Source organism: Akebia trifoliata, chromosome 6 (assembly GCF_017979445.1).
Source record: "Akebia trifoliata isolate Shusen 1 chromosome 6, ASM1797944v1, whole genome shotgun sequence".
Classification (NCBI taxonomy): domain Eukaryota; kingdom Viridiplantae; phylum Streptophyta; class Magnoliopsida; order Ranunculales; family Lardizabalaceae; genus Akebia; species Akebia trifoliata.
In genome coordinates this window covers 23,181,056-23,253,144 of record NC_141380.1, presented here as the reverse complement: position 1 = coordinate 23,253,144, position 72,089 = coordinate 23,181,056, and the positions used below count along the sequence as shown (strand labels likewise).

The 72,089-nt window shown below is 38.2% G+C and overlaps 3 protein-coding genes across 8 annotated transcripts; 2 read left to right on the top strand and 1 right to left on the bottom strand.

The window, feature by feature from the left end:
- The first annotated feature begins 14,909 nt into the window (after positions 1–14,909).
- On the top strand, positions 14,910–40,190 carry LOC147400436 (proteasome assembly chaperone). Of its 6 annotated transcripts, XM_086446128.1 has the most exons (9): positions 14,910–15,049; positions 25,559–25,716; positions 26,725–26,818; positions 27,800–28,050; positions 30,428–30,617; positions 38,804–38,872; positions 38,965–39,040; positions 39,128–39,192; positions 39,743–40,190. In XM_086446128.1, exons 4-9 carry the CDS (start codon positions 28,010–28,012, stop codon positions 39,809–39,811), a joined length of 510 nt encoding a protein of 169 aa, XP_086302254.1. In that variant the 5' UTR covers positions 14,910–15,049; positions 25,559–25,716; positions 26,725–26,818; positions 27,800–28,009; the 3' UTR covers positions 39,812–40,190. The 6 variants fall into 6 exon arrangements, with proteins under 6 accessions (XP_086302254.1, XP_086302256.1, XP_086302253.1 ...); XM_086446130.1 differs by lacking the exon at positions 25,559–25,716; XM_086446127.1 differs by lacking the exon at positions 26,725–26,818.
- On the top strand, positions 16,418–17,536 carry LOC147400437 (uncharacterized). The gene has a single exon (XM_086444590.1). The coding sequence runs from the start codon at positions 16,418–16,420 to the stop codon at positions 17,534–17,536; it is 1,119 nt and encodes a 372-aa protein (XP_086300716.1).
- Positions 40,191–45,216: 5,026 nt separating the features above from the next.
- LOC147400435 (uncharacterized) lies at positions 45,217–46,129 on the bottom strand. The gene is made up of 2 exons (XM_086444589.1): positions 46,037–46,129; positions 45,217–45,687 (listed from the first exon to the last, which is right to left on the bottom strand). Exons 1-2 carry the CDS (start codon positions 46,127–46,129, stop codon positions 45,217–45,219), a joined length of 564 nt encoding a protein of 187 aa, XP_086300715.1.
- Positions 46,130–72,089: the final 25,960 nt, after the last annotated feature.

The following is a 72,089-nucleotide window of genomic DNA, read 5'->3' as shown; positions in this document are numbered from 1 at the left end:
AATCCATTTTACAAGCTGGAAACCAACTTGAGAATGCTTTTGTCTCTAGGATCCTTTCCAACTCTTATGACAACAAAGCCAAAAAATCATTCACTAATTCCAAACCCAACGTCAACCATGCCTATATAGCCAATACTTCCCCCACCCCAGTTCAACCCTCAGCTCGAACCAATAATCAAGCAAATTCAGGTAGAGCCCCCCTCGACAGTTCACAAATATAGGGATGATCCTCACCGTAGCTTTCTAGAAACTATTGAAAAAAGGGATCATCACCCCTCTCCAACCTCGACCTCTGCCAAATCCCCTACCAGCTTCACATAACCTTAACGTATTTTGTGAATTCCATCAAAACTCTGGTCATCATACTAACTGATGCATCTCTCTCCGCCATGCCATCCAAAATCTCATTACTGATAAAAAAGTCATCATTCCTACCCCAACACCGCCAAATGTCACTACCAATCCACTACCTGCATATCAACCTCCGGCAATATTGAATATGGTCTCCAACACCCAACTATCATTCGACCCAGCCTTTCTCATCCATCCAATCTATGCCAAACCGCCCAGTTATCCCCTTGTTGGAATAGCTTTCATTAACGAGGTCTATGCCACAAGCCATGAGCCATTTGATCTAACTAAAGATGAATCATATTGTCTATTCTCACCTCGTTACGATAGCCCATCATATACCGACTATCTCTTGGCACAAATGATATCGAAAAATCCATTCTCTGCAGCAGGTAAAAATCCTTACCTATTGGCCAAAAAAGACGAGCCATTTCCACTCTCTTATGGTGAAGTCAAGCACATGACACGGGGAGGAAGAGTATTTAAGCCACCAGAACTCAGTGCAAACAATCCAGCAGCTTTGGTGAGAAATGAAAAAATGGATCCCATCAAGGAAACCATTGAAGAAGATGATGTTGTGATCAAACAGCTAAAAATGGCAGGTTCCAACATTTCAGTTTGCCTCATGGCCTCCACAGCTCATAGGGAAACTGTTCTCAAAGCATTAAGCGCATCCCAAGTTTCCCTTGACACATCTCCGGATCAACTAGCCAGTATAGTAGGGACAACCTATGCTGAAAATAGTTTATCCTTCTCAGACTCAAATTTTCCAAAAGAATGGCCGAGCCACACAAAGCCGCTACACATTACAATTGACTACAATGGAATGAGAGTCCCTCTAGTCTTAGTAGATAATGGAAATGTACTAAATGTCTATCCTTTGAAGACCGCAACTTGCCTTGGATTCAAAACAAAAGACTTCAAACCAACTAGCCAAAGTGCCAAAGCTTATGATAATACGAAAAGGGATATACTAGGGACTTTGCAGCTACGAATATCCACGGGTATAGCAGACTTCTCTGTGGAATTCCAAGTCTTGGATATTCAGTCATCATTCAACCTATTACTAGGGAAACCGTGGCTCAATCAGATCAAGGCCGTACATTCTACTTTAAATCAGAAAATTAAGTTCATCAAAGACGGTTTAGTAATCACACTTCATGGGGATGCCGAAATTATGGGGATTGTGAACGAAATCGAAATCAAGAATAAGTCATTGCCTGAAATCCAACCCGAACAAAAAAGAAATACAACTTAGCGGGTTTGAATTTGAAAATATTCATGTTGTTCAGTGGAATAATTTAGCAAAAGAGTTCATTCCTATCGATAATACATTCAGCTGTTGTGTGGCTAGCATGTTCAAAAGCATGAGGTTTTTCCCAAGCATGGGCTTGGGTCGTAGACAATAAGGGATCAAATCTGCCATTCAAGAAGTAGTTGGGATATTTGGATTGAGGTACGAACCTACCAAAGAAGATTGGGCCCAATATTGGAAGATAAGAAAAGATAAGGCAAACGCGATAAGACAAGGGAATGTCGCTGATCTGATCAAAATGAAGTCTTATCGCAAAACCCTTAATAGGCGTTTCGTGAAAGCAGGGGAAGATTTCCCTTATTATGATTTTCTAGAATCCTTTATCGACCACATCACAAGTACTCGCCAACCAGGATTTGAGATTTTCTTTGGGATGAGTTGGCCTAGCAAGGAAGAAGACAAAGTCTCTAAAGAACTTGAAGGAGCAGATGATTGGCAGACAACCGTAGATTCGCTCAATATTGCTTAAATATTTCTCGAAGAAAGAAACGTGTCAGTCTTGTCAGTCAAGAGTGGTGCTCAAAACCCACAGTCTGTAATCAAACCCGTAGTCGGGTCTCTTTCCAATTACCATATAATGAGTCATTTGCTGTATGTTGGGTCTAGTCATGTTAAGTCTGTCGAGTTCGCAGTAAGTCCTGTTACCCCATCTATCTTTAATGAAATAGAAGAAGTTTCTGATTATCTCGAGTGCAATAATGATTTAACTGATAATCTGACTTCGAATGACGAATCTTCTGATGAAAAAACTCCTATCACATTAATTAAACTACTTGAACAAGAAGATGAACGTCGGACTCAACTTGTAATGGAAGAAACAAAACTAGTCAATCTTGGGACTAAAGATAATCTTCAAGAGATTCAAATTAGAATCACCTTATCTCTCGAAGAACGTAAAGGGATAGTAGATTTGCTCAGAAAGTTCAAAGACGTATTCACGTGGTCATATAAGGATATACCAAGAGTAAGTACAGATATTGTTCAACATCGAATTCCATTGCATCCCGATGCTTGACCAATAAAGCGGAAACTCCGACGTATGAAGCCAGAATGGACTTTAAAGATTAAGAAAGAGGTTACTAAGCAAATCAATGCCGAATTCTTGAAAGTAGTAGAATACCCAGAATGGATTGCTAATGTAGTTCCAGTTCCCAAAAAAGATGGAAAAGTGAAAATATGCGTGGACTTCAAATATTTAAATAAAGTCAGTCTAAAGGATAGTTTTCCGTTGCCTCACAAAGATGTATTGGTCGATAATACAGTAGGGCACACCATGCTTTCGTTTATGGATGGATTTTCAAGATATAACCAAATAAATATGGATCCTCACGACATGCAAAAGACTTCATTCATCACGCAATGGGGAACCATTTGCTACAAAGTCATGCATTTTGGTTTGAAGAATGATGGGGCTACTTATCAAAAAGTAACTACTGAAAGCGCCCTCAATCTGCGGGGTGCACGGATTCGCTTTTGACCTTTGAGGTTTGGGAGTCGCCACCTAGTTATTACGGTCTAGGAACCGAACTTTAACTCCAAAAGGTAAATAAACTAATCTACGAAAGAAAAATACGGGTCTGAGGATCACGTTACGGGGTTGGAAGGTGTTAGGCACCAATCTCGCCCGGCAAACGTCGATTTTTACTAATTCCCAAATAAACTACATTGTTAAAAGACCTAAGTACTAATTTGTTAAAAAAATTAAGAAATTTATACCTTTCCGAAGACAACGTTTTCGTTCCCTCAGATCTGACAGAGTAACTTCTTGTATATTATTCCTTGCTTCGTTCTGTCTCCAGATCTGATTTCTGATCTCCGAGGCAAGGTATCTCTTCCTTAGATTTGAATTCTTCGGATTTATTTATGAATTTTGGGGTGTTTTTTAAGGGCTTCTAGGTATTTTCAAGCTAAAATCGAAGTATGGGTGTTAGGTAAGGAGTTGAAACTTCAAAATTAGGATTTATGGGAGGCTAGGGAAGCTTTTTAACCTACTTCTCTTAGGGTTTATTTTTTATACGAAAATAGGGTGTGGAGGCTCATATTTATAAAAAAAATTAGAAGAATTAGGGTTTGATTAGGGTTTCTTTTAGGATTTTAATTAGGATTTTGACTTTAGTCTTATGAGATTGACTTAGTCTTTAGGGTTTTAATTTAGGGTTTTGACTTTAGTCTTATGAAATTGACTTGATTAGTTTAGATTAGGGTTTTGACTTTAGTCTTATGAGATTGACTTTAATACTTTGACTTTAGTCTTTCTTGGTTGACCTTTAATATCTTGACTTTAGTCTTACTTGATTGACTTTAAGATTGACTTTAGTCTTACTTAATTAATTTTAATTTTTGGAGAACCCCCTTTTATTATATCTTTAATTCTTTGGGCCCCCAGCCTGATTGATCGATTTTTTGGTTCAAAATTTTAAATTAATTTTATTAATATTTCACTTTACATTATTTTATGGTTTATTTATTAATTTCAAAATTTTTAATTATTAAAATTGTAAAATTACCGTTTTACCCTCGAAGAGAACTTTTTGCGTTTTAAGTCATTTTTCAATGTTCTAGGATGTTTTGGAATCAATTTTTCGTAAGGAATTCAATGGGAATATTGGTTTGTGTCATTTATGAAATTTTTTGTGCGAAATGGTCGTGAACTTTATGAGGGGTATTTCATAATTTTGTCAAATTTTGTGAAAATTAGAGAAATGGTTTATTTGATTTCGATTTGTTGTTTTATGTATTTGAATGGGTTTTCCTAAGCGTAATGTAGGCTCTAGGGTTGTTTTGATGTTATGGTTATTTTGATAATTTGGTTATTTTTTAGTGATTTTTATCGTGAAACTTCTTTTTGTCTGAAAAATGATGATTTCTAAGTTTTTGGGGTTATATTTTCCTAGCATAGCGTGGTTTCTATAGTTTTGTCAATTCGAGATACCTCATTCGGATTTCTGAAACATATCTAGTAACAAAATAAAGTATTGGAATAAACACCCATCATTGGAAACCGTTGCGATCAGATTGACGAGTTGATTAATCAGGCGGATGCAAAAATGAAGTGTTTACAGCTACGACCTTATTGCACGACATGACACACAAAGAGGTCGAGGTCTATGTGGATGACATGATAGTGAAATCCAAAGAACGATCGGGACACGTCGCTGCACTAGAGAAGTTTCTTACAAGAATTCAAAAATACTAGATACGCCTTAATCCTCAAAAATGCGTATTCGGAGTGACTTCTAGAAAATTACTTGGATTCGTGGTTAATCAAAGGGGGATCGAAGTAAACCCTGGAAAAATCAAAGCTATACAAGAAATGGCACCTCATAATAATGAAAAGTAAATTCAAGGGTTCTTAGGCATAATTCAGTATTTCAGCAGATTTATCACTCAGCTCACCAATGTATGCGAAACTATATTCAAGCTTCTAAAAAAGAACGAGCCGATAGTATGGAATGAGCAATGCCAAAAAGCCTTCGACCAAGTTAAGGAGTATCTCTCAAATCCGTCCATTTTGGTTTCGCCTACCCCAGGTGAACATCTTTTCCTTTACTTGTCAGTCATGGAAGAAGCTATGGGATGCATGCTGGCACAGTACGACAAAGACAATCACAAAAAGAGGGCCATCTACTATATCAGCAAGAAGATGTTAGAGTATAAACGAAAGTATTCAACTCTCGAAAAAACCTGTCTAGCACTAGTATGGGCTACTCAAAGGCTTCGGTACTACATGCTCTCTCATTCAGTCATTATGTTATCTCGGATGGACCCTTTAAAATATCTCTTCGAGATGTCGGTATTGACAAGTAGAACTGCACGTTGGTTATTGTTATCAGAATTCGAAATTATACATGTTACGCAAAAATCTGTCAAGGGAAGAGCAATAGCAAAATACTTAACTGATCACCCAGTGGCAGAAGGAACAAGACCTATCGATCAATTCTCAGATGAAAATATCCTCAACCTTGAAAAAGAATCACGAGAGCGAGTATGGCAATTGTACTTCGTTGGAGCTGCAAATCAGAATGGATATGAAATAATGATAGTCTTATTTTCTCCTGAAGAATGCCACATTCCAATCGCTATTAAGTTAGCTTTCTCCAATACTAATAATACAGCTGAATATGAAGCGTGCATCGCCGGGCTTGAGGCTGCTTTGGATCTAGGTATCACAGAAATTGAAGTATTTGGAGATTCAGCATTGGTTATACATCAGTTGTTGGAAGAATGGAAAACTAATGATGTAAAATTGAAACCCTATCATGAATATCTGCTAAATTTAGTAAGAAAGTTCAAAACCATCCTATTCCAACATCTGTCAAGGGAAGAGAACATATTCGCTGATGCTCTGGCTACTCTTTCTTCAATGATCCATTTACCTCTAGGCATGGAACTAAGGCCTATCACAGTCGAAATCAAAGATAAACTTGCATATTGCCATCAGGTCGACATCGCTGCTCGACTCCCTAATGAAAAGTCATGGTACACTGACATCCAGAAAATATTGGAAAAACAAGAATACCCAGTTGAAGCGTCAAGGAAAGAATGACAAACCTTACATAGGTTCGCATCCCAGTTCATTTTATGCGTAGGAAACTTATATAAGAGGTCTTATGATGGAATTCATTTGTCATGTGTTGACGAAAATCAAGCTGAACGGATAATGGAAAAGTTGCATTCTGGAGATTGCAAACCGCATATGAGTGGGAAGATATTAGCCAAATGAATCATGAGACATGGATATTATTGGCCAACAATAGAAACAAACTGTCATCACCTAGTCAAGACCTGTCATAAATGTCAAGTACACGCTAACCTCATACATGTACTTCTATCTTAGTTAGTTGGTTTGACTTCGTCATGGCCATTTTCTATCTGGGATATCGACATAATTGGCAAAATCACACCTAAAGCATCGAATGGACATAAGTACATTCTCGTGACCATTGATTATTTTACAAAATGGGTAGAGGCCACTTCATATGCTGTTCTCATTGCATCCAAAGTTGCCAAGTTCGTCCAAACACATATTATCAGTCGATATGGGATACATTTTGAACTGATATCTGATAATGGGTCACATTTCAAAGCTGAAGTTATTACTTTGTGTTCAAAGTTCAAGATCCAACACCACAGATCATTACCCTACCGTTCCCAGACTAACGGAGTAGTTGAAGCAGCCAATAAGAATCTCAAGATGATCATCAGGAATATGTGTCAATCGCATAGGGATTGGTCTGAAAAATTACCATTTGCGCTCTGGGCACACCGTACCTCGATACGATCTTTCACCAGAGCCACCCCTTATTCACTAGTGTACGGAATGGAAGCTATCTTACTAGTTGAAATGGAAATCCCATTCTTCAGGATTCTAATGGAAAGTTAGTTATCAGAAGCAGACTAGGTTCGTCACCGGTACGAAGAGTTGAATTTAATCGATGAAAAATGACTTAAAGCTCTGTACCATGTGCAAGCTTATCAGAGAAGAGTCGCTCGGACATTTGATAAAAGAGTTAAAGATCCGACTTACAAGTTGAGGACCTAGTACTCAAATAAAATCGAGCACCCATCTTCGATCCTAGAGGTAAATTCAAGCCCAATTGGGGAGGTCCCTTCATTATCAAAGAGGTACTGCCTGGGAAAGCCGTCAAACTCCAAGATCACAATGGCATCGAATTACCAGAACCGACAAACCTTGACCAGATCAAGCGGTACTATATTTGAGGAGGCCATCTTCAGTCAAACTAGTTTTCTTGTTATCTAGTTAAATCTCTCCTTTCTTAGCCCCTTGCAGCCAGAAATAAAAAATAATAATAATAAAAAAACATTTTTCTTTCTCAACCCAATCACTTAACCTAGGGGAGGGAAATGTTTGAACTATATTTTGGTCTGATCCCAAAATTCTGGGGTACGTAGGCAACCTGAGAAGTTACTTCAGGCCCGACTATTTCAAAAAAATAAAAATAAAAATATGTTCCCCCGTAAAGAAAAAATTGTCAAAATGGGGAAGGAAAATAAAACTATTTTAAAGAAATGTCACACAAGGGGCATTCAGGTTCTTGAGCCTCAAGTCTCCCTTTTTCCTTAACCAACTCTTAAGCCCACTTATGGAAGTGCTCCTAAGTACCGCACGGAAAGGTTAAGAAAAATAATAAGTGTGATCAGACAGTAACTCTAGAAGTTCAAAAAAAATATTATTATAAGTTCGCTAGATCGAAAACTTGAAAAGGCGGTCTAGGCAAAAATTAGAGTATGCTCGCTAGATTGAAAACCTGAATAGGCAATCTATGCCAAAGATAGAGCAATCAAAAGAAAATCTCCGTCGAGCTGAGAATCTGAAAAGACGAGCCGAGTCAGAGCATCAGAAGTCTGAATGTCAAAGCTTCAATACCCAATTTAAGTCAGGCAAAGACTTAGAAACCATATGTATCTCATCTACGACTGATCTGAAAAAGTTTACTTTCCTAAACGAGCCAAAGGGGAAAGAATGTGATTTCCAAGATGAATCTCAAAAGTGAATATTTGTTTCCAATAGATGAGCCTGACTCATGATCTTCAATAAAGTCGAAATTAAAAGTGAATCCTTATTGCACTTGTGGTAATCTAAGACTTCTAATTTTCATATTGAGGGGCACTTCTCTTTTTGTTTGGAAGCATATTTATTTTCCCCCTACATTAGGGGCATGTCTTTTCAAAATATGTTCAATTATCCCCAGTGTAAGGTTCTATCAAATTAGGGGCATGTCTTTTCAAAATATGTTCAATTATCCCCAATGTAAGGTCCTATCAAACTAGGGGCATTTTTTGTTCTTAAGCCTAATCAATTCAAGCTCCAAAAGATAAAGAAAATCTAAAATTAAAAGTTACCCTTTCGATAGTATTTTTTGAAAACCCCTGAGGTTCAAAGAAAGTTAAAATGTAGATATGACCTTTATAAATAAATAAATAAATTTGGTTCCTGTGGAATGAGATTTTACTCCAGTATTTTACTCAGACCTGCCGAGATTCTTTCTTGAATTTTGCTAAGACTTGTCGAGATTCTTTATTGGATTTTGCTTAGATGTCGTCGAGGGCCTTCTTAGATTTTGCTCAGATATCACCGAGGGTTTTCTCAGATTTTACTCAGACTATACTCGGATTTTGCTCAAACTTGCCGAGATTCTTTCTCGGATTTTGCTCAGACCCGCTGAGATTCTTCTCAGATTTTACTCAAACCTGCTCAGACCTGCCGAGATTCTTTCTCAGATTTTGTTCAGACCTACCAAAATTCTTTCTCGAATTTTGCTCAGATACCGTCAAGGATTTTCTCGGATTTTACTCAAACCCGTTGAAATTCATCTCGGACTTTACTCAGACCTGCTCAGATTTTGCTCAGACCCGTCGAGATTCGTCTTGGATTTTACTCAGACGCCGCTGAGGATTTTATCAGATTTTGCTCAGATACTACCGAGGGTTTTCTCGGATTTTGCTTAGATGCCGCCAAGGGTTTTCTCGGATTTTACTCAGATCCGTTGAGATTCGTCTTGGATTTTACTCAGACCTGCCGAGATTCTTTCTCAAATTTTGCTTAGACGTACCAAGATTCTTTCTCAGATTTTGCTAAGATACCGCTGAGGGTTTTATCAGATTTTACTCAGATGTCGTCGAGGGTCTTCTCGAATTTTTCTTAGACCTGCTCAGATGTCGCCGAGGGTCTTCTCGAATTTTGTTCAGACCTGCCGAGATTCGTCTCAGATTATTCTCAGACTTACTCAGACCTGCCGAGATTCTTTCTCAGATTTTGCTCAGACCCGTTGAGATTCATCTTAGATTTTACTCAGACCTGCCAAGATATTTTCTCAGATTTTACTCAGACCCACTGAGATTCGTCTAAGATTTTACTCAAACCTACTCAGATTTTGCTCAGATGCCGCCAAGGGTTTTCTCGAATTTTACTCAGACCTACTTAAATTTTGCTCAGATCTATCGAGATTCGGATTTTGCTCAAATACCGTCGAGATTTGTCTTAGATTATTCTCAGACCTACTCAAATTTTGCTCAGACCTACCAAGATTCTTTCTCGGATTTTGCTCAGATACCGTCGAGGGTTTTCTCAGATTTTGCTCAGATGTCATCGAAGGGCTTCTCGAATTTTGCTCAAACCCGCCGAGATTCATCTCAGATTATTCTCAGACTTACTCAGACCTGTCGAGATTTTTTCTCTGATTTTACTCAGACCCGTTGAGATTCATCTCAGATTTTACTTAACCCTGCTCAGATTTTACTCAGACCTGCCGAGATATTTTCTCGAATTTTGCTCAGACCCGCCAAAATTCGTCTCAAATTTTACTCAGACCTACTCAGATTTTTCTTAGACCTACCGAGATTCTTTTTCGGATTTTGCTCAAATACCGTCGAGGGTTTTCTCTGATTTTGCTCAGATGTAGCCGAGGGTCTTCTCAGATTTTGCTCAGACCCGCCGAGATTTGTCTCGGATTATTCTCAGACTTACTCAGATTTTACTCAAACCTGTCGAGATTCTTTCTTGGATTTTGCTCAGACCCATTGAGATTCGTCTCGAATTTTACTCAAACCTGCTTAGATTTTGCTAAAACCTGTCGAGATTCTTTCTCGGATTTTACTCAAATCCGCCGAGATTTGTCTCAGATTTTACTCAGACCTACTTTATTTATGCTCTGATTTTTCTCAATTTTATCTAATTTTTTGAAAAAACAAGTTGCACGGATTTTTATGTTGACCTTACACAGTTTGCTATCCTCTTAGCATGAATATGTAGAATGGAGGCGCACATTTTCAAAATCATCACTGCATAGTGGCAGACACGTGCACTCACATTGCATTTGTATTAGTCAAGGAGAATTTTTCAAAATTCAAGGATCTGACATTTTTCCAATGAGAGGTTACCCTCAATGATCTGGACACTTCGACAAATTGTCGAATTAGGTTGCAAAATGAGCTGTCACTAGCTTTGGCATTTAGATGTCGCACTATCTACCACAATAGATTGGGCATCTAGTTTGCTTCCACCCTCTGCCAAAGAGGGACATCTATAGACACCCAATTTTTATATCTGCCTAATTCGATAATTCGTCACCTGGTTGTTGTAGATTCTTAATGATGAGCATAAAAGAACTCGAAGGCTTGTGAGTACTGTTTGATTCCTTCTGTTTCTAGTTTTTTTTTCATCCCTCTACTCGTCACAACTCGACATAGAAGTTTACGCACGCTTAGGATCGCTACATCTTACGACCGACTTAGCAAGCACGTACGCTTAGGTTCGCTACATACTTTGACAACTTAGAGACCTCACTACGTTAGGAAAATAAGATTTTGAAACTTAAAAATAATGACGCAAGAACTGAAAGAAATCTCACGTAAAAATTTGTAAAAATCACCAAAATGATGAAAATACCCCTCATAAATTTCAAACTCCTGAAAAGCTTCGAAAGTACCTTCATTGCACTCAGAAAGTGATTTCGAGTCTAACGAGACCCAAATCGATGAAAATAGAGAAATTCGTAAAAATCTGTAAAAAAATCATCAAAATGACAAAAATGCCCCTCATAAATTTTGGACCCCTGAAAAATCTCGAAAGTACCTCCATTGCACTCAGAATCTGATTTCTAGTCTAACGGGACCTAAACCGATGAAAATAGAGAAATTCAAGAAAAATAGTCAAAAATCGTAAAAATGACCAAAATGCCCATCAATATCCAATTTTAACATAGAGACCCTAATCCCTAGGCAAATAAAATTCAAATTGAAAATTTAACTAAAATTTAACAAACAAAAAAAAAACAATTTAAAATCCAAATCAAATTCAAATCGAAAATCTAATTCAAATTAAAAAATCAACATCCAATGAAAATTGAAAACATAATAATAAAAATGACTCGACCGATTAAAATTTCATCAAAATCAAAATCAAAAGTAATTGATCAATTAAAACTCAAATTAAAATCAAATTGAAAATCACTCAACCAATTAAAATGTAAAAATAAAATTAAAATCGAATCATTAACCAATCAAAATCAAATCAAATCGACCAACAACCAATAATAAAAATTAAAATCAAATTGAAATTAATTAAACAATCAAAATTTAAAATCAAACACAAATTCAAATTTAATTTAAAACATCAAATTAAAATTCGAATTAAAATGTCGACTCAAATAGAAATTTAATCGAAATTAACCAATTGAAATTCAATTCAAAATTAGATTAAAAATAAATTTTAAATTTAAAATAAAACTTATCAACCAATCACAACTCATTGACGATAGGCTATCATAGTACAAGTAACGTAAGATCTTCGCCTCCCATTCTTAAAAAAAAAATAAAAAAATAAAAGAAAGAAAGAAAGAGACGTGAGCACTCTCCAACTCTCCCATCTTCTTCTCCAAACATCTACCCTACTCTCTATAACTACCCCCCTCTCCCATCTCTTCCATCTCACCCTCTCTCACATCTTATTAAAGAATTACCATAAAAGAGGGGGGAAGCAAGGAAGAGGGACCACGTTTTGACTGCCTTTCAAAAGAAAAAAAAAAACTGTAGCAACCATTTTTTTTTCTCCTTCTTCAACCATTGACCTTACGTCTCCCTCTACACCCACATCTTCAACTCCTCTTCTTCTCCCTTCTCCTACTGCTGTCATGACCCCCACATTGGACAGCAACCAAGCTCTTCATCTCCCTCTCTCCAAATTTATCCATAAACAAGCTTGCTATCCCAAGTTAAAAAAAAAAAGCCTCAATTAAAAAAACTTGCAACTCCCCTCTCTCCCATCTCCATCCTCTGTCCCATCTCTCCCTTCTCACCCTCTCTCACGTTTTATGGGAGAATGATCATGAAATGGTAGTTGTAGCTACCATTAAAACAAAAAACATTTTTATTTATTTTTTGTTGGCTGCCTTCCATAAAAAATCTGCAACAAGTCCTCCATCCCATTTCTTACACTTGGCCACAACCCACACATCCCTCCCACTTCTCTCCTCTCCCCCCTCTCTCTCTCTCTCTTTCTCTCTCTCTCTCTCTCTCTCTCTCTCTCTCTCTCTCTCTTTCTCTTATGTTTTATAGAAAAACCACCGTTAAAAATAACAAAACCTCCATAAAATCTCGTTGTCCCAACTTTCTCTCATGTTTCATTTTGGAGAACCATAAAAAAGTCACATGTCTTTCTTTCCATTCTCAACCCTCATCTTTCGACCTCAGCCCTCCTCTACCACGTTTTGAAGAAAAAAAGAAAAATCACTGATTTTGAAAGAAAATTCACATAGCAAAATCAGTGATTTTTTTATCTCCTTTAGAACACATAGCAGCAGTCTCTTTTTTTTTTTATTTTCTTTGTCTTTGCATAGAGCTCGGAGGATTACACCACTATTCATAAGCTAGTTCGAGTTTTTTTTAAGGAATCCAAGCAATCATTCAGTGAAGGTAATTTTTTTTTTTTAATTTTTAATTTTATTTAAACTTATTTTTATTGTTTCTTGATTTCGTATGCATTTGAATTAATTTGTCGATTTTTGGAGTATATGTGGTGTTAATGGCAATCTTTACATTTAGGAGATATTAATGGATCGATTCATCCATTTTTTGGTTGATAAATTGATTTAATTAATTCACATATATCAAGTTGATGGACCGGCTCATTTGGTGTTAAAACTTATCGGGTCAATTCATCAATTTTTGATGTTATTGGGCCAACTCATTAATATTGATATAAATCGACTCATAAATTTTTTATGTACACGAAAAAATTAAAATCGATTTTCTCAATAATAATAAACGAGTTGACTCACTGATTTGGGGACATTGGAAATTTGAATTGATTTTTTTAAAAATTGGCCATGTGGGTTAACTCACCGATTTAATACACATGGCGATTCAAAAAAGAAATCAAGAATCTTTTGATTAATCAACGAGTCGACTCATTGATTTTGGGGACATTGAAAATTTGAATTGATTTATTTAAAAATTGGGCATGTAGGTTAACTCACCGATTTAATACACGTGGCAATTCAAAAAAGAAATCAAGATTCTTTTGATTAATAAATTGTGAGTCGACTCACTGATTTTGAGGACATTGGAAATTTGAATTGATTTTTTTTTTATAAATCGGGCATGTGGGTTAACTCACTGATTTAATACAAGTTGTGACTCCAAAAAAAAATCAAGATTCTTTTGATTAATAAATTGTGAGTCAACTCATTGATTTTTGGTACACTTGGCGACAAAAAAAAAAAAAAATCAAATTTCGTTGATTAAAAAAAATATGGGTTAATTCATTAATTTTGATGCACGTGACAATTAAAAAATTAAAATTTTTTCAATCAAAATTGTCGAGTTGATTCATTGATTTTGTGTACAGTGAAAATTTAAAATTGGGGAATGTGAGTTGACTCTATAATTTTTGTATACATGGCATTAAATCGATTTCATACTCTTCCAAAATGTGACTAAATCGATCAATTAATTTTTTGTGCCATGTAAGCTTTTATTAAATTGTGGGATTCCATTATGCGAAACTCGAGAATCTATGTAATTATTAACCATAAGATTCATTTGGCAAACCCAACATAAATCGATGATGATTGGAGTATAGTCTTGGCTATAGTCTTATCCCGTTGACCGTAGGATATTTTTGGATCGTAGTAGAAACTGATCATCTTGATCAGGCGGGTTCGGTGTCTAACACCTTCCGAAACCCGTAACCTGACCATTTACCCATCTCTCTGATCCGTGGACCGACCCATATTCATTTGAAGTTATTTTTGGTTCCTAGACCTAAACTAGGTGGTGACTCCCTATTCTTTTAAAATTCTCGAGATGCGTAATCGGACCTTTATCCTCAATTTAGACATTAGGGTTGGGGTGATTTCAGTAACAATAAAAAAATAAAAAATATTAAATAATAATAATTAAAATTAAGTAAGGGATAAAAATTATATTTAAAACATATTTTCATTAAAAAAAAAAAAGAAAAAAAAAATTAAGAATGACATTTATGTAAAATAATAAGAACACACGATCTCCACTTCGAAGGACGAACCAGCAGGGATAGATCTTCACTTCTCACCCTATCTCTCTCGTAATCTTCTCACACTCAGAATCCTAACTCATCTTCCTTCACCATCTCTCTCTCTCTCTCTGTCTCTCTCTGTCTCTCTCTTCACCACCATTAACGAAGCAGCAGATCTCGTTCAAATCTTCCTCTCCCTCTCGTACTCTTCTCCCTCACTCTTTGTTTTCACCACCATCAACGAACCCGCACGAAGCAACAAATTTATTCAGATATCTTTCGAATCTTCTGTCTTCGTCTTCAACATCATTAACGAACCAACACGAGGCTTGCGATTTGTTTGTTCTGCGATGAACCCTAAATTGGTTTGTTATCTCTCACGAATCTCTCTCTCTCTTTTTTTTTTTTTTTTCTCTCTCTCTCTCTCTCTCTCGTGTGTGTTCGAAGGTGCTTTCTAACCCCGTAGGCTTTATCTTCAATAAACCTGGATATCGTTTTGGATAATTCTATTAAATATATTGAAGGCATATAATTGTAGTAATGTTGATAAATGGTCTGATTTAGGTATGCTTTTACTTGTTACCCTCTCTCATTATCAGCTTGATTCTTGTTCCATTTCCTTAGATTGGTGCTTGAGTTTTAGGTACTTTTTAGTAAAAACTGAAATTATGATTGAGTTAGCAAAATTGGAAACTATGGACCACAATTGCATTTTCACCCAAACATCCGAGGATAGAAAGAGAGCTCAGTTTTGGGAATTGTTGAACGATGTGAATGTGTATTGGGGAAAGCTGTGGTGCATAGGGGGAGATTTTAATGTAATTCGCTTCTCCTTTGATAAGTTCGGGGCCTGTAGATTGACAATGAAAATGAGGAGATTTGGTGAGTTTGTCCAGCATAATGAGTTGGTGGATTTACCATTGATTGGGAGGCAGTTTACTTGGTCCAATAATCAAGCTGTGCTGATCTTGAATAAACTTGACAGGTTTTTGGTGTTGTCAAATTGGTAAGTGTTAGGCCACGTCATTCTGAGAGGGGCCTTAAACCAAATCCCAAATATTTTGGATAAGCTGTGGACGTGGGTTGCATACAGCAGTAGCATGGATCGTGGCCTAACGTGCAGCCTAATGTGCAGTAGTGGAATGGATCACGTTGCATTTATTTCTGTTTTTAGTATGTGTGTTTATGCTTTCTGTTACTAGTGGATAGGAGCCTTTTATTTCGGCAATATGTGCGTGGTTTGCTTATTTAAGCAGCCAATGCTTTTGTTATGGTAGGCAAGTAGTTACATTCCAACTGTGGTACGTTTCTCACCCTAAGAGAACATTTATCTTATCATTTATTTTTTTATTTTTATTTCTTTTGTGTTTGGGACCTATCATTGGTATCAGAGCCAGGTTATGGGAACCAACAAAGAACGCATCAAACATTTGGAGTCCGAGCTAGGCACGGTACAAGAGGGGTTGCACAGAATGGAGCTTGGCTTGACTGACGGACTTCACCATTTGGAGGAAACCATTAATTGCCTCTCAAATGTGCTGCTTGCAAATCACGAATCTCCAAACCATGGCAATCACACTCGTGATAATCAAGACGGAGGACGGCCAATTATTTCTTCCAAAACGGCAAAGCTAGAATTTCCGCGATTCTCTGGAGACGATCCAACATAGTGGTTCAATCGGGTCGAACAATTCTTTGAATACCAAGGTACTGTAGCAAACCAAAAGGTTTCCATGGCTACTTACCACCTTGAAGGGGAGGCGAACCAATGGTGGCAGTGGCTTCATAGGACGTTACGGGAAGAGGGACATGTGATTTCATGGGAAAAATTCGAAGAGGAATTGTGGGCTCGCTTCGGACCATCAGGCTGCGAAGACTTTGATGAAGCTCTTTCAAGGATCAAACAGTTAGGAACGTTGAGAGACTATCAACGTGAGTTTGAGAAGCTCGGAAACAAGGTGCGTGGATGGACGCAAAAGGCGTTGGTGGGGACGTTCATGGGCAGCTTGAAGGCTGAGATTTCTGATGGGATTCGGATGTTTAAACCGCAATCCCTTAAGGAGGCCATTAATTTAGCACGGATGAGAGATGAGCAGCTTGCACGACAGCGGCAGTTCATGCGACCACCACCTATAAGAGCTCCTCTAGCTCTTCCACAACCCACTCGTGTAACTCCTACTACCCCGACTGCTCCAATCAGGCGCTTGTCATGGGAGGAAATGCAGAGGAGAAGAGTGCAGGGCCTCTGTTTTAACTGTAATGAACGATTTACAGCCGGGCATAAATGCCAAAAACCTCAGCTATTACTCTTGGAGGGCTACGCAGGTGTTGGTAATATGCTTTGTGAGGACGTCACTAATCAACTAACGGTGGGATTTGACCAAGAGGGAAATACAGGAGAGGTGCAAGAACCAGAATTTGAGCCTGAAATCACGCTACACGCATTGACGGGATGGACTGCCCCAAGAACCATGCGTATGACAGCAACAATGGGCTCGCACGAAGTGACGGTGTTGATCGACAGTGGATCCACGCACAATTTCATTAGTGAGCGCTTGGCAAGCATGCTGCGTTTACCCGTAGTACTAACGGAACCGTTCGTTGTTCGAGTTGCTAATGGCGAACGGCTAAAATGTCAAGGACGATTTGATAAGGTAGTGGTGAATTTACAAGACATTGAGTTTCACCTTACCCTCTTCTCTCTACCCCTATCAGGTCTTGATCTAGTGCTGGGCATCCAATGGTTGGAAATGTTAGGTTCTGTGATTTGTAATTGGAAGCAATTAACCATGGACTTCATTTGGAATAATCAAGCTCGAAGATTGCAAGGACTAGATGAGCAAACTATTTAGGAGGCTACATTAAAAGAAATCTCAAAGGATTGCCGACGGGGCCATACGTTGTTTGCGGTATGCTTTCCTTCAACCTCGGAGGACATCATTCAAGGTGCAGTTTATGACGTTAAACATCAAGACATGCAACGAGTAATACAAGAGTACAAGGATGTGTTCCAGGACCCCTCGTGTGTACCACCTGTGCGTGAAGTAGATCACTGCATTACACTTAAAGAGAACACCGAGCTGATTAATGTTCGTCCCTATAGATATGCTTATTTCCAGAAAGAAGAAATTGAAAGGCAGGTTCAAGAGATGCTGGATTCCGGGCATATTCGTGCTAGCACCAGTCCGTTTTCTTCGCCGGTACTACTTGTTAAAAAAAAGGATGGTAGTTGGCGATTTTGCACGGACTATCGCGCACTAAATAATGCCACCATCAAGGATCGTTTCCCCATTCCAACAGTGGATGACATGCTGGATGAACTATATGGTGCCTCATATTTCACAAAACTAGATCTGCGAGCCGGATATCACCAAGTACGGGTAAATCCTCTTGATATTTCTAAGACTGCTTTTCGTACTCATAATGGCCATTACGAATACCTCGTAATGTCTTTTGGCCTTTGTAATGCACCTTCTACATTCCAGGCCATCATGAACTCTATATTTCGACCCCACCTTCGAAAGTTCATTTTGGTTTTCATTGACGATATTCTCATATATAGTTCTACTTGGGATAAGCATATGATTCACGTTGCACAAACTTTTGAGATTTTGAGGCAGCATAAATTTTTTGCTAAGGCAAGCAAGTGTGTTTTCGGCCAACAAGAATTGGAATACCTTGGGCACATCATCACGCCTCAAGGAGTGAAGGTTGATGACAAAAAAATTGCAGCCATGCTCGCATGGCCCCGACCTACTAATATTTCTGAATTACGTGGTTTTTTAGGCTTGACAGGATACTACAGGAAGTTTGTTCAAAATTATGATCTCATCGCTCGACCCCTCACCAACCTACTCAAGAAGGGAAAGTTCGGATGGCATGAAGAGGCCGAAATAGCCTTCTCAGCTCTTAAGCAAGCAATGACCACCACTCATACTTTGGCTATGCCAAATTTCAATGATTCTTTCACCATTGAAACTGATGCCTCAGGAGAAGGGATTGGCGCAGTTCTAACTCAACAAGGCAAGCCCATTGCCTATATGAGTCATGCACTTGGAGTTACAAAAAAATCGTGGTCAATCTACGCCAAGGAAATGCTTGTTATTGTAGAGGCCATACGATTGTGGCGACCTTATTTACTGGGAAAGAAATTCTTCATCCAAACCGACCAACGCAGTTTGAAGTATTTTTTGGATCAACGTGTGGCGACGCCGGAGCACCAAAGTGGGTAGCCAAATTAATGGACTACGACTATGAAATTATTTACCGTCCAGGCCGCGAGAACTCAGCTGCAGATGCCCTCTCACGCAAGCCAAACAGCCCAGTACTTCATCATCTACACATTGCCGCTGTAACCTTGTGGGATGAGATAAAAAATGCTTACGCAAGGGATTCTTATATTCAGTCTGTAGATCGGGTGGCCAAGGCTCAACCCGAAGGACCATATTCACAGCGCCAAGGACTTTGGATATTTAAAGGAAGGGTGGTTATCCCTTCGTGTGGAATGTTGCGCACTAAGCTACTGTATGAGGCACATAACACCAAAATTGGAGGGCACTCAGGCGTCTTACGGACATTCAAACGGCTAGCTCAGCAATTTTACTGGCCTAAAATGCACCAAGCTGTCAAAGAGTATGTTAAGCATTGTGAGGTATGCCAAAAAATGAAGTCCGAGACACTTTTCCCTGCTGGATTCCTACAACCTTTGCCCATTCCATGCCAAGTTTGGGATGATATTACTCTCGACTTCGTTGAAGGATTGCCAACATCCCACGGCAAGGATACAATCTTGGTAGTCGTTGACAGATTAAGTAAATTTGCACATTTCTTAACTTTAACCCATCCATTTATTGCTAAGAGCGTGGCTGAAAAATTTGTGGAAGGGCTTATCAAGTTGCATGGCTTTCCTAAATCAATCGTTAGCGACCGGGATCCAATCTTTATTAGTCGATTTTGGCAGGAATTCTTTCAAATGTCAGGGACTCAATTAAAACTCAGCTCCGCCTATCATCCGCAAACCGACGGGCAAACGGAAGTGGTCAATCGATGTGTTGAACAATATCTTCGCTGCTTTGTTCATCAATGGCCGTGCAAGTGGAGCACCTACATTCCTTAGGCTGAACTATGGTATAATACGACATACCATGCATCCACCGGAATGACTCCATTCCAAGCATTGTATGGTCGTTTGCCTCCTCTTCTTCCCAATTATCATAGTGGTAATTCTTCGGTACATGAGGTGGACCAGAGTTTCGTGTCTAGAGATGAGTTGCTGCGTCAACTAAAGGCGAATTTAGAGGCTTCCATTCATCGTATGAGGCAAACAGTGGATCAAAGGCCACGGGATGTGACTTTCGAAGTAGGTGATATGGTGTTTCTTAAGTTGCATCCCTACCGTCAGCAATCGATTTTCAAACGTGTCCACCAGAAGCTTGCTAGTCGATTTTATGGCCCATATCCAATCGTGTAGAAAATCGGAGCGGTCGCTTACAAGCTTCAGCTTCCAGCAGGAGCTCGAATTCACCCGGTCTTCCATGTGTCACTACTAAAAAAATTCGTGGGAGATCTGGGGGTGCCTTCTATGGAACTACCACCAGTGACCGATGACGGCATAATTATACTAGAACCTCAATAGATTTTGGACTCTCGCTGGGTCAAACGGGGAAATAAATTTGAGGAAGAGCACTTGGTTCAATGGAAATGTCTACCAACAGAAGAGGCCACATGGGAGACACGTCAATCGTTGCTTGAGCAATTTCCGAATATGGACCTTGAGGACAAGGATCCGCTTGATGAGGGCGGTATTGTTAGGCCACATCGTTCTGAGAGGGGCCTTAAACCAAATCCCAAATATTTTGGATAAGCTGTGGACGTGGGTTGCATACAGCAGTAGCATGGATCGTGGCTTAACGTGCAACTTAATGTGCAGTAGTGGAATGGATCACGTTGCATTTATTTCAGTTTTTAGTATGTGTGTTTATGCTTTCTATTACTAGTGGATAGGAGCCTTTTATTTCGGCAATATGTGCGTGGTTTGCTTATTTAAGCAGCCAATGCTTTTGTTATGGTAGGCAAGTAGTTACATTCCAACTGTGGTACGTTTCTCACCCTAAGAGAACATTTATCTTATCATTTATTTTTTTATTTTTATTTCTTTTGTGTTTGGGACCTATCAGAAAGAGTATTTCTTTAGTCTCTCTAGAGTCTGTACCAAATCCAGTATCGGACCATTGCCCGGTTGTTCTTCAAGTGGGTCCATGTGTTAAACACCCAAGTCTGTTCAGATTCGGGAACATGTGGATGTTGCAAGAGAATTTTTTTGAGCTAGTTGAGAGTCGGTGGTTGTGCATGAGCTATGAGGGTAGGACAGGTGTGGTGTTCCGTTTGAAGTTAAAATCCATTAAAGAGAAGCTTAAAAAGTGGAATAGGGAGGTTGGAAGTGAAAAAGAAGGAACTTTTGTTGGAGTTAGAAGAGTTGGATAGGAAGGAGGAAGGGGGTCCACTTTCCACAGAGGGTAGAAACAGAAGATGTATGATTCAGGAACAGTATAATAAAAGAGTGAACATGGAAGAGCTGTGTTGGAGACAGAAATCGAGGATACGATTGCTTAAGGAAGGGGATGGTAATACCAAGTATTTTCACCATATAGTTAATGCTCACAAGAGGTCCAATAACATCTATAAGATTATAATTGGGGGAAGTTGGGTGGAAGGGGAAGAGGAGGTTAGGAAAGGGGCGGCTGATTTTTACGCCAAATTATATTCGGAATCTCATTTGGTTAGACCGAAATTGGATGGGTTGCATTTTGATAGTATTTCTAAAGGGAAAAGATTATGGTTAGACCTTTTGAGGAAGAGGAAGTTTGGGCGTCGGTTTCTAGTCGTTGTTCAAATAAAGCTCTCGGGTTGGATGGTTTCACTCAAGATTTTTTCAAAAAGAATTGGGTAATGATTTAGGGGGAGTTAATGGAATTTTTAGTTGATCTCTTCGAGAATGGAGTGATGGATGCCCGATTGAATTGCTCGTTTATTACTTTAATTCTGAAAAAGGTTGGGGTAGAAGACATTTAAGATCTTAGACTAATAAGTTTGGTGGGAGCTATGTTCAAAATCATTTCTAAGGTGCTTGTGACAATGATGAAAGATGTGTTAAGTGGGGTCATTGGTTTAAGTCAAGGGGCCTTTGTTAGTGGTAGACAAATTTTGGATGGAGCTCTTATAGTTAACGAGTGTCTTGATTCGAGGTTAAAACACGTTTTTGGGGGTTAGTTTATAATATAGACTTGGATAAAGCGTATAATCACGTCAGTTGGAGTTGTTTGAGGTATTTGTTGGTTTGTATGGGATTCAGGCACAAGTGGATCTATTGGGTGATGAGGTGTGTTTCATCTCCATCATTTTCTATTCTTATGAATGGTTCCCTAGAGGGTTTCTTTAGGAGTTCTCGTGGTCTGTGACAAGGAGATCCCTTTTCCCCTTTTTTTTTCTTGGTGGTGGTAGAGGCTTTGGGGAGATTGGTCAGAAAAGCTGTGGCAAATGGAGATTTAGGAGGTTTCCATCCTCAAGCAGAGGGTCCAGGGCTGCAACCTGGGCGAGTTGGAGGGTCAATCCAGGCTCAACCCAAGTTGGAGAACCCTCAACCCGACTATCGGGTTAGAGCTCATTAACCCAAGCTCAACCCAAGATTGAGCTCTTAAAATCGGGTTGAGTTCGGGTTAGCTCAAGTTAGGTAATTTTGGGTGGGTTGGGCTTATTGAGCAAGCCTAATTTCATTTTGGCCAACACATAAAAATTATTTTATATCTTAAAAAATAAATACAATATAAAAAATAAAATCACTAGTAAATAAATTTGCACGCAACCTCCAAATCCATTAATTTTTATATTATAACTTTTTCCCTTAATTTTACAATTATAATTAGGAAGAGAAAACTAATATTTTTCTTTAAAATATAAACATAAATATTTATATGTAAATATATAACATCGAATTTGGGTTGAGTTGGGTTGCACGGAGCCGCAACTTAAATTCAATTCGGGTTGAGATTTCTTAGCCCAGACTCAACTCATTTTCCATATAACCCAACCCAAGCTCGGCCATCAATCGGGTTGAAACTGGTTGAGTTCGGGTTAGCTAGCCCAAGTTGTGACTCTAAGAGGGTCCACTTGTGTCCCAATTGCAATTTGCGGATGACACATTGACTTTTTTGCATGTGGATGCAGAGCAGGTGAGGTTTTTTGTCAGCTTACTTTTTTGTTTTGAGTTTGTTACTGGTATGCCAGTAAACCTTTGTGAGAGTAAGGTCTTTCCAATGGGCCAAGTGCTAGATGTGGATACCATGGTGGCAACTTTGGGAGTCAAGCGGGGGCTTTTCCTTCTTCTTACCTAGGTTAACCTTTGGGTGCTCATTATAAGAGTAAGAGTGATTGGGAGCCGGTGATAGAGAAGATCTCTAGAAGATTGAGCTCGTGGCAAGCGATTTATCTGTCTAAGGGTGGCAAGTTGACCTTGATTAAGAGTGTGCTGTCTAGCATTCCAGTGTATTATCTTTCTTTGTTTTCTATTCCAAAGAGTGTGGAGTTGAGGCTTGACAAGTTATTTAGAGATTTCTTGTGACACGATAAGGAAGGGACAATACAAGCTTCACTTGGTTAGTTGGGACAATATTTATTTAGTCAAAAGTGTCGGGGGGGGGGGGGGGGGGGGCTTGGCTTCAGGAAATCGAGAACTCTTAATGGGGCTTTTCTAGGGAAGTGGCTTCGGTGATTCGGAATGGAAATGGAAGAGTTGTGGTGGAAGGTGATTGCGGCTAAGTATGGGGAGGATCCGATGGGTTGGGTTAGTGGTGAAGCTAAAATCCGTATGGTTGCGGGGTGTAGAAGGGTATTTTAAAAGTTTTACCTCGATTAAAAAAATGGTCACTTTCAAGGTAGGGAAGGGGGATAGAGCTAAGTATTGGGAGGACACTTGGGGTGGGGGAGGCTCCTTGAGGAGAGAGATTTCCAGTGTTATATGTGTTATCCTTGAAGAAGAACCTTTCTGTGGCAAGCTTTCGAGTGATGCATCTTGGGACAATAGGGTGGGACTTGGGTCTAAGGAGCGCGTTGAACGATTGGGAGTTGACGGAGGTCTTGGAGCTAATGGGACATCTTGATAGTGTGTCGGGAGGTATATATGAGGAAGATGCGAGATTGTGGGCCCCTAATAGCAAAGGACTGTTCTCGGTAAGAGATTTCTATAAGACCCCTCATCATATAGTGGTTGGGGGTCCATGGGTGCTTTCAAATGTAGCTTTTCGTTTGGGTGGCTGTGTGGGAAAGGATTCAGATTCAAGACATTTTAAGGAGAAGAGGCTATTGTGGGCCGAATGGGTATTGTATGTGTTTGACAAATGAGGAATCTACTAACCATTTGCTCGTGCATTTTGAGGTTGCAAAGGAGATATGAGCTCATTTTTTATCCTTGCTTGGGGTGGTTTGGTGTACTCCGTATTTAGTTAGAGGTGTTCTCAGGGAATGGCTTCACTTGAGTTTGAGTTTTCGGCACGCGAAGAGGTTGATTTGGAGCTAAACTCCATTTGTGGTTTTATGAGAATATGGAAAGAAAGAAATGCTAGAACCTTTCAAACGAAAACGCAAACGACCAAGAGTTGATTATTTTGATCCTTGGGCTGTTATTCGTTTGGTACAAAACCTTCAAAGAATTAAAATGGTTTTTCTTTGAGGACTTTTTGGTCCGTTGGGATATCGTATGTAGTATTGAATTGTACTTAGTTGTTTCTTTTTCTCTTTTTATTTCTGTTCTGTTTGGCACATCGACTTATTTTTATATCTTTCTTATCTATCAAAAAAAAAAAAAAAAAAGAGAAAAAAAGTGAAAGCTGAAATTGAATGTTAAATTTTTGTAGATATATGGTCTGTTTAGCCATATAGGTATGCTTTCACTTGTTATCGTATCTCATCATAGGCTTGATTTGCCTAATGTTTGTTTGATGCTTGGTTTAGTTAATTTTAGCAAAAATTGAAATCATGTTTGAAATAAATTGTAGCACAATTGTTTCATAGTAAAACTCCAATGGTGTTCTACTTGTTTACGAAGAAGGCAAAGGCCGAAAATAGATTTTTCATTTTTGCATCTATAGTGTTGTTGACAAGATGTCTGATTGAGACATCTACAGTTGTGTGACCCAAACTTTCTATCATCTACGGTTTTATGGGTTAAACCTCCCATCTAGCTAGTGCCATGGGACCTACTTTATTTCCTTTATTCTTGACCTCTTCTAATTTTACTATATTTTTTCTTCTATCCCTTTAATCCACTTTATTATTTTGCATCTTTTACCCCTTTAATCTCATTTTTTTTAATAATACCCCTTCAACTCTATTTTTTTCCACTTTTACCCTTTAACCCGAAAGAGGAAGCCCCCCCTCTAAGTTTACTATATTTTCTCTTTTACCTCTTTAATCCCCTTTATTGTTTTTCATCTCTTACCCCCTTTAATTTCAATATTTTTATACCTATTTCATTAAACAATAGTTTCTTGGGACCCACTTTATTTCATTTATTCTTCACCTCCCCTAACTTTATTATATTTCCTCTTTTACCCCTTTAATCCACTTTATTGTTTTTCATCTTTTACCCCATTAATCTCAATTTTTTTTTTATAATAATACCCCTCTAACTTTATCTTCCATTAAGATAATAATCATTGGAGTTGTAGTTCGAGAGTGAATTTTCACTGGCAACCAAATATTGAAGCCATAACTAAATTCAGAAGTCCAAGCTATAACTAATTCCCTTTTTTTTTTTGTTTTTTGTTTAAGATTGAATTGTTCTTTAAGATTGAACTAATTCAGTGAGTTTCATATTTAAGATTGAATTCAAGGGTATTTCCATCAAGTTCCCTACTCAAAGCTTTGGCGTACTGTATTCGTCTTCCATCTTACTCCTTAGTGTGCAAAGTTCAGCCCACCAACAAATAGGACCTACGTGGAGTGTTCCCGAGGGATACTTCATTGAGCTCCCAGAGAGGTACATTCCTCTTTGTCTCCCACTCCTTTTCTCTCTTTCTCTAGATATTTTTCTTTGTACTTCGAGGTTGAATGATTGTTTATCTCTATCCGTCTCGAATCTGATGGTAACAATGAGGCCTGTAATGGTGAAGATGATAAACTTTTAGGGTTCTGAAGTCTTTTTTGTTTCCTTCTTTGTTCTCTGTTGTTTTTTTCTGATTGAAAGAAATTAAGTGAGAGAAAGAGGAGGGATAAGGTTAGGGAAAGGTATTTGTCCATTTCAGATTACTATGGTTTTACGAGTCTCTTTTATACTATTTCTTCTTAATTTCTCCGCATTTTAGGTGATTTTAAGCATTGTTTTGGCTGTGTTTTAGATTCGACCTACATTATTGGTTATTGGGTTGTTTTTTACATATCTTTTTAATTAGCTCTCTCTCTCTTCCTCTCTACACCTTTATTTATTTATTTTTGTAAATTTCCATGCCCATCCATGGATTTGTATCCTTGGATATTTTATCATCCCATGGTTTAAAACAGAAGTACTCCAACATCTTTAACAAACCGAATGACTCACTTTTGGCCGGATTGAATGTCTGGTTCCCAACAAACATTGTGATCTCTACCTTAAAGGGAGGAATATCTGCATTGACCACTACCTTTTCGTGATAAAATTGTTTCTTTTCTATAAATAAATTTGTATTTCTAAGCTAGGTGAGGTTCTTCAATGGAGAGGCCTTGTGCATTTTGTGAGGTTGGGTCATGTATGTAAAGAAATAAAATGGGTACTCACCATCTATATCAGATTTATTTTGTTATATCTGATTTCTGCTATACTTTTATGTATTCTTACAATAAATATTGTGCTGATTACATACTGAAAATATGATTCATTGGGTTATTGTGTCAAATTGATTTTAATGGCTGTGAAATAAATTCATGTGGGTTTTTTTTTTTTTTTTTGGGGGGGGGGGGGACGCAATGATGTTGTTGTATTAGCTTATAGCTGTCTTTTGTTCTTCTGTAGTTCATCTCTACTGCATTATTATCCTTTTTATCTTTGCAACTGTGCTCTGCTTGTTTCTTCTCAGCTCGATGGGGCAAGGAAATACATTTCTAGGGTATGTGAATAATTGTGCTTAAATAGTCTGATCTTGTTTTTCATCATATGTTAGTTGTGTTTTAACTCTTATTTTATACTTTCCTGTAGTGTTTAGAGATACTCTTACTTCTCTAGGAGCAAAATTGGTTTACAAATTACGGTAAAAATCGACAGTCCACAGTTCTTCAACTTGTAAACCACTCTTGATGGGGTTAGAAGTTTCAGATTCGGCTGATTTTTTGTGAGAATGATCTCCTCACCATGGAGACCATCCTCACAAAAAATCAGCCCAATCCGAATCTTTTAACCCATATAGGACAAATTTTATCTCCCAATGTTGGCTACCGAACTTGACCCATATATGTATGTATGTATATAGGGTGGGGTTCAAGAGCCAAAACCATAGCCAACGTGTTTTGACTATATGGGCTAGAAGTTTCAGAATGGGTTGATTTTTGTGAGGATAATCTCTATGGTGAGGAGATCATCCCCAAAAAATTCAGCCCATTCTGAAACTTCTAACCCCAATTTACAAGTTGAAGAATCGTGGACTGTCAATTTTTAGCATTAATTTGTAAACCAATTTTAATGGGGCTAGAAAGTATCGGAATGGAGTGATTTTTTGTGTGGATAATCTCTATGGTATAAGACAAAACACGTTGGCTATGTTATTGGCCACATTTATACATATATATATATATACATATATATATATATATATAGATAGTATATAAGTATCAGCTATATATTATCTGTTATGCGAACCTACTCTCTTGTGTGGGTGTTGGCCAGCCAAATGTGAGAGTTGGAGTTCCAGGCAGTTCCCAGACAATTACTGTGGACAACTCTCCATTCCAGGCTCCAACAGGCACAACCCCACCTTCCAAACATGCTCTAAATAGCTATGATGCATGAACATAAAAAATTCTAAACCTGACATTCAACAAAGCCACCTGAAGAAAAAAAAACTCTATTGATTAGCTTTATTTATAATTTGTAGGAGTGAATTTGGAGTCACAACAGTTAATTGAACGAGCAATGACGTCGAGAGAGATAGACGGGCATGTAATGGATGACGAAATCCTCCAAGCAAAGGAATTGAATGCCATTAATACTGATCAGCTGGGTAATGTTGGTAGCTCTTCTTCTGAAACTCCATTGATTGGTGATGATGTACTACAAATAACGTGTTTTACTGAGGATCTGAAAGATGTTACGCTCCATTTTCAGATCATACGGCTTCAAAAACAGGTGAACCTCCACTTTTGTTGTTTGTTGACCAGCTATGTTATTCATTCTATAAGAGTGGGTTCCGATAGTTCTTCAAGATAAATGAGTGACATATTAAGTTTTTTGGTTGATAGCCTTTTGATGAACATTAAATTCCATGATGGTAACCACACTCTACTCGTTTTTTTTGCTCCTTGATTCAAGGATGGCTCTAGAGTATAACAGTCTATAATGCAGGTTACTTGATGCTAGTAATGGGGAGGGAAAGGTACGATATGGTTGAACGACTATTCAGAATTGATTTTCAATAATAAGTGTTAAATTGATTTCATTTTGAGTTTCTACACTTAGTTGAGGGACCTTCCGCATAATTTCAATTGCCTTCCTTTCTCCCACCTGGGAATCTTGCTCTTGCTCTCATTTCCAAATTTAATTCAAGTGAGATTGATTTCCAACATGAAATTCCCCATTCCCTTGCCCTCTTTTTTGGTAATGCCAAAAAATGACAAAAAAAGAAATAGAAAAAATGGCTTCTGATGGTTTCCAACTTCGGAAGTCTTGGGGGAATTTGAGATCAGTGGATTCCTTTGGAAAATGGCGTTGGGCGATAGTGTGTGAAGTGAGATCTTCTATGGTTGAATGGGAGGCCCTTTGGAAAGTTCTTTCCAAGGGTTTGCATCGTCCTATCAGTATCAGAGGTTTGCTTATCCCATGGTGAAGGAGCCAACATATTCTTGTATGTGAACCATAAGATTATTTAAAGTGTGTTGATGAATGAAATAAGTGCTGATGTACGGATAACTCTAGAGGTCGTGGAAATTCCTCTTTTGGTTGTGGTAGTAATAGACGTGGTCATGGTGTTGATAGAGGTAAGCAGAAGAAGTGCATATACTGTGGTGGTGTTGGTCATAGTTTTAATTACTGATGGGATAAATGGGGTCAACCAGCTCTTCCAGTTTCTGAAGCTACATGTCCCGCTTGAGCAAATCAAGCAATTAAGGAGACAACCATTTGTTGTTGTAGAGGATAAATCTACTGTTTCTTATGAATATAATTAACTACTTCAGAAGATTCAGTCTCTCTCTACTAGTCCATTTACTTCTACTGCCACACTAGCAACTTCATGTATCTCTACGTGCCTACTTACTCAACAATCCTCTCTATGGGTCATTAATTCTAAAGCATCTGAGCATATGTTTGGTATACTTCCTATTTTTTACTACTTTCGTCCTTCAAAGTCCATTGTCATTCTTGCTAATGGGTCTACTTGTAAAGTAGTTGGTAGATTTGATATTCACCTGACTTCTTTATCTTTGTCTTTTGTCCTTTATTTTCCCACTTTTCCATTCAATCTTATGTCTGTTAGTAAATTGACTAAATCTCTTCAATTCTATGTGATATTTTCTCCATCTTATTGTGTTTTTGAGGACCTCAAAACGAATACGGTGATTGGTAGGGGGGGGGGGGGGGTTGGTGGTGAGGGTAATGGGCTATACTACATCAATAAAGATCTGCAAAGACGGTTGCACTTCATGCAATCATATCTCATCAGTGACATTGTAGTTTGAGTCAATCTATCTATTCAAAAGCTAAGACAGTTAATTCCTAAATTGAGTCCTATGTCTTTTTTAGAATGTGTAGCTTATCAATTAACAAGCATCACCTCACTTCATTTTCTAGTCATGTTAATAGTCGAAAGTTGAGTCCTTTTAAACTTTGGGGTTCGGCTAGAGTAAAGAGTATGCCTGATTTTTCTTCTTTTGTTATTTTTGTTTGATGATTATTCCAGAATGACATGGATATTTTTATATAAAAGATTACTCTAAATTGCTTTCTATTTTTCAAACCTTTCATTAAGAGATTATTTTTCAATTTGTTAAACCTATTCGCATTCTTAGATCTGATAATGCTCGAGTAGAGTAAGAAAAAAATTGCAATTTTTTTTGTACCCAAAATTAAATTATTCATCAAACTTGTGCCCCACACATCTCAACAAAATGGTGTGGCCGAACCGTAAGCACTGACATTTATCAGATGTTGCTTGTATCTTGATAATGAATATCAATGTTCTAAAAAGATTTTGGGAGAATGTTGTTCTTACTGCATGTTACTTGCTTAATCGTATGCCATAATCCAGTCAATCTCCATTTAGTCTTCCCTCACGAATTTTTGGTTGTGTTTCTTGTATTCTTTTATTGGATTTTGGTCATGATAAGCTATCTCCCCATGCAATTAATTGTGTCTTCTTGGTATATTTTCATACTCAAAAAGGATATAGGTGTTATTGTCTATCATCTCGAAGATTTTATGTTAGTGTTGATGTTACTTTTTTTGAGGCTACATCATTTTTTCTCTTGATGGTCATTCTAAGGATACCAATGTTTTTGTTAGCTCTTAGGGGGAGAATTTCTTGTCTTCCATCATTCCCTTACCTATTGTCATTGATGATGCTCCTATGCAATCAATCCCACTTCAAGTTTATTGCAGAAGGTCTACTTTTCCATCTACAAGTGTTCCAGTGCCTACATCTCAATCATCTTCTTTTATTGAGGATCATTTTATTGACTTACTTATTATTTTGCGTAAAGGTACTCATTCTTGTACTCTTACCCTAGAGCTAATTTTGTCATTTTTTCGTTCTTTTCATTGTTCTTTAATTTTGTATTAGTTTTGTCTTTTATTTCTATTCCTAAATCTTATCAGCTAGCACTATCTTTTTCTGGATGGAAACAAACTAAGAATATAGAAATGGATGCCCTTTTTTTCCCCTATGGTAAACAAGCAATTGGTTTTCGTTAGGTGTATCTCATCAAGTATCATCCCGAATGCATAATTGAAATATTGAAATCACGATTAGTTGCTAAAGGTTACATCCAGACCTTTGGTGTGAACTATTTTGAGACCTTTTTTCCTATTGCTCAACTCTATTCAGGTTCTATTCTCTATGGCCGTGTATTTGAATTGACCTTTGTTTTAGTTGAATATTAATAATGCCTTCCTATATAGTGAGTTGCAAGAGGAAGTATATATGGAACAATCTTCAGGATATGTAGTGCATGATAAACCTAACATGATGTCATTTGCAAAAAGCCATTTACGAGCTCAAGCAATTTTTATGGGCTTGGTTTGATAAGTTTAGTACACTTGTGTTGCAATGTGGTTTTAACCATGCTTACTCCGATCACTCTGTGTTTGTTCGTCGTACCTCTACTGGAGTGACCAACCTTGTGGTGTATATGGATGATATCATAATCATAGGGAGTGATATTGATGGAATAGCTTTGGAATCCTATTTACATAAGCAATTTCACACCAAGGATCTTTGTTCTTGTAGGTGATTTTTCAAAGTTCCCACTTCTCGAGATTTGAGTCATAATAAGTGTAGTCTTTCGGCTGTCTTCTCCGTTAGCTTCACCTGAAAGGACACTGGTGTGGTGTCGGCCAAAGGGCCTCAAACAATTAAGTTAGTTCTTGAGAAAATTACAAAGCAAAAAAGAAGAAATTCAGAGCAAAGTGTTGTTGTGGTTTTTGCCTTGGGGCTTAAGTGGGATAAGTCCTTCATTTTATAGAGTAGATCTCATTTAACTTTGAACATTGAACTCACTTGTAACCTTTACTCCATGATGCCTTGCATTCATGATCATTAATACCCATAATGCTTTGCATCAATGATCTTAAAGATCCATTTCTCATGGTATTCGTAATTGACATGAGGAGTGGTAATTATTGTGTAATTGTTTCAATTCGGTGACCACTTAGTTTCCTGAGTTAACTCAATTAAGTTATGTATCCGTAATTTCTTTGGACATTATTTTCATTGAACCTTTGATGATTAATTTAGATTGTGTACCTTTCGTATTGTGTTGTTATTCGGGTAGCTATCTTTGAGACAATTTCCCTTCTTGAGTTGATTCTCAATATGTCACTTACAATTCCGGAAGGAAGATGGAGGGAATGATGAGGAGAGGGCTGTAGGAGGAAAGAGAGGGTTCAAGTACTTAAGATGAAGAAGAAGAATGCAGAAAAATGCATGGCTAAGCCCCTTAATTTGGAAGGTGGGTGGGGGGTTGACTGTTTCAATAGGGTTGAACCTCCTATCTCTTTGATAGGTGGGTTGACTGCTACATAGGGGCCGAGCATAGGGGTTAACTGAGCCCCGTAATTTGGGACGGGGGTGGGGAGGGGATTCAGCTGCTTCAATAGGGTCGAACCACTTATCTTTGTGATTGGTGGGTCGGCCGCTACTTAGGGCCGGGCCACCTATCTTGATGATAGAGGGTAGCTACCTAGTTGTGGCCAAACGTCATTGGGTTGACTCCTTCCTATTTCAGGCTCAGGTTGGATTGGCTTGGATCATATTGATTCAGTTTAGATCCAAATAGCATTATTTTCTCTCTTTTTTTAAATCCCAAGGATCAAAATAGTTTTTGGTTCCTTCATTTCTCTTCGATATTTTATTGGCATTGAGGTTGCTACTTCTATGGAGGGTATTGAGATGTTTTGGAGTCTTTTTCCATTTGCCCTTTCTTGGGTAAGTTGGAATGAGTGGAATAGTAGATGCATTTAAGATAAAGGTGTGGAAGCGTTGGAGGTGGTCTTGTCGGTTCTCTTTTGTCTCTTCTTTTGGTCTAAGGCTCTTGTGGAGTTCAGGGTTATTTTCTATGCAGATTTTGTTGCTCGTTGGGATTGGGTTTGTTGTATTGCTTGTTCTTAATTTCTCTTTGTATTCTTTCTAGTTGGTCTTCTTGATTACTTTATTAATAAATTTTGTTACTTGTAAAAAAAAATCGGAGGGTTTATCTTTAAGATGAAATATGCCACTGACTTTTTGGAAGATACATGTTTGTTGGGCTCTAAGCCCATTGATACTCCTATGGATTCCACTCTCAAACTTGAGAGTGAATAGGGGGAATTAGTCATCTTGGACGATATCGAGGACTCTTTGGGATTATTTTTTTGTTGCTAAATGAGCAAAAAAATGTATTTAAAAGAGAAAGATTACAAGGGAAATACCCTTAATTTACAACTCTAATATAAGGAAGACCCAACACTTCACCTCAGAAACACTTCTTAAACAATTAAAAGAAAACTACTAAAATCAACAAATTTTGAATCGGTTGAGTTATGGAGACCAAAATTTGCTAAAGCATCAGCTATTGCATTTCTTTTTCTCCAAGCGTGATGAACTTCCCATGTAAACAATGAGAGCGCTGTTTTGATCCCGGTTTCAAGGCACCAAGGAATTGATTCTCTCCTCAAAGTACATTTGCACGTCCATATATCACATTTGCAGTTGGGGTTGTAAGTCAATTCATGCATGCACCTCGTCAATTTCATTGGGATATTGTGTATTGCATTTTGAGACATCTAAAGGATGCTCTAGGTGAAGGCTTATTATATAAACTATCATCACATCTGAATAGTACAGGTTTTTCATATACAAATTGGGCTGTCAGTCATCTGATAGACGAACTACTTCGGGATATTGCGCTTTTGTAGGTGGTAAATTGGTCACATGAAGAAGTAAAAAGATAAAAATATGATTGGTAAATCAAGTGCAAAGGTATAGTAATGGGTTATGACTTATGCGACATGTGAAATAATGTGGGTAAAATCTCTTCTTCAAGAATTGGGGTTTACCATTCCTACCTTGTAAAACAATAGATAAAATGAGAAGAAAAGAAGAGAAAAAATGGGAGGAGCATCGAAATATCCAGTTCCAATCTCTTCTATTATGTTTTATATCATAAAATATAGAAAATGACTGCAATGCCATTATGGAATTACATAAACTACGTAATATATCTATATCTATATATATATATTTTAAGACTAACCCCCCCCCCCCCCCCCCCCCCCTCAAAAAAAAAAAAAAAAAAAAAAAAAAGAAGCTAAAGCATACAAATCATGCATGCCAAGCTTTAACATAAAACATAAAAAGAACCCCAGTTTAGTACCTTAGTAAATACATCAACAAGTTCATTAGTAGAATGGATGTGGTGTAACGATCAACTTGCATAGACCCATATCTCTAATGAAGTGGCAATCAAAATCGATGTGTTTAGTTTTCACATGAAACACTGGATTGCGTGTAATGATAATAGTATCTTGATTATCATAATGCATCATCATTGGTGTAGGAGAACCAAAACCCATTTCTTGCAACAAGACTTCACCCACTTTATATCGCCTGTTGTATGGGCCACGAATTTGTACTTTGCCTCTTCACTTGATCTAAGAACCACATTTTGTTTTTTACTTCTCCATGTAATTAAGTTACTATCCACCAAAGTACAATATCCAGATGTAGATCGTTTATCAAAGTGATTACCAACATAATCTGCATAAAAGAAGCTCATAGACTTTTAGTTCTTGGATGGTTTATGTAGATGCAAAAACTTGCATTACCATGGGATTTGTGACGATGCCTCGTGATCTCCGCTCCTCGTGCCCCTGATTGTGCATACAACACCACCTCTCCGACGCTCAAATCAGAACCTTAGTACAAAACGAATTCAAGGGTTTATGCAGAAAGAGTTACGTATCTTTTTCGTGCCCCTACCCGTTGTATTTATAGAGATCTCAATTCTAGATTTAGCCCTTTTTGTTTTAGTGGTTTCCCTATATTAGGAATGTACCTATCATTTATTCTTTGCGAATATGATTGAATTCTTGATTCTCAAGGATTCGATTTGACCGACTCATTCCTTCGAATTCCAAAGTCGATCTCCCTATGTGTTCGACCTTACCGAGGAGTGAATACTTACATCTCGGAGCTCAATAAACATGTTGTCTCCTATGTGCCACGTGTCGCTATTCGATGTCATATGGAAAATATCCTCCATAGTTTATATAATAAACATTTACCTGAAGCTCCTTTTAAATATCGAAAGATATAGTGGACGACATTGCAATATGATTGACAAAGTGTGTGCAAAAATTGGCTCACAACTCCAACTCCAAATGTAATATTTGGATGAGTAACAATGAGCTAAATAAGCTTTTCAATTAGCTGTCGGTATCGTCCAACATCACTGTACAATTCCTTATCATTACTCTCAAGCTTAAGAGTGGAATCCATAGGAGTATCGATGGGTTTAGAACCCAACATACATCATGAATTCTCTAACAAGTTCATGACATATGTTCTCTATGAGATTTTAATACCCACTTTATATTGAGCAACCTCAATACTATGGAAGTTGCGTAGGGAACCAAGATCCTTAATATGAAAATGATGGCACATATGAGATTTAAGAGCAATGATCATATAACTCATGAATATAATATCATCCGCATATTCCAAAAGTATAATGACATTGGTAACAGTACGACAAATAAACACTGAATGATCAGAGTTTGCCCATTAAAAATCATATCAACATGACATACTTGTCAAACCATACTCATGGAGATTGCTTAAGCCTATAAATAGCTTTTTGCAATTAATACATCATATTAGGCTTCTTACTCACCACATAACCCTGAGGTTGTTCCATATATATTTTGTTTGGTAAATCACCATGCAAGTAGGCATTTTTATGTCAAGTTGATATAGAGGTTAATCTAAAGAAACAATAAGACATGCAATTGGTGAAAAAGTCTCAAAGTAGTCTACACCAAAGGTTTGGGTGTATCTTTTAGCAATCAAACGTGTGCTTTCAATCACTCAATTGTACCATTAGGATGAGACTTGATTGTATATACCAATGACAACCAACTATCTATTTACCTATGAGGAAGGGGAAGCATTACCTAAGTATTGTTCTAGTGAAGAGCATTCATTTATGTATTCATAGCTTCTTTCCATCTAAAATAAGAGAACGTTTGTTGAAAGGATTTAGGAATAGACACAGAAGACAATGCCAAAACAAAACGAGGAAATAATGGTAAAACAAAATGAAAAGAGAGAAAATGAGTCAATGGTTGAAGAGTACAAGAACGAATATCTTTGCGTTGAGCAATACATAAGTCAACAAAAGATTCCTCAGTAGAATGAGGTGATGGAGGGGTAGGCATTGGAGTTGACGTAGGGTGCAATGTGGATCTCCTGTGATTAACTTGTAAAGGTTATGGTTGTGTTGGTTGTTTAAAATTAGTATCAATGGCAACAGACAATGGAATGGAAGAAATGAAATTCTCCCCTTGAGAACTACTAAGAATATTAGTATCAATGCACTGATCATCTGAAGAAAAGAATGGTTAATTTTCAAAGAAAGTAACATCGACACAAACATAGTGCTAGGACAAAGGGCAATAACATCAATTACCTTTTTGAGTGCGAGAGTATAAAAAAAAAACACTTTATCGCATGTGAACAAAGTGTATCATGACCTAGATCCAATATATGAACAAAGGAAACACAACTAAAAATACGTGGAGGACGCCTAAAAGAGGATAAATTTGGAAATAATACATAAAAAGGCGATTGAACTTTCAAAATAGATGATGACATACAATTAATTAAGTAGCATGTTGTAAGCACAACATCCCCTAGAAACTCTTTGGAACATGCACATTGAACGTCAGGGTATGAACAATATCTAGTGAATGTCTATGCTTGCATTCGGTTACACCATTCAGTTGAGATGTGAAGATGTTGGTGAATGATACCATTGAGTACGAAAGATTTGTAATTCATGTTTCTTTACATATTCGAAGGCATTATCAAATCAAAGAATACGAATTGGTGTACGAAATTGAACGTGAGTTTCTTTATAAAAAAAATTGAAATATAAAGAATAATTTAGAGTTATCTTTCATCATATATAACTATGTCATTCTAGAAAAGTCATTAATAAAAATAACAAAATATGAAAAATCAGACATTCTTTTCTCTAGCAAGACCCCAAATGTTTATATGAATGACATCAAAAGGACTGGACTTATGACTCTGAACACGACTAAGAAAGGATGTATGGTGATGTTTGCCCAGTTGGCAAACCTAACATTCTAAAATTGACTCTAGACTCAACTTAGGAATTGAATTATTAATTTTTGAATAGAGGGATGACTCAGACGGTAATGTTATTTGGTAAAGAGTGATGCTTGAATGAAGTGCAGCCACTGGTACTGTAAGATCCTTACCAAGATAGTATCAGCCACTAGTGCCTAGGATCCTTATCAAGATAATATAGACCAATACTCTCATGCCTTTCACCAATCACCTTCTTTGTTTCGAGGTCTTGAAAAACACAAGGTAAGGGAGAAAATGTTATCATACATTGATGGAACTTTATTAATTTACTAACATATATGAGGTTAAATAGAAAACTAGGAATATAAATACCGAAAGATAAAAAGAGAGACAAGGTAGGGTGAATGTCACCTCTACCAATAACTTTATAGGAAGCAAGAATAATATTAAACTTTAAAGATTGAAGATTTGAGAAATTAGTTGATGTACTAGACATATGTTCAGATGCTCCAGAGTTGATGACCCATGGAGATGAATGCTAAGTAAGAAGACCTGTAGAGATACCTGAAGTTGCTAATATAGCAAACTGAGTAGATAGATCAACGGAAAATGTTTGAATTTTTTGGAGTAGTTGATTGTACTCTTCATGAGAAATATCTTTTGTAGTAGTTGTCTTTATATCTCCAGTTGCTTGATTAGCTCATGCTGGAGAAGTAGATCTAATCGGAGGAGCCCATGCAGGTCAACCCTATTTATCCCTACAAAAATTAGTAGTATGACCAACACCACCACAATATGTATAATTTATTTCCTCAGTTTTGCCACCACCATCACGTCCACCAACACCACCACTACCATGGCCACCACTATGGCCGTTGAAAGAATCATGCTTCTTTGTAGATTATGAGCAGATGGTCCGTGAAATTAACCGTGCCTGTTGTAGGTAATCCTAGGCTTGATCGCTACAATCTAAAATAAATATTGGTAAGATTGCGAAGAGACTCACTCGCCAAAAGTTTTCCTTTAATGGAATGTTATTCAGAGTTTAGGCCGGAAATGAACAATGCAACTTGTAAGTCGTCTCTTTGTCTCTTCTGCATCTCTACATCATTATTAATATGTTGATAAATGTGTAATTCTTCGCACAAACCCACAGAGTGCTATAATACTCACTAAGATATTCACTCCCTTGTTTCAAATTAAACATGGTCTCAAATAACTGATAAATACAAGATACATTCCTAAGGATCTAGAATTTGATGGTATGAACCTAAGGATCACTCCCCCTATAGTGTTGGCCATAGGTCCATTCTAGGACCCCATTAGATTTTCTGTTGGGATTCGGAAGCTATGTGTTTAATCTTATCCAGTTTATAGTGCACCTGAGCACCTATGTATACAAGAAAAAATTTGAAACATGTAGAGAACTGGTTTGAAGCTATTTTGGTTAGACATTCCTATTTGTAGAGAAGCGTCGCTTTTCCCACCTATCCGCTCTCTAGTTTGACTATTTGTAAGAGAAGAATGAGTGAGTCTCAATGCTTTGACTTGGAGATGTGTAAGGAGGCCTATGGGGAATGTAATTGTAGGAAAGAAAATTCTGTTATTGCACTAGAAACTTTATTTATTTCCTCTTTTTGATGAAATTTCTTATTTACCTGTGAAAGAGAAGATTCAACATCTCCCTACTCTTCTGATAAACATCTAAGAGCTACATGTGTAACTTTGTTATATTAAGGCGTGTCTTCTCAATTAGACATAATGTTTCCTTAAAAAAATGTGAATGGTCTTTCATTATTTCCTTTAATCTGCTGAATTTCTCTTCCTCGAGATGATAACTAGAGTTTTTGTGTGCAGATATACACATGGATCGGTTGCAACTCTGCCAAATTTGGGCATTTATATGCGGCTGCCCCTACACGGCCTGTGAGTTAAGAGACATTTTTCTGGAATTAATTTGCATTTTATTGAGTTATTTGATTTGATTTGCAAGTTATGTTTTTTTGTGAGTTCTACAGTACAATATGGTAAGTGTTTCTTCCATACTGGGTGGTGCATCTGATAACACAGGATCAAGCATTGCTCGCCGCTTAGGTAAAATTTGTACTTCCTTTTATGATAGTGAGGTTATACTATTGTCCAAGACCCAATCCGCTAATTCAGAACAACTCTTCTTTTCAGTACTTAAGAGTGGTCTCAATATAATTCTCGCTTGCAATATTCCAAAGAACAGCCCTGTTCTTGAGGTCTCTCTCTCTCTCTCTCTCTCTCACACACACACACATGTAGGGGTGCAACTTTGTCCCGTTCAAACTGAGAACCGAACCAACCAATAGATTTGAGCTGGTTTGATTTGGTCTGGTTTGGAACAAGTTACAGTTTGGTTTTGAGTCGAGGAAATGGAGAACTGATCAATTTGGTTCGGTTCGAGGTTTGAGGCTTGTATAAAACTGAACCCTAATGACTTGCTACTTTTTAAGTAGTAGGACAAGATTAATGATTTTTTTCTGGATAGATTAATGACTTATTTTATGAAATTTCATGTTCATTTTTTTTCATTAAAAATGTTGCTTCCAAAGAGGTTTATAAGATATTGGCAACCCATAGAAGCGAACCAAACAGAACTTAGTTCGGTTTGGCTCCGGTTCTTATATTGTAGAACCAGCCTATGTTGGTTCAGTTTAGTAGCCCTAAACTGACCCAAACCGAACCAAGTTGCACCCCTACATGCACACACGTCATTTCTATTTTCATTGCTTTATAATTATGGATTGATATTAGTGTTGGATTTTGCAGTCAGATGCAGAGAGAATACTCGTGCAGAAGCTAACAAGTCTCGGATACGTAAGAGCGAAGTCTCAGTAGAAAGCTACAACTAATGGGGTATTTCGGACCTAAGACTGTTTATTGTACTGTTTTGGTTACGCTATTGTTTTTAAGGAGGCTGTGGTCTCCAAAACTGAACCAATTGAGTGGCCCTAAACACTCTCGTGCTAAATGCGTTCTTTTGTAGCTTGTTGCTCTTCATGCCCCAAGTGTGCACAAGTGGTCGAAAAATCTGAGTAAAAATGCTTGTCAAAGCTTATGACCAATCTTCTTGCGTCTGGATCAGATCCATGTGCATTGTTTTGAAAAAATCTGCCAATTTCCATATGATAGATTTTTCTGAAATGACAGAATAAAAATATTTTATTTTAAGTGCAGCATCAGTTGTTGCTTACTTGAAGCCGAAATGGTTCATAAATTGCAGCTTTTATGTTAGAATAGAAATAGAAATGAAGAAACATGAATCTATCAACTTTTGCTGCGTTGGTAAAATTGAATCTTTTATTAGACCTATAATGATAATCCCACATTCTCCCTCTTATCATATAAAAATGCCAACTACGACTACTTAATTTCCAAATGTCTTGTATATAGAATGTTCAATTAATAATGGTATTTTCAAATAATGATATGGACATTTCATGTTCAAACCCCCCTTCCCCCGTTCAAAAATGAAGGGACCAACTTGTTGCACACCACCCATGGCCAATTGCACTCCATCACTTAAAAATTTCTCTTTTGCACTCCATTTGGATGGTTGCACTCAAAATAAAAATAAAAATATTGCATTCCTTTGTATTTGTTTTTGTTTATTCTTCTTCAATCATGTTCACCAAAATTATTGTTGTTTTAATAGTTTATGAAATATTTGGTTGTATAACATGAACGGAGAAGACGGAGTCACAAGAAGGTGAATAACCTTAAATCTTATCGTCACCAATAATGAAGTGCAATTAATAGACTAAAATAAAGGTTACAATAAGGAGGTAATTTTTCTAGGTTGGTGTGCAACCAACTATTGGTGGTGTGCAACTAGTTTGTCTCAAAATAAAATATCATGTCATTAACTACGTCCTTATAATATACAATTATAAAATTATTGGTTAAAAATCATGTTCTTGTACGAGACGAAATAATAATAATAATTAAAAAAAAAAAAAAAAAAAGAGTAAATTTTTGACTTATACAATTGCAAATCCCGTTCTATTTTAGGTTTTTTATAACTGTTTTATAATCTGAAATACTACCTAGCGTCCTACACTCAAGAAAACCTACAATGGTGAAAATAAGTTTTAAAAGCCCCACACATTATAACCTATGATGGTTCCACAAAATATGTCTTAAAAGCTCCGCCATAGCCACAGAGAGCCTATATTTACCCTAATCAAACCTAATACTCTGCTCTCTGTCAACCCATCAAGACAGCAACGCTCTAATTTAAATACACAATTTTTCCTACCTAGGATATCATAACTACTTCAGCCTTCCTTTCGGTCATGTTATGATACAAATTTTTTTTTTTTCACTTGTAAACGTATCTTTTATTCAAAATAATACATTATTAAAAAAAAATTGAAAAATTATAACATTAAGATATTACAATCAAATCCCATATAAAAAAAAAAAGATTTTTTCTTTTTCTTTTTTTGAATAAAATGTGAAAAAAAAAAAACAACTTGTTTACAATGTAAACAATGTGGCTTTTAAAAATACACATTATCTTTTTAAAAACTCGTGTGATTTTTTTTTTTTTTTCATCTTAATCGTCTTAGGTACAAGATGTGTTTTAAACACGTTTTTTATATATTATTATGATGCTTTAGAGAGCCTTGTAAAATGGGGGTTGGCAATGGGTCAATTAATATTTGCTTACCTGATTCATCTAACTCAAGTCATTCAAGTGCGAGTACATATATTTTAATCAATTAAGAATTCAGGTAAAATCATACAAATTATTTTGACTAGAAATTCCGTTAGGATCTTATATGGATATATGTCACATCCAAACCAAATATCTTTTTATTCAAAGTTTATAATGGTTAATTTATAATACTATTCTAAAATTGGATATAAATATTTGGATATAGAATCAGATACAAATATGGATATGATTAGGGGCGGATTTACAGTGGGGGGCAATATGGGCACTTGCCCCCACAGAACTTTTGAAAATTGCATTGTCCCATTGATATTTGGATAGATTTTGAGTTTTCCCCTCCTTGTTTGGCCCAGTTAAGAAAATTTTTGGCAGTTGGCCCCACCCCTTCCAAATTTTTTTAGTTTATTATGACCACCCTCTATTTAAATGATTTTTGAAATACCACCATTGTTTTCCAATGATGGCATCTCATTTTGACCTTGGTAAACGCCCTTAATTTTTCAATGAATATTTGAGACACCCCCATGCTGTCAAATTGATAACATGTTCCCTCAATTTTTTGTAGATATTTGAGTTACCCCTATGTTCACAAACTGATGGCATGCCCCTTCAACAATGACATACCATTTTGACCTTGATAACCCTCCTCAATTTTCAATGAATATTTAAGACACCCCTATGTTGTCAAATTAATAACATGCCCCCTCAATTTTTAGTAGATATTTGAGATACATCTTTGTTTACAAACTGATGACATACCCATCCCCCCTCCCCCTTCAATATTTTGTTGATTTAGACACCCTTCCATAGACTTAGGTCTTCTCTTATTGATGAATGAAAATGACCAAAATACCCTTTCTTCAACCTCTAACAAAAATTCCTTGAATTTTCTCCTCAAAACCATTCATCTTGGGCATTTATAGTTTGCCCTGCTATAAGAAAATCCTAGCTCCACCTCTGGATATCAGCTACACCCAACTGAGATCCAACCCATTCCTAGCCCTATTGTTAAATAATCATGACTGTCCAGCTTTAATGGAAAATATTGTCACTTGAGCAACACTGAGTACTACTTGAAATACAGCGTCCCGATTCATTTATAATAACTTTTCAGACTTCATCCTAATGGCAAGAGGTTTTTTCATGGTTTCAAAACTCGCTCAAGATCGAATCATTTTGGATAACTCATCTGTAAGCATTGATTTCAATACAAGCATTCACGTGCCTACATATTCATAAGTAGATTTGCATATAGATCAAGATGTGGAATAATAAATCATATCCTATATTGAATATTATAGGATCAATGTGGATTAATAGCCAATATTTAAGAATGATCTCAATGTTATGTGTACTTACCTTTAATTGTCACGACTGCAATTGATGTCCACGCTTATTTGATTTAATCAATTTTTGTTTGTGATCTTTGATTTCTAGACTCACCTTCTCCTCTTTGATCTTCTATTTATTGGGTAGTGTGCCTTTCTTGATGGAATTGCGATGGTTGTCTAAAACTGTTTGCGTTTCTTGAAGTTCTTGGTTTTCTTTAATGAAAATCACACATGTATAAGGGAGTTGATTAAATCTTTTATAGATAGGAATAGATGGCCTAGATCCTCTTCAAGATTAGAAACCAACTCATCAAAAGATTATAATTCTTCTATAATATAGTTTTCCCAAAAATTAGAAACTTTCAACTAAAATTCCATACGTTATTGATTTATTTCCTTACAAGGAAACTCATCTCATTAAAATACTAAAAGCCCATATGGCTTAATTGGCCACCAAGAAACGTGAGTTAACATCATCTTGATCTTGGAGGTAACCAAGTTAAGGGAGTCAATATCCCATCAAATTGACTTATCCAAGATCTTAGATGTCTCGCTCAATACTTTAAAAATCTGGATGGAGCTTTTCAAATTTATCCAAGTCGTCTAGATATAATTTTTTCATCTAAAATAATTATTTTTAGTAATTTAAATATTGTGATTTATGGAACATAAAATTTTATCTTACTATATCTATTAATTGAGTTTCTAATATAAAATTTTTAATGACTCATTGGGTTCATTATAGGAATTTAGTAACAACTCTTTTTTTTTTCCATATATATATATATATTGGGTCCTGTTTAATAGACAAAGTGTTTTGTCATATATGGGCTAAAAGTTTCAGGATGGCCAACTTTTTTGTGAGGATAATCTCTAGGGATGAGAGAATCATCCTCACAAAAAATCAGCCTATTCTAAAATTTCTAACATTGTTTATAAGTTGAAGAATCATGGATCGTCAATTTTTTAACATTAGTTTGTAACCACATTTCATGGGGTTAGAAGCTTCGGAATGGGATGATTTTATGTGAGGGGATCATCCTCAAAAATCAATCTATTATGAAACTTTTTACTCATGTAAGACAAAACTTTGTCTTATATGGACAACGTTTGATAGACAAAATTATAGATAACGTTCTAGACAAAGTTTTGTCTTATATGGCTAATAAGTTTCGGAATGAGTTGATCCTTTGTGAGGATGATCTCTATAGTCAATAGATCATCTTCTCAAAAAATCAGCCAATTCTGAAACTTCTAACTCCATGAAAAGTAGTTAAAAACTAACTGTAAAAAATTGATAGTTCATGATTCTCCAACTTAAACTAGGGTTAGAAATTTCAGAATTGGTTGATTGTTGTGAGGATGATTTTCTTACCATAGAGATCATCCTCACAAAAAATCAACCCATTATGAAACTTTTAACCCCTATAAGACAACATGCTTTGTCTAGAATGTTGTCTAAGATTTTGTCAAAAGAACACCACCCCTATATATGTCTTGTTCAAGTGCCAATGTTTTGGTCAACACATTTTGTCCTACATGGGTTAGAAGTTTCTGAATGGACTGATTTTGGGTGTAGATGATCTCTATGATGAGGAGATCATCTCACCAAAAATCAGCTCATTTCGAAACTTCTGACCCCATGCTTATTAGTTGAACAATTGTAGACTGTCCATTTTTTGCAAAGTACTTTTGGTGAGGATGATCTCTTCGTCATAGAGATATCTCCACCAAAACTCATCCCATTCTAAAACTTAAAATCCAAGTGGGATAAATATAGATATTGTTTATATATATAAACAACAGTATCTACATGACACATTTTGGAATGTGGTTGGAGATTAAACATATTGGACTGCATACTATGTATAAAACCGATTGATTAGAAGCCCGACATGTTTTAAAGTACAACAAAAGGAATGTGGTTGGGGATTAAACATAGTAGACTACATACTATATATAAAACTGATTGATTTGAAGCCATTGTTTTAAAATACAACAAAAAGGTACCTCAAAGACACCTTTCATCTTTATATATAGGAATGGGACACCATTTTGTATCCTGGTCTAAAACATAAGACTCAGGGACACCATTTTTGATGACTCGAATGAGTCAACACGATATCTTTGGAACGCTAGACAATACGAAAAAATTCAGTTTTAAAACCATGGACTTTTCTCTTGTAAGTTTTTTTTTTATCTGGGTTAAGGCAGACCCAAACTAGCTACAACCTTTAGAACCGCGTACCACTACGATCTTGATCAAGGATCGACAAGAGATCAATAAGAGTAAAGTTAAAATCCAACACATGGCAGCCAACAATGGATTGCATAAACGCAAGGAGGTTAGTAACCCTGTTAGTTTCTCTAAACACGTGGGAGAAAACAACTTCATGAAATGATGAGATTAACCTTAAGATAACCAAACACAGATGGTGAACATGCCAAGGGGGATTCCAAACATTGTTAAGGATGCAAACAACAACAAGGGAATCAGACTGAACTTCAATACGAGAGCACTGATGGGCGACAGCTAAACAGATCCCTTCGAGAATTCCTTGCAACTCATGATGTAAGACTAATTTAGGAGCGTCCATTCCAGCAAGAGCACCTATCATGCTACCCTCATTGTCCCTAATAATATCTCCATAGCCACCTCTCAAGGGGGAAAGAGCACCATCAACATTTAGAGCCCACCAACCAGTCTATGGCTTTTTCCAAGAGCAATATGTTCCTCTTCTGTGAGCGAAGGATGCTTGTAAGTCCCAAGCATACATAAAGGTCCTGTTGTGATCCAAGTCCTCAACATTGTCGATTTCACTTTTGAAGTTAATCCAAATATCCTCCAAGATGTTATGGAGCACCAAAGATGGACTCTTGAATTTATTTTGATAGATACAATTGCACCTCTCTCGCCAAATGTGATAGATGAAGGTGCAAAAAAATCAACATATTTAATCTTGTAGATAACATAATTCCCTTTGAAGTTAGTTGCGGCCCAATCCACTTCCTCTTCCCAAGTCCTCTGAGTTCTATTCAAAAGGCATCTCTTACAGATATTTGCCCATATACATCTTGCAAAGGGAAACTGGCTGAAGAGATGAGTATCGTCTTCAACATGACCTCTATAAAGTCTGCAAGTATCATTTACCCTAAGTCCCTACTCATTAAGTTTCTTCAATGTTTTAAGCCTATCTCTCATAGCTAGCCACACTATGAAGTTATGCCTTGGAATTTGAGATTTGTTCCACATCAAGAAGGCCCAACTTGGTCTAGGAGTAGTAGAATGGTTAGATCTAATATCATAAGCTACTGAAAAATTTCCATTGGCAGTCTTTTTCCATACCACTCTATCAGCAACTCTATAATGGATTGGAACTTGACTAAGCTAATGCGAGATCTCAAGCAAAAAACTTTCTCTTCCCTCCGGAACTCTCCACTACCATCCCTGATTAGGGTTGAGACTTTAGCCTTTGGACCAACTCATGAGTCATATGTAAGATCTTTGTTGAACATATGACTCAAGATGCCGAGGGGATGCCATGGATCATCCCAAATCTTAGTAGAACATCCATTGCCTATGAGATGAGTAATGTTGATGATGGCATTGTCTCTAGCTTTGAGAATTGTTCTCTAGCTCCAGGAGGCCTCCTTAAAGACCTTAAGAGTTCAAATTCTTTTTCTTTCAATAGATGTGATTTGACCCATCTCAACCAAAGGGGATTTTGGTTTGAAGCAATCATCCAAGCATAGCTTGTGATCGAAGCCTTGTTCCACTCAGTAATGCTTACTAAGCCTAGCCCTGCCTCAATAGTAGGTTTGCACACATCTTTTCAACATACTAAACTATAGTTTTTTTGGCTATTAGGCCCAGCCGATAGAAATCGAGCACAAATTCTCTCCAACTCCAATCTTTCGGAAGAATAAAACAATTGTATTAATAGACTTTGATGCTAAAAAGAACCGATCTGACCAACTCCAATCTTTTAGCATAAAAAAGGAATATTCCTTTCCAAGAGTATTCTTAAAGACAACTTCTTAATAAGAGGTTGGCAATGTCTAGCAGAAAGCCTAGAAGAAAGAAGGGGAGCCCCAAATATCTGACAGGGAGATTTCCTTTCTTGACTCTTAAAATATTCGCAATATCATGCTCTAAGAATCTACTACCCCCAGCAAGAAAAATCGAGCTTTTATCCAAGTTGACCTCCAGATTAGTTAAGTTGCTAAACTCAATAAAATTAGAACGAATTGCCTCCATACTTATCCTATTACCCTTGAAGTAGATGAGAAGATCATCCGCAAAGCAAAGTTTGGTCAGTCGAAACGTATTTTTAAAAAAATATGTTATTTTGGCGTTTAGTGACTCTCGTATGGATAATATATTGATCCACTTAAGATCTAGGTAAGAGGTTTGATTAGAAAAAAAAAGGAAAGTGTAAGCATCTCTTTCTTTCCACCAATTGGTCATAACCTCAAAATATCTTAGTCATTTTTGGATATAATAAATAAAAAGTAAAATAGTCGAGCGATAAACAACTTGTACCCTAAGTAGGGATTTTCTATTGGCTTAGCTTATAGGGATTATCTCATTGAAGAAGATGATCCTTATATAAATCTAGCCTTGAGAACAATATGTATTTATTTTGAAAAAGTGTTGGTTAATGGTTATGGGTTCATTTTCGTAGGTTGAGAAGGGCCCGAGTACCGATTGCCTCAAACAAGTTGATAGGTTTAAAACGATTTTCTTTTGAAGGTGGTTACAACACTTATACTTTCAAACAAACTGTAGTCCGATAAGAGATAGCGAAAAGGGAACATCACATCTTAGAGATTTTTCTAAAAGAGAAAAAATAGATGAGAGAAAAAGTAGAAAAGGAAAATGAAGAGGGGAGAAAGGGGGGATGCAATGCTTATATTCACCCTAACTTGAAGGTTGGGCCTTTTTTTTCTTCTTCTCTTCTTCTTTTTCATAGGTTTTTAGTAGAATTGTGATAGTAGAATTTTTTTAGAGTAAATGAAATGATGAGAGTAGAGAGTTTAGAGAATTAATTTTCATTTTTTTAGACTTAAACTTGGTACCCATTTTTAGGAGGTGAGGGGGGGGGGTATTTATAAGGATGGAATGTTGCTTTTGAGATTACGATGGGGTGAAAAGGTAGAAAAATAGAAAATGACATGGGATTTGAGGGTGAGGGGTATAAAATTTAGAGTTGAGATGAAGGTATTTGTGCAATGGGGGTAAATGGATAGTTTTTTATCCAAATTATTTGGATCCTTTCTAATCCATTTGGATTGAGTGTTTGGTTGAAAGAATGTGATTAAGTGTTAGGTGGGATGATAGGGTATGGTGTTTGGTTAAGGGAATAAGTTGTGTAAGGAGTTAGGTGATTAAATTTTGGGAGGGTGAAAGGGATGGTGACAAGTGTTAGAAAGGTGTGGAGATGGAGTGTTTAGATGGATATATTGGATATAAAGGGTATGTGAATGGTTTGTGAGCATATTTTTAAAGTGAATGATGTGGAGAGGTGTGGGTTGGTAGTTGTGTTAGAGAAAGGTGATACATTAGGTTTATGGCATGGAGTGTGGGGGATGGTTTTATTAGAGAAAAGTAATGGGTTAGGTTGGGTAGAATGATTTTTGGGAGGTGAGTTGTGTTGAGGACAAATGTCCATTTGATGATCAAAAGTTGATTAGTTGATGTAAATAATGGTTTTGAGTTAGGGTTATGGATATGGGTGTGGGTTCTAATGTGTTGGACTTAGGATTTTAGGTTGTTGGGATTGGTTAGGGTTTATTTAGGATGGGGTTTTGAAGGTAAGTAAGTTTTAGGTTTTAGGTGGTGTGGAATTAGGGTTAAGTTAAGTTGGGTGAGGTAAGAAATGATTTTTGAAAAATTGAGGTTGGTGGATTTGGGGTAGTTTTGGATCCGAAAGTGGAGCAATGAAAGATGGAGAAGGTGGGGAGCATGCAAAGTCTTATTGTGGGGTCTTCAGAACCTTCGAATTGATCAAAATGGCACGTTTTGACGATTTGGGCTTTTTAGGCCCATTGGCAAATTTTATTAGAAAAAATCGAGTTTTTTTATCCTTTCGAGTGGAGGCCCGTTCAAATTGGAGTGTCTACAGGTTTAACCCCACAAACTTGTGCACCACCTGACTAATCCTATTAGTAAGAATTTTAGAGATAATCTTATAAAACACGTTACAACAAAAAATAGGTCTAAAATTATAAAGATCTTTGGGCAAATCAATTTTAAGAATTAAGGATATAGATGTTGCATTGGTTTCCTTGAGCATGTTGCCACTTCGAAAAAAACTCTTAATAGCCTTGAAGAGATCTAATTTGATGGTATTCCAAGCTTTTCAGTGAAGCAAGCATTAAACCCATAAGGGCTAGGAGCTTTGAAACCATCCATATTGAATAAAGCACTATGAATCTCACTATCCTGAACATCCACAACTAGAAGATCTTGATCCAAACTAGAAAGATGTTTAGAGAAAGATACATTCTCCTAGTTGCCCAGAATGTTGTTCGTGTTGTTGGAGCCCATAATGGATTTATAGTGTTTAACTACTTCCAATTCTAAATCTACAACATCAGTGATAAGATGACCTTTTTCTCTCAACAATGCTAGTGATCATGTTTCTAAACCTCCTAACTTTTAGAGAGTGGTGAAAGAATGCATTGTTGTTGTCTCCAAGTTTTAGCCTGCTGACTCCTAATTTTTGCTGAATTTCAGATTCTTGGATTCTAAGGATATGCCAAGCATTAGAAAGCCTTCTCTTTGCTTGTGCAAGGAATGCAAGCGGAGGACTCGTTTGCGCAGTGAATTGGATAGCAGCTAGCCTATTACAAGCTTCTTTGCGGGATTTAGACATGTTTTCAATTTTGGCCTTATTCTACGCTTTCAACTTAGCTTTGACAACTTTGAGTTTGGTGGTGAATCTGTAAAGAGGGTTCCCATGTACTTTCATGTCCCAAGCTTCCTTGACAATAGTAAGAAAATTTTTTTCATCAGCCCAATGGTTGAAAAATCTAAATGCCTTATTTCCCCCTGACATAGTTCTAGAGGTATTCACTAGACATGGGCTGTGATCCGACAATCCAATAGGCATAAACAACCCTTCAGGTTCATTGAAATTATCTACCCACTCGGCTTTAACCAAAATTCTATCCAACTTAGACCAAATCCTCTTTGATTCCTGTTTGGACCAAATGCTTTGATATCAATGAGGCAACAATTAGAGAGATACTCAGTAAACTCCCTAGAGGCAGCAAGATTCTTCCACCCACTTTCTCAAATTGATTCTTGACATAGTTGAAGTCCCCCATTAGAATCCAAGGCATTCTCATTACAAGAAAGGTATCAACCATTTCCTCCCAAAGCCTTCTCCTATCTATTCTTTTGTTGTCCTCATAAATCATAGAAAGGAAAAAAAATTCTTGCCTCCCTTAGAGTTGACAAGGACATGGATTCTCTGATCAGTTTTACTAATGAGGAGAACGTTCACAATGTTTGGGTCCCAAGGAACCAAAATCCAGCCATTGATGGTCTTATCATAGTTATCAATCTTTTGCTGCGAGGGGCAAACTTTCTTCATGATTCTATCGGCATTCTGGTTACTAACTTTGGTTTCAATTAAGTCAATGATGGCTAACTTCTTTTCCATAATGAGGTTCCTCACCTCATTGTGTTTTGGAGGGTCATTTAGACCCATAACATTCTAGGCAGCAAAATTCATTGGGAATCAGGTGGGTTTACCCCCTCTTATAGTAGTGTTTACACTTGGCTCTAAATAAGTCCCTTTTTCAATATCTCCCTCTGTTCTAGCATATACATGCTCCTTGTTAGTCTTTGGGTAGACTTTTCCTTTACTGCCTTCAGTCCCTGAGATTGGTTCAATGTTTTCTACTTCCATACTTGGGTTGGCTTCACTAAGGGCTTGGAACCTGTTAGTAGGGGAGCTATTCTTATTCTTTTTCTTCCTCTTCGTGGGGGGTCCAGAGCTCCTTCCTCCCTATGTAGAACTCCCTGATGGGCAACGAGCATGGGTTGTTGGGGTAATTTTAGAAACCTAAACATTAGCTTTAGGTGTTAGGGACATTTAGCACTCCTCCTCTTCTACAGAGTTGTTCTATTCCACTGCATCCTCCTCAAAGTCTTCATTAGCTTCTATGGGTTTCACTACTATGTTGTTATTCTCAAAAGCCATGGGGTTTCTTTGATCATGCTTCCAATAGCTACATTGAGCGTTCTTTTCTGATAGTTGACTTGTTGCCAATGACTTGCACCTGGTTCAACAATGGTGGTCTCCTCTTGGTTGTTCTTTTTGGCTATGCACTCTCCTGTGGGTTTCTTTTTTTGCTCAACAGGCTTCGAATTCCTAGCATTGGGATAGTTGGAGTTTGAGTAGCCAAAAGTAATGCAAGAGTTATTTTTTGGGGGATACCAGTCATACTTTACCCTTACATTAACACGAATATCCTTGTCGATCTTCACTTTGAGGATTCTAGGGATGTTTGAGTCAACCCTGATCTCCACACAAATTCTAGCAAATGAGAGCCTACTGCCTTCCTTAGTGGCATTGTCCATGTATGATGGCTTTGCAACACCACTAGCAACATAGCCAAGACCTTTAAGAGTCCACAAGTGTTTAAGGAGGTTGAAAAGAGCTTGATCCACAAGGGGATAGAAGCTACTTCTCTCTTTTTTGATTCTACTAAAGGATCCCAACGTTTGAGTACCATAAGTTCCCTCCAGCAAATCGAGAGCCTCTCTCAAGAACATCATGAATGGCCTCTTCTTCTCCAAATCAAGCAGTTGTCCTATTTAGAGACACCTTCTTCCAATACGTCATCAGGGCAATCGATTATCACATCCTTGCCATCTCTGGTGGGCTCAAAGAAAGGTATTTTGGTTAAGCTCTTTATTGAAGTTGTCGAGCCAAACAATTTTGGCCAAGGTTTGGGAGTCTCTTCACCTTTGCTAGATCTTGTCCCTTTAGTTCTCTCTATTGTGGCTTAGGGCTGTCAATAGATGCTTATTGGTTCGGATACAACAATATCCCAATCCAAATCTGAAATTTGAACCTGATATTCAAATTTGACGGATGTTCTAAAACTCTATCCGAATTCGTATCCGATTAGAATTCGAATAATTTGCATATTAAAAAAACATAATTCTCTATCCAATTGATTTTTTATATCTGAATCCAAATCCGATAAGGATTTGAATATATAAAACTATTCGAATTGCAATTCAATATGTGAAAATTTTGGGTAATATCCAAATTTTCAAATTCAAATTTAAATCATATTCGAATTTTTGACTATCCATTGACACCCTTATTATGGTTAACCGGTTGAGCCTATGCCTTTATGGAGGTTATTAATGGGTTTACCAACATACCCTTGGTTACCTCCCCTTTTGTCGTTGAGTTTAGAGATTCCCAACCCAGATTTACTCTGAAAATCTGTGGGCTCCAACGGTTGAATATCTATGTTGACTTCCTTATCTACCCTATCTCTAGTTTTAGTGGTAGGGCCATGTCTTGCGTTGACTCCAACTAAATTAGTCCACGAAACCCCATCCTCACCAACTTCTAAATTTTTTCCTCCAACTAGTTCCAAATCAGCCACATCACTCGCCCAAGCCATCCCAGAAGATTGAACTCCTCTAAGTGATAGTATTCCAGCCATTGATCCTTGCTAACAGACAACCATTTCCTCCTTCCTTTTGAAAAAAAATAGGTCGGGTTCTTCAACCTTTTCTCTTCTCTTTACCTTGATATCTCCTCTTAGGGTTTGTGGACATGGGATTTGCATCATTTTGAAACATCCCTCCAATTTGGGGTGTTTTGGAGTCGCCACCATTCAAATTGATAAAAAGGTGTGAATAGTCACCCGAATTTGTATTTTTGAAAAAGACATGTTTGACATTTTTTTGATGACTCTCGTAGGATAAGGTGCATGGTCTAACCTTTGATTCAAAGGTAAGGGGGTCCATTTATGGAGTAGGGAAAGTGTTAGGCACCCTACTCCATCCATCATAGATGGTAACCTCGGATTCGGTCTTTTTAAAATAAAAGAAAATAAAATCGAAGAAGATTCGATGTGTGCCCTCAAGTGTGAGGGGCTTTTGATATTGATTCAAACCATTGAGGGCACCCTTATTGAAGAAGGGGTCCTTTGGTGATTTAAAACATTGTGATGTGTGCAAATGTGTGGAGAAGGGGGTGAGTAGAAGATGGGAGTTGAGGGGTATCTTTGTGTCAAACCCACCTTGACCTTGAGTTCCTTTGACTTTCCTTGATGAGTCTTCTTTGTAGATTTTCTTGACTTATTTTAGAAGAAGTTGAGTGTTTAAGGTTGAGAGTTAGAGGTAGTAGGATGAGTTGAGAAAGAAAGGTTGAGAGATTGATTTCTTTTTTTAGTCTTTTTGAGAGTTTTTTGTTGGATTTTTCATTAGGGATTGAGAGTTAAGAATGAGTGGGTATTTATAGAATTTGGGGAGTTATTTTAGGGGTAAAGTTGGGTGAAATGAAGAAAAATTATAGAATGATTATAAGTTTGAGAAAGAAGCGGATGTAATTTAGAGCAGATTAGAGGGTATTTAGGGAAGGGGGTTAAATGGGTGAGTTTTGACCCAAATGGTTTGGATCTACCCAACCCATTAGGGTGGAGTGTTTGGTGTGGTGAGTTTAAGATGGTGATTGTGATTAAATGATATTTGGTTTAAGAGAATAGAGGATTTAAGGGGGTGGTTGATGATATTTTGGGAGGGTGAGGGAGATGATGACATGTGTCAAAGTGGGTGGAAATGTAGGGTTGAAATGAGTTGATGGGAAATGATGAGTGTTTGATTTGAGAGGATGGGTGTAGGTTTAGGTTGTAGAGATAGGTTTTATAGGGAATGATGAGGGTAGATTAGAAGGAGGTGTAGGTTATAAGTGTTTGATTTGAGAGAATGGATAGGATACGTTAGGGGGAGATGTAGGTTGGAGGTGTGGGTAGATGATATTTAGAGAAAAGTTAATGGGATATTTAATTATTTAGAGAAAGGTGATGGGAGTTAGTAGATGGATGAGGGAGGTGAGATAAGGTGATGACATGTGTCACACCTTGATGATTGTGGTGATTGGTTGTGATGTTGGATTGGGTTGAGTAGGATAGGCTTGGATAATGGGTTTGGGCTTATTTTGGATTGAGTTGAGTGGGCTTAGGTTTGGTTAGAGTAAAAATGGGTTTGGGCTTGCATTGGGTTGGTATAGAAGAATGTAGGAGGGTGATGAGGTGTTTGGGTCCATGGGCCACGTGAGTAGCCTTGGGCCATTTATTGAAAATATGATGACAAAATACGTTGTATTTTTATAGGTTTGGGCCTCGGAGCCTATTTTAATTTTTACAATTTTTGGGGCATTTTGCGTCGAGGGCCCGATCAAATTTGGGTGTCTACAGGGTTTATAAACCAATGGCGCCCTCAGGCAACGACTATCTCCAATGGCTCTCCCTTGTATGGTGAAGGCGAAGAACTACAAAGAATAGACGAAACCCTGATTTGTATGGGCCCGAGGATTTTGTTCAGACAAGTTTGAAACCTCCGATTTGATTTGACGAATTTGATGGTAAGAAGTGGCTACCCAAGCACGGGATCTGACAGGGTGAGCCTTTTGATTTCCTCGTCCTCGTGGCGCGGAACTTGTGTGAGGTCTTGGATTTGCTATAGTTTGGAGAAAAACTTTGAAACGGGAGTTTTCTTACAAGTCTTGGACAAATGAGTTGAGCTTCTGCAAAAATGCTATTTTTCGATTTTTTTGATTTTTTTTTAATTTTTTTGATTTTTTTTTAATTTTTTTAATTTCTATTTTATTTTTTATTTTCTTTGTTTTGATTTTTTTTATTTTTTTATTTTTGATTTTTTTTATTTTGATTTTTTACTTTTTGTACTAGCATATTTTATCATTTCAACGGTGCAAGCAATATGGTTATTAACAGTTGTCACAGATCCGAGAGAGTTTTTTTTTTTTTTTGCTGTTAGAGCACAAGTTAATCCTCCCAATTCATGCATTGTCCCTTTTAATGGCGCCTTTGATCTTTTCAATGGTACAAGCAATATGGTTGTTAACAGCTGTCACAGATCCGAGAGAGTTTTTTGTTGTTGGAGCACAAGTAATATGGTTGTTAACAGTTGTCACTGATCCAAGAGAGAGTTTTGTTGTTGTAGCACAAGCAATATGGTTGTTAACAACTGTTACTGATCCGAGAGAGAGTTTTGTTGTTGGAGCACAAGCAATATGGTTGTTAACAGAAAGAAACTCTTTCAAGTCGAAACCAGAGTTCGAAGGACTTGAAATTCTACTGTCATTACTTGAAGGGCTTCATTATAATTTTCTACTGGCCTGTTGATACGAACTCAAGAGTCATTGCTCTTGAAACAATGCTAGAAAACACGGTGGGCCACTGATTCACATCTATGAGGATCTCAACAAAGTTAATGTGATTTATGATAACAACGGCAGTTTCTCGAGAAGCTTCTGACTTCAATCCAAATGATTTTGGCCCAATTCCCCTCGGGAATGTTTGCATGTACTCATCTTCACTTAGAATCTCATAAGCATGATCCAGGTCATGTACCCACAATGGTTCCCCTCAATAGGCCCATAGAGTGATCTCAGGAGAGGTTTGTTCAGGGTCCCTGTTTTGATGCCTTCGCGTCTTACCTGGTGAGTCATGATGTTTCGGACGCTGTGGTAGTGGTGATAAGGAAAACTGTCCGTATTCGTGCCTTGGAAGATAAACTTGATTCTTTCTTCATTTCTCATCGAGATGCGTGATTTATACATTTTTTTGTATTTTCTTTTATTTTTTATTTTTTTGAAAAGAAAATAGGTTTTTTACTTACTTGGCCTCAGGTGTATCTATTGCTTAAAAAAACATGAAGTTTGAGTGAGTCCTAGATTTTTCATCACAGGTCAAAATAGTAGTTTTGAAAAGATTTGAATTTTTGGTGAGTTGTCTTTGTCGAATAAATATTGTAGATCCAAAATATGAAGACTTTCAAAAAACCTTTGTTATCTCGATGATGTTTGTGCTTTTACCAACTACTGAGGATATAGATGTCAGTAGTTTTTAGGCTCTTTTTAGAGTCATCCCCAGTGCCCCAGTACTGGGTGAATATCGATTAAGCAAGGGATTTGGGATTTTGAGAAAATTTCGCCGTTCACAGTTTATACTCATGCGGGCCAGGAGTTCTTTTTTTGTTCCCTTATTGCCCCTAGTGTCAGTTATGATTTTCACCAGCCCGGTTTCCACATTTTTGCGCATCGACGCTTTTTTGGGTTTTCATCGTGTCAGTGGTTTTGATTTTGCCATAGTTTGATTTTTTTACTCATAGCGCCCTTTCGGGTTTTCACTATGCCCTTTCAGACTATGCTTGTATTTTTTTGGATTTTTGCATTACAGATCTTGTTTGGAGCCTCTGTGTCTTTGTGGCTTGGTGACTCAAGTTAAGCTGCGAGATCGATGACTTTACTCTTGTAGTGGCACTCTTTCTTGAGTAACAGATCTAGATTCCCCTCTCGAGTTTGCTGACGACTATTCGTGGTTCAGTAACTCAAGTTGAGCCGCGAGATCGACTACTCTACACTTCGAGTACTCTTTTTTTTCGAATATCCGACCTGGATTCCCCTCTCGCGTCTTCCAACGACTAATAAGACTTGAGGTCCAGATCAAGTTGCCAGATCATTGGTGCTGTCACCGTCATTATGATGCCTTAGAACATTTCCTAATCTGAAAGAACTTTTGATGGGACGAAGTGTTGGCTAAGGTTGAGTGTAATGGAAAGGTACAAAATGGTTAAGGTTCGAATTTATCTGAAGTGGGCTAGACATGGGGTTCGTCTATTTTTGTTTCGAAAAGGTGATCTATGTCTCTTCCCAGCGTCTCTCGAACTTGTTTAGGCTGGAGATTTGTGTCGAGCTCAAGATCAAGTGTCCGAGTTTTTTAATTTTTTTGTATTTTAGCCGTTCACAGTTTATCCTCATGCGGGCCAAGAGTAGCTTTATGCTTTGACTTTTCTTTCATCTCTATTTTTTCATTTTTTTTTGTAACGTTGACTTGCCTTAGTCTTAGGTTAAGAAATGAACGTAATGGCTCAAAAGGGGTTGACTAGGGTTAGATAATTTGTTTGGGATAGCAAAGATGGCCTTTCGTCATCTTAGGGTCAGATCTTAGGCGTAGTCTTTTTTGACAGTGTCAGCATTGATCGACTGAGGGAAGACTTGTCCGTCCATCTCTGTAAGGATCAAAGCTCCTCCTGTCATTATCTTCTGCATAATGAATGGTCCCTCATAGTTTGGTCTGAATTTTCCCCTAGCATCTTCTTGTATTGGTAAAATCTTTTTCAAGACAAGATCTCCTGGTGAGAAATTCCGGGGTTTGACTTTCTTGTTGTAAGCCCGTGCGATTCGTCTCTAATAGATCTGTCCGTGGCAAATAGCTGCAAGGCGTTTCTCTTCAATTAGATTTAGTTGATCAAACCGAGCTTGAACCCATTTTGTTTCATCCAACTCAGCTTCTTTTAAGATTCGGAGGGAGGGAATCTCAACCTCAACGGGTAAGACTACTTCCATCCCATAGACCAGTGAATACGGAGTTGCCCCGGTTGAGGTTCGAAATAAAGTCCGGTAAGCATGAAGGGCGAAAGGCAACATGTCATGCCAATCCTTGTAGGTGACTGCCATTTTCTCGATGATTTTTTTGATGTTCTTGTTGGCAACCTCAACTGCTCCGTTCATTTTGGGCCTATACAGCACAGAATTGTGATGAGTGATCTAAAAGTCTTCGCACATCTTGATCATATCCTTGTTTTTGAAGTTCCTGGCGTTGTCAATCACTAACCCGCTGGGAAGCCCATATCTGTAGATAATATTGTTCTTGACAAACTTTAGAACACTGCTCTTTGTGACATTGGCATAAGAAGTTGCTTCTACCCATTTTGTAAAGTAATCGATAGCAACTAGAATAAAGTGGTGCCCATTTGAAGTTTTTGGTGAAATCTGTCTAATGACGTCCATGCCTCAGAGTGATAAGGGCCAAGGAGTAGTAATATTGTGCAATTCTGAAGGTGGCACGTTGATCTTGTTGGCATAGATCTGGCAGAGATGGCATTTACGGACATGTTGATAACAATCGCTTTCTATGGTAGTCCAGTAATATCCCATTCTCATGATCTTCTTAGCAAGCATGTAACCGTTCATGTGAGGTCCGCAGACTCCACCATGTACGGTTTCGATTAGTCGTTTTGCTTCTATTTCTGCCACACATCAGAGTAGGACTTCATGATGTGATTTCTTGTATAGAATGCCATTGCTCAGGAAGAATTGGCCTGCTAGCTTCTGGATAGTCCTTCGATCATTAGATGTTGCATCTGATGGGAGGGTTCAATCTTCTAGGTATGCCTTGATGTCCGAGTACCATGGCTTTTCTTCAGATTCTTCTACTTCGACGGGTAGACAGTAAGCTGGCTCATCTTGGATACCAATATCAATGGGATCAATGACTAAGTCCTTTGAGATACTGATCATAGAAGCGAGCGTTGCTAGTGTATCAGCAAATTGATTCTTAGCCCTTGGCATATATGTGAATGAAATCCTGTTGAAGCTTGAGCTTAGTTCCTCTAGGTACTCGTGGTAAGGGATCAATCTCTGTTCTCGAGTCTTCCATTCTCCAGTCGTCTGATAGATTACTAGGCTTGAATCTTCGAAAACATCGATCTCATCTACCTCGAGATCCAATGCTGCTTTCAACCTTGCTATGCATGCTTTGTATTTGACCTCGTTGTTAGAACATTGGAACTTCAGTCTAATTGCAATTGACACGTGAAACCCATTTGATTTGATCAAAACTGCCCCTATTCCGTTTCCCCTTTGATTTGCTGCTCCATCAAAGTACATTTTCCAGCCTGATTCTTCATTATTGTTTTCAACCTCAGTAAGCAATATGTCTTCGTCAAGAAAATTTGTCTTCAATGGTTCATAATCAGGCAATGGCTACTCAGCTAAGTGGTCGGCGATGGCTTGCCCCTTGATGGCCTTTTGAATGACATAGGTAATGTCAAACTCAGATAATAGTAATTGCCATTTTGCAGTACGACCTGTTAGTACTGGCTTTTCGAAGAGGTACTTGAGAGGATCCATTCGAGCGATGAGCATAGTCGAGTAGCTGAGAAGGTAATGGCGTAGTCGTTGAGATGCCCAGACCAGCGCGCAACAAGTCTTCTCGAGTGCCAAATACTTTACCTCATAATCAGTGAACTTCTTGCTGAGGTAGTAAATAGCTTGCTCTTTTCTGCCTGACTTATCGTGTGGCCCCAGTACACAATCCATAGACGTTTCTTGCACCGAGATATACATCAGTAAGGGTCGTCCTGGCGTAGGAGGAACCAAGACTAGCGGATTGAGCAAATATTTCCTTATTTTATCGAAGGCTTCTTGACAGTCCTCGTTCCATGTTTTTGGCATATCTTTTCTAAGTAGCTTAAATATTGGTTCGCAAATAAGCGTGAGTTGTGCGATGAATCTACTGATATACTGTATTCTACCCAGAAATGCTCGGACGTCCTTTTTTGATATCGGTGCTTTCATTTCAAGAATGTACTTGGTCTTTGCTGGATCTATCTCAATGCCTCTTCTACTAACGATAAATCTCAATAACTTGCCCAATGTTGCCCCGAATACACACTTTGCTGGATTGAGCCTTAAGTTGTATTTCCTTAGCCTGTCGAACAGTTTCTTGAGATTTATCAGATGATCTTCTTCTATGCCTGATTTAGCGATCATGTCATCTACGTAGACTTCCATTTCTTTATGGATCATGTCATGGAATAAAGCCGTCATTGCGCGTTGATAAGTTGCCCCTACGTTCTTAAACCCGAATGGCATGACTTTGTAATGAAAAGTGCCCCAGGGTGTAATGAATGTTGTCTTCTCTTGGTCTTCTTCTACCATTTTTTTGTGATTGTATCCAGAGAAACCATCCATGAATGAGAACATGCCATGCCCCGCTGTGTTATCGACTAGAGAGTCGACGTGAGGTAGTGGAAAATCGTCCTTAGGACTGGCTCTATTCAAATCTCGATAGTCTACAAACATTCGTACTTTCCCGTCTTTCTTTAGTACCGGAACGACATTGACTAGCCATTCAGGATATGTAGAGACTGCGAGAAATCCTACTTGAAATTGTTTCATCACTTCATCTTTGACTTTGAGTGTCCATTCTAGCTTAAGTCTTCTTAACTTTTGTTTGATCGGCTTGCTCCCAGTAGCGATCGGCAGCTTATGAACAACAAAGTCCGTGTCCAAACCGAGCATATCTTTGTAGGACCAAGCGAAGATGTCTTGATAGCTACGCAGTAGTTCAATCATGTTTTCTTTTTGCTGAGGGGTTAACAAGGTTCTGATTTTTACAACACGTGGGTCATCTTCAGTGCCGAGATTAACTGAGTTTGTATCCTCAATGTTTGGCTGAACACCTTTTTCATGTCGTTCTAGAAGGTTTTTTATTTCTTTAGGAGGGTATTCCACTTCGTCCTCAGACTCTTCTTCAATTCCCATGAGATTGAAGTCAAGCTCGAGATCGAAGTCATACTCATTCTTTTCATATTCTGTTATGTCCAAAAGTCCATTCGACTGAGACAAATTCCTTAAATTCATTGAAAACTCTTTTTTTGGTTTTTGGAATATATCTATGTTTTTGAGATTTTGAAAGCTTTTTGATTTTTTTTGTTTTTTGAAGGCTTTTTAATTTTTTTGATTTTTGAAGAATTTTTTATTTTTTTGGTTTTTGAGTATTATTTTTCGGACATCTGAAATAAGAAGAGCAATTATGCATTAGTAAAGATAGGGAGCCCTCAAAACAGTTTTTACCCTAGGATGAGGGCTCGTTATGATCATCGGGCAAACTGATGTTGCCTAACGATATTTTTTTTAGGATATGGTAGCCTCAAGGGTTAGAAGGAATTCCTCCCAATTGTTCAAAATCTCCCCTGCTCTGAGGGGGCGGATGATGTGAAAGTGATTTGTTAGGTGATTTGGTTGGTGGTTCGGAGATAACCATGATCTCCGATTATTTTTTGTTGTTGTCAAGTTGAGGCATAGTCCCTTCCAAGCTTGGTGGGATGACGACTGATGCCCAATCAATACCAGTAGGGAAAGGTGATTTTTTTCCCTGACTCTCAATTGCTTCCTCTTTTGTGGGCTTTTGGGTAGCCATTGTCAGTCCTTCGTCGGAATCCCCATTGAATATGACATCAATGCCTTCGACGAAGGATGGCTGGGACTCAACGACTAGATCTTCTCGAATGTGCACGGGCTTGAAGTTTACCTTTTTTGGCCTTTTTGCTGGTAGTAGTTCCGGTAAACTGTCGGGTCTAGTATGAGATTTCGAAAAGCTAACGCTGATATGTGGAACCCTGCCCAGGTTCCAAACATTCGGTTCATGATTTTGCCTTCTCGCTAGTCGAAGCTCTTTTTTCTTATCGTTCATTTTTGTAATATCCCTTTTTGTGGGCCTGAACCCGAGACCAAAATAAGGAATATGCTTTTTGACTTCGACTAGTGTAGCTCTTCTTCTTCCTCCCGGTCCCAACCCTTGCTTGGATCGATAACCTGCCCTTTTCATAATCCGACCAATCATCAGATTTGTTCTTGATAGCTTTGCTTTTACCTTCTCCTACCCTTTTCAATATGATTGACAGCGGCGAACTGATAAGAGTGATAAAGTGTTTTGTCCTTCGTCATCTCTATATTGATAAATGGCACGTCCGGAGTCCTGCCAACCGGGATTAAGTTCTCTGCCAAGACGGATATCATCTTCTGTCCCATAATGAATTTGACTCTTTGGTGTAGAGAAGAAGGTACAGTCCCGGCAATATGGATCCATGGTCTACCCAGTAGTAAGTTGAATGTCGTTGGTATCTCCATGACCTCGAACGTTACTTCGAACGTACATGGGTCTATTATGATAGGTAGATCCACCTCTCCTAGAGAATCCCTTCTCGAGCTATCAAAATCTCGAACGACCTTATTATTAGGTTTGACATGTGACCAATCAGCATTGAGTTTCTTGAAGGTTTCAAGCGGACATACATTAAGTGCTGAGCCGTTATCAATCAGTACTCTGGCAACCATCATGCCCTTGCATATGACTATAACATTTAGTGGCTCGACGTGCCCCGTTCTTTCAGGCACAAATTCACTTTTAGTGAAAATAATGGGATTGGGGGCCATGATTTGGCCAACTGTTTGCTCCAACTGTGTCGGTGAGGTAGTTGCAGGTACATGTGATTTCCCTAGAACTCTCAACAATGCCTCTTAGTGTTCCTCTGACTTTTGCATCAGACCCAGAATACTGATTTGAGCTGGCTATTTATTTAGTTGGTCTACAATATTATGCTCACTCTTGCGAATAAGCTTAATGAAGTCTGCAGCTTCCTTGTTCGTTACTTTAACCTTAGCTTCTTTATCTGTTGTTTTCACCTCCTCTTTTTTTTGGTCACTCTCGCTCATTTTGTCCTTTCCTTTTACCTTTATCTTTTCTTCATCTATCATCCCTTTTGTCATTTCTTCAGTCTTTTCCCTGATGCTTACCCCATTTACTGATATTTTTTGCATCTCCCTGCCCTTGTCATATGACCGATATCAGCCACCATTATTTTCTTCATGATCTCAACCCCGGAGGTTGTGGTGATGGTGGTCTCATAGTTCTAGGACACTGCCTGGTCAGAGCTATAGGGGAATGGTTTAGGTGAGTGTATGGTCATGGGAGGCGGCTCAGGTTTTACGTTGAGAATGAGGGGTGGTGGCGATGATTTGGATGAAATGGTAGTATGGGGGTTGATGAAACGTATGGGATGATAAGCGGTAGACGTGGAGATGCAGCGTATAGTATATGGAGAGGAGGTCGGGCTGATCCTTGAGAAGTTGGCGGTGTGTAAGGTATAACAAGAGGAGGTCGGGTCGAATTTTGATGGTTTGGTGGTTCGTAAGGTATGACTAAAGGAAGTCGGGTAATAGCATTTTGATGAGTGGGATGGATGGTGAGGTCGGCATATCTGAGTGGTGGTAATGAATTTTGGGATGAGTTTGTTGTATAATGGTTGACTGTATTGACTGTTGGTGCTTCTGATCCTTGAGTTAAGTGGACCTTGATTTTGGACCCGATAGGCGCTATCAAGACAGGCAGATCGAAACCGAGGTACTTATGAATGACATTCACCCTGTGTCCACTTCCCCCTTTATTGTGAGTGGGTAGGAGGTTTTGATTGATATTCTGTTGTTGGGGTGGGGTGGGAGGCCCATCTAAGATGAGGGCCTTCTTATCAATCAAGTTCTGTACCTGATGTTTGAGTTGCCAGCATTGATCTGTAGAGTGCCCCGGTGGACCCATATGGAATTCACAGAACAAATAGGGGTTGTACCCTGGCCCTTTGGCAGCTTCAGGATTTGGTGGATGTTTTGCAAGATACTCACTTCTGAACAGGATTGGTAGTAACTCGAATAGTGTCATGGGTAACCTGGTAAACACTCTATTTACTCTGTTGGGTCGTGCCTCCTGGTTCTGCCCATATAGTCTTGCTTGTTGTGCTTGTGGATGAACTGTTCAGAAGGGATTCTGCGGTACTGGAGCCCAAACAACTCGAGGCACTTGCGCCCAAGCAGCCTGGGGTGCCTGTGGCCTTTGAGTTGGTGCTTGAATAACGAGTGGTTGGCTGGGTTGTATCTTGTTAACTTGGGTTTCCTCTTTCTTTTTGACAAAAGGCACCGATTTCTTCTGTGTCGAGGTCCCCGCTATTGCACTCAAAGCTGTAAAGTCGAATATTAGACCAGTTCGGATCCCGTCCTCGACCCGGTCTGCTGCTTGAACTAAATGTGAGAAGGTGCCTGTAGTGTGTCCAACCAAATGAGTGTAAAAGGCATTCCCTAGTGTCGAGATAAACGTAGTGTTCATCTTCTGTTCAGTCATCACAGGCCGTACTTGTGAAGCGGACTCTCGCCATCTCTGGGCATACTCTTTCACTGTTTCTTTGTGTTTCCTCGTCATTCATGCATTGTCATTTCTATCCAAACCAACATCCGTATTAAACCTGTGACGCCCCGCCAAACGCTAACACAAATCCCAAGGTACTAGGTGGCACCTCGAAATTTCGGCATGGTCTCCTCTGTTTATGTTAACGTTTCACGGAACTCAAACCTGATAAACCAATTTATAATACAACCTGTATATAAAGCTGTAAATACAGGAAAATAACAGCGGAAGACTAATTACATCTAACATGTAAGTAGATCAGAGTGCGGAAGATTTAATCATATACAGGCTTACCAAAACACTCTCACTCTAACAGATGCCTAAACTCTCAAATCCAAAAACTACATACATCCTGGATGAAACTGACAATACTAAGGGATGTGGCCCTAGTGCTCACCAGGCGATAAAATCTGATCGTCGATCTGATCGACCAGATACTCCTCAATTACTGCCTCTACGCCTGCCTCGACAGCTGCAAGTGCTGAAACTAAAAAAAATAGGAAGGAAAGGGTGAGTAACGAAAGTTACCCAGCAAGTCCACAGCCAATTCCTACTAATAACCCTTCCTAAGCATGATCGAATAAAGCATACTGAACATTTTAATACATGCAAGGTTTTACAAGATAAAATACGATCAACTGGTACATATAGCCAGGGATGAGCAACTAAACAGTTTTAAAAATTACAGATAGCATCAATCATCCATACTCATCATACATTTTTCATTTTATGCAAATAATGTTGACAACATTAAAATAATAGACATGCTTCTCATTTATAATTCGAAATATAACAACAGGTACATAATACAAATGGTGGAGTATTGGAATTAAAGAGTTGGGATTCACGACTGGATCGCTCCCAGTCGGGACATGATATTCCTCAATAACATCGTAGTTCCTGATTTTGTGGCTGGTCGTGTCTACCACGCTTGCGGAACCATTTATCCGGCTCAGGCTGGCCGTTTGACGTGACCGTAAGCAATGGGTCTCTTTTCGATGTGTCAGAACGTTCGACTACTACTAGATTGTTAGTGATCACTGACTAATCATCTTCGTCTATGCCTATCAGGCGTGCATGTGATTCCCAAATGACACTCCACTCGTATACGACCACCTTTACAATACACGTTCACTGGTAAAGATAAGAAAGGAATGGACCCGGATTCCAGTTGTGACTCCACTCTCATACGCGTCCCATACCACGTATGAGTTTGGTGGTCCCTACCGTACATCTCAGGATAGTGTACCCCTCCGGATGATGTGACACACTATCCCTTCAGGCATTCACAAACCCTTTAACAGCTCACAAAATAGCTACGTACATATATGATTTTTCATTTAAAACAAAAGAGAAATTAACAGAACAGGGTTGAGAACGGATATCCAGTTCCTACCATACAACCGTGGCCACGCGGCCTAAAAATAAATAACAGTACTCAGCGCAAGCGCTAACATAATCGGAAATAAACATGCAACCCTTTCATTAATAACCTGGATATCCTTTCACCAACCTACATACAACATACAATGTAAAATGTAGACATCACCCCTCGGGCGTGATTCTGACATTTTACCGTTCATTCCCTTTTCCCATTCTCTCAACATTCTCATTTTTCATCCTTTCAAATCAACCATTCATTTTCAATCTTTCAAAGTCATTCTTTTGGTCTTTCCATTGAAAACCACCGAAGTTTGTTAAAAAAAACAAGGTCCCAGCGATGCTCGGGACCAAGGCTGTTAAAAATAGAGAAAGCTGGTGAAAATTTGGCTAAGTGTCGGAAACTCAATTTTTCAAAGTTCTCGAAATTGAAAACGGGTTTTTTCGAAATGAAAGTCTTGATCATGAGATTCGACACCATATAGTTTTTGAAATCTAATTCAAAGTTACGCGAAAGTTATTACACTTTGAAAACTTGTCGAAAACGTTGAAAAATACGTTTTGTTCTTAAAACCAAAATTCGGATTTTGATCCTTTGAGATTTGGATCTTGAAACCATTCCCATTGTTCCGAAATGGGGGGTAAAACCTTAATTTCATTAAAGAACTTAAAGTAAATGGAAAGTAAAAATTAAAGAGGACATTTACTTAAATGTTTTTAATGAAATAAAGGGTGAGAAATAGTGTATAAGGTGTGAGGAGGTCAAGCCAAGAGTCAGAACACTGTTCTGGTCAAAACTGTGTCTGTCGGTGGCTGTCGGTGGCAGAATCAGGATTCTGTCGGTGGAACCGACAGTTTACTCATCGGCAGGTGTCGGTGGGACCGACGGTCCTGCCGACAGAACAAAATTTTCGGCGGCTTCTTGGTTTGGTCGGTGGCAGAAGCTCCATTCTGTCGGTGGGACCGACAGAATGCCTTCGGTAGGTGCCGGTGGCACCGACCCTTCCCACCTACAGCCTGAACCTCACTCGCGATTTTTGGGTTTTTCAATCCCTTTTACGATTTCTTCTTCCATTCTTCGAACCATTCGACCCACCCACGATTTTGTTATCAAAATTCGATAAAGCATAAACAAAACACCTACCTCTACCATGAATTTGAAATCAAACACAAATTTCTATGATTTAAATGCAAACAATAAGTTTTGTTTTAAAACCCTAAATGCACATTTCGGAAATCTAAAGCTACCAATAAGAATTGGAAGTCCCTTACTTGGTTGTGAACGCCAAGGGTACAAGCTAGCGCTACAACTCAAGGTTGGATGGCTCAAGAGTCGAGGTTGGGCCGACTTGGATGCGAAACGAGCGAGGGTTTGCAAGGTATCCGACAATGACGTTCTCCTTCGCTTCTACAATGAAGTATATACCTAGCTCCTAACTCGATGAAGCCCTCGGATGGAATGTGTTGGGGTTTACTCGAGCTACCCGACTATTTTTTGATGGAGTATGGAGAAAATGAACAAGAATGGGTAAGTAAAGATGGTGAAGTTGTAGCTCTCGACGTGGCCGACAACTTTGTCTTCTCCGTCGAGGTTCAACTCGGCTTCGTTCGGGCTAGAACTTGATGGGAATGGGTTGAAACCCTTGGGTTGAGAAGTGGCTGCCGTTTGGTTTCCTTGGAGAAGAAGAGAAATGAAATGAAATAAAAGAAATAAGATTTCTTTTATAATAAAGCTGAGGGTATACTTGTAATTTCCCCATCATTTCTAGTTTCGATCGTAACTTAACTATTCGGACTCGAAAAACGACAAACGAATATACCATTTCGAATAATTTTTCGATTCGGATCTAATGGTGTCATCAAATCTTTTTGATTCTCGCTCTAACGAAATTCCACTGTTTTGGGTCCCACTTAACACGAAATTCGAGGATTTTATAACTTTTTCCTCCGAACTCGAATTCAAACTTGCTTACAGGCTAATGTATATATTTCGATCCTTTTGAATCTAATGGCGAAGTCGATTTTCCTCAAAATTAATCATAGCAATATTCGAGTATTTTACTCCAAGTCTCTCATTCGATATTTCCCTCCAAATCCCACCATTTAATTTCCTCGAGATATGGGTTGAAAATCCGGGGTGTTACAAAACCTGTAGTTATGCCAAAACATTTCAGCCAAGTCCTGCCAGTTCTTGATAAGTGAGTGGTCAACCCCGAGAACCATTTGAGTGTTGGCCCTGTTAAACTTCTGTGAAATAACTGTACTAGCAATCTGTCGTCCTCGCCATATTGGCACATTGATCCACAATACAATTTTAGGTGCGACAAAGGACACCCAACCCCGTTGTACTTTTCAAATTTCGGACACTTGAACTTAGTCAGTAATTGTGCGTTAGGGTAGAAGCAAAAGTCTCTAAATCTTGTCCCACCTAAAGTATTTGTACCCTTCATTCGTCTCATTTCTTCTTGAAGAGACTCGATTTGTTGGGTCATTTTGTCATCGGTAGAACTTTTGGTTTCGGGAACCCTGAAGTTACTCTCATCATCTAGGATCACCACCGGAGGTGGTTGATTCTGTGGGATATAGAGTGGAGGACCCTGGTATACTGGTACAGCAGGAGGTGGGGTGGTCTGTTGATCTAGTCATGTTTGTTCAGGGAGTTTAGGGTATGACCCAGATGCTTGGTACTGAGTTCCCTATGCTTGCAGAAAATTAGTGCTACTTAAAACGGCCGTCAAGATTTGTTCCTTCCTTTTCGTTATTTCTAACAACTTTGCTATCATTGCATTAGCCTCAGCTAGTTCATTCATGGCAGGTTGTGGGTCTTCTGAGTTACTCATACTTGATGAAGATGATCGGAGAAAGTATGGAGGCTTCTTAGGGTGTTTGGCCACATGTGGGTTACAGAAGACCAAGCGTTATTATCTTACTTATCAAAAGGAAGATGCATGATGTTTTATTAAGTCCGATAATTATTAGGGATGGTACTTAAAAGTGAAATTTAATTAGGTGAATTTGAAAACGTGATTTGCTAGCGCGAAGTTTGATCGTTTGAGAAAAAAGAATTACATCAGCACGAAGCTGGCATCGACACGGAGTCGGTAAAATATTTTGAAAAAGAAATTTCATTAGCACGGAGTTGGCATCGACACGAAGTCGGTAAAGCATTTTGCAAATAAATTTCTTCAACACGGAGCTGGCATCGATACGGAGTCGGTAAAGCATTTTGAAAAGAAATTACATCAGCACAGAGCTGGCATCGATACGGAGTCGGTAAAATAGTTGAAAAGAAATTACATCAACACGGAGCTGACATCGACACGGAGTCGATAAAACAGTTGAAAAGAAATTACATCAGCACGGAGCTGGCATCGACACGGAGTCGGTAAGGTATTTTGAAAAGAAGTTGCATCAGCACAGAGCTGGCATCGATGCGAAGTCAGTAAGGTATTTTGAAAAGAAGTTACATCAACACGGAGCTGGTATCGACGCGGAGTTGATAGAACATTTGAAAAGAAATTACATCAGCACGGAGCTGGCATAAACACGGAGGCGGTAAGGTATTTTGGAAAAAGTAATTTCTGAGATAAATCGAGTTAGAAGAACCCATGTTTTTGGCAGCTCTCAATTCAGTTCTCTGAAATCACCGTCGGCCAGGCAAATTTCCAAGGAAGGGACGGCGCACAATGGCACTCTTAAATCACCTTGTTCCCTGAATAGACATAGTCTATTCCCTTCGTATCAATAGGGTAAGATCTTTCTAGGCATCGACTTTGATCAAGGATTGTAATTGGTGCTTTTTGAAAAATTTTTTTATTTTTTATTTTTCGAGAAAGTTGAACGCGTTTGAGTCGATTGATTGGTTGTTATCTTTGTTAGATCATAGACGAATCATGGACTTGGTTCGAAATTGGATATGGATCTAGTCTGTAGTGGATCTGGGTCTTAAACCCAAATACAATGGATCTGGGTTGTGGACCCAATTTGATTGGATCTGGGTCGTGGACCCAATTAAAATGGACCTGGGTCGGGGACCCAGTTGAAGCGGATTTGGGTCGTGGACCCAAACGAAATGGATCTGGGTTGGGCCTAGTTGAAATGGACCTGGGTTGTGGACCCAGTTAAAATGGATCTGGGTCATGGACCCAGTTTGAAATGGATCTGGGTTGGGCATAGTTGAAATGGACCTGGGTCGTGGACCCAATTAAAATGGATCTGGGTCATTGACCCAATTTGAAATGGATCTGGGTCATAGACCAGTTGGAAATGGATATGGGTCGTGTACCCAACTGAAATGGATATGGGTCGTTGACCCAGTTTGATTGGATCTAGGTCGTGAACCGGACAAAATGGATCTAGGTCGTGGACCCAGTTGAAGTGGATCTGGGTCATGCCCAGTTGACATGGATCTGGATTATAGACCCAATTTGGTTGGATCTAGGTTGTGGACCCAGTTGGAAAGGATCTGGGTCGTGGACCCAATTGAAATGGATCTAGGTCGTTGACCCAGTTTGATTGGATCTGGGTCGTGAACCAGACAAAATGGATCTAGGTCGTGGACCTGGTTGAAGTAGATCTAGGTCGTAGACCCTATTTGGTTGGATCTAGGTCTTAGACCCAGTTGGAAATGGATCTGTGTCATGGACCTAGTTGGAAAGGATCTGGGTTGTGGACCTAATTGACGTGGATCTAGGTCGTGAACCCAGTTGGAATGGATCTGGATCTGGATCTGGGTCGTGGACCCAATTTGAATGGATCTGGGTCTGGGTCGTTGACCGACTTTGAAGTGAATACTCAGTGAAGGATGGGTTTGATTATGACCAAGATCGATAGTGAATCACGTTGGGGAAAGTCCGTTTTGAGCAGGATCGATTCTGAGTAGTAGGCCTTGAGTTTTACAGTAAAGTGATTTGTTTAGTCATTTTCAAACTTTAAAACTCAAAATAAAAAAAACTCCAAGAAGGAAAGTTGTCAGGACTGACATAAGGAACAAAATAAGCAATTTTTTTTTTTGGGTCCGTTTTTCAAGTACGGACCTAACCCTTTTTGGCTGGTCCATGCTTCAAGAATGGACCAAAACCTTAAATTTTTTTTTTTGGGTCCATTTTTCAAGTACGGACCTAACATTTTTTGGCTGGTCTGTGCTTAAAAAACAGACCAGAACCTTAAATTTTTTTTTTTTGCACTGGTCCGTGCTTCAAACACGGACCAGAGCATGTATCTTGAGTCCGTGCTTCAAACACGGACTAGAATCTTTTTTGGCTTTCCAAACTTGCTCTGTTTTTTGTCCTCATCCCATTTTAACTCCGAATTTTTGAGTTTTGAGGCACATAGCCTCTATTTTTTGGCTTGGGCCACAAAAATGTCACTTTTTTTTTTGATGATGCACATGATAACATAAAAAAATATATATATTTCCCCATTTTACCTAGGGGGACATATAAACGAGAACAAAATAAAAATATCCTAAAATCTATACAACTTGCCTTCGTGGGCTAAAAGGGAAATAAACTAAATATTACAATATACACATGTGGGATGGATACAGAGTTAACTTTTGAAAGTCTTAGTGTCCTTTGTCTATTAATTACGCTTCGATGCATACGGTTTATAGGTAGTTTTTCGGCTACCCATTCTTCAAACCTCGATGTACACCGAAGTGTACATGTCTTAGGTTGGTGAATGGGGTGGATGTTCTCCTCCCAGCCACCCAAAATAGCGATCTCGGGGGCTTGAGAGTACCGGCATCCGGGGTTAGAAATTTAAAGAGGAGGGGGTGGCTTATGCATAGGGGCTATGCATCGCATGTGCATGTGTGTGCATTTTTTTTTAAAACGTATCCATCTTTACATTCTTTGTCCCAAAATAAAAATAAAACAAAAGCATATGTAAATAAATATTACAACCATTCCCATGTGAAACTTGTGAAATAAAAAAAAAGAAACAAAGCAAATGTTAGTAGATAAATCAAAAGAAAACAACACAAAAAGAAAACAAACTTTTTTTTTTGGAATAACCGAATCAAGGAAGAGGGTCGGACCAATTAGTATGTACTCCCCAACGGAGTCGCCAAGCTGTGGACATGGGATTTGCATCATTTTGAAACATCCATCCACTTTGGGGTGTTTTGGAGTCGCCACCATTCAAATTGATAAAAGGGTGTGAATGGTCACCCGAATTTGTATTTTTGAAAAAGACATGTCATTTTGACATTTTTTTATGACTCTCGTAGGATAAGGTGCATGGTCCAACCTTTGATTCAAAGGTAAGGGGTCCATTTATGGAGTAGGGAAGGTGTTAGGCACCCTACTCCATCCATCATAGATGGTAACCTCGGATTCGGTCTTTTTAAAATAAAAGAAAATAAAATCGAAGAAGATTCGATGTGCACCCTCAAGTGTGAAGGGCTTTTGATATTGATTCAAACCATTGAGGGCACCCTTATTGAAGAAGGGGCTCTTTGGTGATTTAAAATATTGTGATGTGTGCAAATGTGTGGAGAAGGGGGTGAGTAGAAGAGGGGGGTTGAGGGGTATTCTTGTGTCAAACCCACATTGACCTTGAGTTCCTTTGACTTTCCTTGATGAGTCTTCTTTGTAGATTTTCTTGACTTGTTTTAGAAGAAGTAGAGTGTTGAAGATTG

Coding starts and splice junctions, on each gene's coding strand:
- LOC147400435 (XM_086444589.1), bottom strand. CDS start 46,129: ATGATACTTGCAGACTTTATAGAGGTCATGTTGAAGACGATACTCATC. Junction 45,688..46,036: donor ATGTATATGGGCAAATATCT/GTAAGAGATGCC, acceptor AAAAAGCCATAG/ACTGGTTGGTGGGCTCTAAA.
- LOC147400436 (XM_086446130.1), top strand. CDS start 28,010: ATGTTACGCTCCATTTTCAGATCATACGGCTTCAAAAACAG. Junction 28,051..30,427: donor TCATACGGCTTCAAAAACAG/GTGAACCTCCAC, acceptor GTTAGCTCTTAG/GGGGAGAATTTCTTGTCTTC. Junction 39,041..39,127: donor AAGCATTGCTCGCCGCTTAG/GTAAAATTTGTA, acceptor TCTTCTTTTCAG/TACTTAAGAGTGGTCTCAAT.
- LOC147400437 (XM_086444590.1), top strand. CDS start 16,418: ATGGCTACTTACCACCTTGAAGGGGAGGCGAACCAATGGTGGCAGTGG.